This window comes from Melopsittacus undulatus, chromosome 10 (assembly GCF_012275295.1).
Source record: "Melopsittacus undulatus isolate bMelUnd1 chromosome 10, bMelUnd1.mat.Z, whole genome shotgun sequence".
In the NCBI taxonomy this organism is placed as follows: Eukaryota; Metazoa; Chordata; class Aves; order Psittaciformes; family Psittaculidae; genus Melopsittacus; species Melopsittacus undulatus.
The window spans coordinates 27,019,108-27,091,196 of NC_047536.1; the positions used below are offsets into that span (position 1 = coordinate 27,019,108).

General features: G+C 40.6%; 1 protein-coding gene across 1 annotated transcript; it reads left to right on the forward strand.

Moving 5' to 3' along the window:
* Positions 1-5,518: 5,518 nt before the first annotated feature.
* On the forward strand, positions 5,519-52,697 carry BCAS1 (brain enriched myelin associated protein 1). The gene is made up of 11 exons (XM_034067101.1): positions 5,519-5,587; positions 5,693-5,774; positions 14,641-15,197; positions 20,546-20,701; positions 21,276-21,320; positions 24,720-24,860; positions 27,915-27,950; positions 28,284-28,487; positions 36,974-37,141; positions 46,695-46,961; positions 52,436-52,697. The coding sequence occupies exons 1-11, from the start codon at positions 5,519-5,521 to the stop codon at positions 52,508-52,510; spliced, it is 1,800 nt and encodes a 599-aa protein (XP_033922992.1). The 3' UTR covers positions 52,511-52,697.
* The last annotated feature ends 19,392 nt before the right edge of the window (positions 52,698-72,089 follow it).

Consider the following 72,089-nt stretch of genomic DNA (forward strand, 5'->3'; position numbering starts at 1 on the left):
AAAGTCAAGTATGCGTTTGAGCAGGTCTGGGTGGCCAGAACACTCAAGAAGAGAAAGCATTTCGAGCAGGGCTGGCAGGGTGGACTACTCCACCCCTGCATGTTTGCACCCAGTGTTTGTGAGCACTCCCTGGGCAGAGCTGAAGGGCTGAACGAGCAGCACCTCACCAGGACCAGCTCCGGCTCCCACCCTGCCCAGGTAACTTGTGCTGCTGCTGCTGTTGGTTTGGTTTCTCTTAGCTTTAGTTCTTCCTCTGCTGTCACTTCTGCCCCATGCTGGAATAGAGCCCTGTATGTGCTCTGGTGATCTTGGGAGCTCCCGCATGTGCTTGGTTTATTCTGTTTGGGCTTTAAAGTGCCTGGTGTAGAGTTTCCCTTTTGGTGCACTGGCTTTTTCTGCTGAAGAACAGAAAGAATAGCATAGACAGAGTGTTTCTACCAGCAGGTTGGATTGTTCACCTTTGTGGTATTATTGAACTGTCCCCTCCCTGAAAGCCAGGGTGTGAATTTTCGAACTATTCTGCTTTTCACATTTGGCTTCAATGCAGAGTGACTGAAAGACCTGTATTAAAAACTGCCCCTGGAGCATTCAGGGCTGTAATTCTGCATGTCCTGGATGCACGGCCAGCTGCCAGGTTGCTATTCAAATTGTTCTTGGGTGTTTCTTGTTTGCTGTAGGTGAGTCATCTCAAACCTTCCTTCTCCTGTCCCTTCACTATGGTCTATTGTGTTTCCATTTCTCCTCCATAGCCACTGACAATGCTCAGACGCACTTGTCCCCTGGTTTCATCATACCCAGCACGTGTCTGAGTTACCTTTATCTGCAAGAGAGCAATTGAGAGCTGCACTGAAGGAAGGTAAGGACACTTTCTAAAACTCTGTCCTTTTATTGGTCCTTCCTTGACTCCACATGAATCAGAGCAAGAGCTTCTGCCTTTTCAGCTGGACGCTGACATGTCCCTATGTTCACCCGTTTTCCAAGAGGCTGGATAAAGGGTAGGGATTGACTAATGAGCTAAGGATCCAGCCACAAGCCAGGCTGCTTATTGCACAAATTAATAAGTGCTAGTGACCACCTCTGGATTAGAATTGAGTTTATTTCTTTCCCCAACATCCACAGAGTCGACATATCTGCAATGAAAAGAGACGCAAAGAACTAAATCAAATTGATTATTTTATGGCAAGTTTTAGTGAGGAATTAACTGTGTACTTCTAACTGTGTATTCATAGACACTGAGACACAGGTGATTGCAATATTCCAGGTAGGTCAATACATTAGAAAGGTCAGGTTGTCTGGCTTTAGCCAGAGTACACAGCAGATCACGGGTTTGTTGTAATTTTCTCTTATAGTTTTCAAAGCTTTCACTGAAACAATGATTTTTGAAAGAGAGAAAAAGGAGAATTTTACCAAGCCTTGAGCTCATGCTGGAGTATGCTACAGATAATCTAATGAAAAAAAAAAATATATATCTAAAAATTACATTTTTCCATTTGGGTTATTTTCTGCATTACAATAGAAGCAGTGAAGCATAATTTGAGAAAGGAACTGAGGAAGCTGTGTCTGACCCGGAGGCTGGTAGTTCATGTTCATTTTTAAACCAGTTGGGTTGCATTCCAGCTGGTCTGAATGAGCCCCCCACCAGGATAATATCCTTGAAACTTAATCAAACAATCTGTATCAAGAAAGGAAGCTTAAGGATGAGAATGAGCTGACTCCAGTTCCTCTCAGCTTCGAAGGGTTTTCTTCTCATTTTGAGTAAAAACATAAAATGCATCAGCATCATCTCTTTTCCCTAATCAATCCCCAAAAATAACCCCAAAAAAACCCTCATAAAATAGACACCTTGCCAGCAGCATCTCCCAAGTCTGGTGGAGGTTTGCTCCATACTCACAGTTTACTACAGAGACCAGCTTGGTGCTTTTCAGATGTAGGACAAAGAGTACAGATCGGTCATACCTGGTGGTTATACCACGAACTCATAACCATAAATAATAGCCCGGACAGAGAAAACACACAGTAGAGACACCAAGGCAGCATCACAAGAGATAGCACAGGGTTCACAGCTGGACAGAGGTCCTCAGTGGTTGACAGTGTCTGATTCTGCCCACTGGGAACAAGCACATGGCCTGAGAGCTCTGAAGGCTCCCAGTTCCCAGGCAAGTCCCTGCACACTGGGAATCCTCAGTATCTTCTGTAAACCCATTTGCTCATGTGAGGATTTTAGCTGCGTGCCAAAATGAGGCCTGGTGCTTAGCTTTTGGCAGTTCATGTTCAAAATGGTGGTCTTTGGTGAAGAAAGACACCAATGAGAGCCATGTGGGAGCCCCTTACTTTTCACACAACCTCTTTGGCTGCACATTGAGTAATTTTAGCATTGAGAGAAGGTGTTTCAAATGACGGAAAAATTGATTCGTTCATACTGGAGGCCTGAGCACTTTGGGAAGAACCTAACAGTTTCATGTTAATGCCACGGAGTTGCTCATTTGTACGACTCCAGACTCACGCATGGATGTGACAGATGCAATAATCTTTACAGCAGCTATTTCTAGATGCTATCCAGAAGCAAAGAGCTGTGACATTACTTGCCTGACAACTTGAAACTCTGCAATTCGATCCCATTTTGTATGTGTGCGTTGTCACTTCTGCTGATACTCAGTTTTGTCTATAGGTGGCAGTGACCTTTCATTTTTTCTTTAAAATAGGGCAGAAGCACACATATATGTCTATCTTACTAATTTTACCGAAGGATCTGGGCCAGGACTGTGAGGCTATGCCGTTGACTGAGTTCTGCACCCAGAGGAATGGCCACACACTTGTCACCTTTCTTCAGTAGCCACTTTACTCCAGAGCACAGCAAACGTGCAGTTGTAATGCGATACAATACATACTAAGTTGTAATACATAGAATGCAAACCTCAATGCAAAACAATAATCAATTACCTTTGCAAGGAGAGGAAAAGTCTGCAGAAATATTACATATGTGCATGGTGCAGAACTGTGTTGGGTGTTTCGGGATCATGTTCCGAGAGGATTATGTAGCAAGTTTGTGCCATTTTTAGCAAAACTAGCCTCAAAGTCTTATCCAGCTTTCTATGGGAGAGTTCTGGTGAGTGAAAATCCTTAAAAATTCCACATGATCACTGCATGTGTTTTATTTCAGTGGGAATTGTAAACTTGATGGTAGAAAATGGGTAAATCTCTCCTACAGCAAAATGTGACATAGGTTGGAGCCTGTGATCTCTGCTCTGTATCAGTTAAAGAAAACTCACTTGACGTGAGTAGAGCTGCACCAACAGGAAACTGGGATAACTGAGAATCAAGCTACACATCATTGTCAAAATAAATAAATTAAAGATGAATTTTCTCCTCTTGTTCCCTTTAGATAGGCACTGATATTACAGCACATGTGAAAAAGGAAGCACGTAACCTGCAAATATTCCATCCTCTGCTTAAGTTGTCTCCTGGCATAAACCAGGCAGCCTTGTGAATGGAAAACAAAAGTAAATCCTCCAGATTCAACCAGATACTAAATTTACCATCGAGACTAAGCAGTAGGATTTGAATCTTGTTTTCTTCTGTTCCGATAGGATAATACTTAAAGTTGCTAGGAAACGGAATTACACAGCAAGGACAAGAGGCCATTGTACATCCATGGGGAAACGTTGGCTGTTTTCCACCATAAATCAGAAGTTCTGATTTATAGTGGAAATATCAGCTGAGAAGATAAAATCCCTGTAAAATAACTGCACCCTGAAATCAAGGCTCAGCCCTACAGCCACTATTTATGCAGTGACTCTCAGCAGTGCACGACTGCATTTCATGTTTCAGCATCAGTGAGGGCCATTCAGTGTCCAGCGCAGCATTAGGCATTTAGCAGAGAACAATACCCATCTCTGGAGAGAGGCCCAGCTTGGATTTCAAGGCAGCTAGGATGCAGCATAAAATAGAAACCAGATCTGGACCATCCTTGTAAGGCAGAGGTTTGTAGATTGGGGCTAGGAAAAACCCACAACCCGCCTGAGCTCTATAAACAGTAACTGGAAGCAGACACTTGAGGCTGAATGGAGAGCTGCTCCCCTTCTTGCATTCAAATCCTGCTGAATGTGACTTAGCAAAACTACTCCTTTCCTTTAATAAAAACTCCTCAAAAGTTGCTCTCATCCATACCTTTGCAGCTTCACTAATTCGCACAGGCATAAACCAGAGCAACAGAAACAGAAGGGCACTTAGTACCCATAATGGCTGTGCAGGACATCCAACAGGATGAGCACTGAGGCTGGAACTGACCTCCAGCCTTCCCCTTTCAAGGTGTGGCTCAGAACAGTTTGTCCTTCTTGTTTATTTGTGTAGCTTTACCAGTATAGATACATATATATACCAAGCCAGTCAATAGGAACCTTCCCCTTGACTTCAGTCTTGTTTGCCTGTCAACCATGTTGCAGGAAGCGTGTTTAGTCCCAAAGAATTCACAGTTCTAAAGCATAGCATATATATATATAGGGTATATAAATGTATTTTTGATTAAGGGCAAAAGAAAAGAAAGAAAAAACCACAAACCAACAGGTTTATGTGTACTTGTACATAGGAAAGAAGCTAAAATTGAATCAAACACATTGCTCCTGAAACGAAGTTTAAAGAAATCAGAACAGTCTCACAAAGTGCTGAAGAATCTAATGGACTAATAGTAAATAACTAGATAAAGTTATGCTTGGACTGCACTCAGAGCTGAGACTCAGAGGTACGAACATAAGCAAGCCATCTCAAACTGACTAGCTTGGGTATCAGTAGTGCTGCACCTGCAGCAACACAAGATGCTTGAAAAACATATCCAGGATCATGGATGATGGTGCCTGGTTCAACTTGTTTCTGCCTTGCTACAGCTACAGTCTTGGCAGCACTCAAACTGGCCAAGGAAATGTATCTGTTACTTGTGTGAGCTGCAGTCTACTGGTAAGGCCATCCAGAGCAGGACAAATAACTCCACAGACACAGGCCAGCATTTCCCCCAGAGAATTGGTTATACATAGCTGCAGGACACAGAGGGCCCAGTTTTATGTGATGATTTTATGTGCTGCCTCTTTTCTCTCTCTTTTTTTAATGGAAACCAAACAAACATATAAAACCTTGCCAAGCCACTGTGATTTATTAATGTATTTTGGTCCTTTTCACTTTATTCTGCTACTAGCTCCACGTTACTATCTACTCAGTCTTAATGGATGATGCAGGTGTAATTGTGCCACATTTTTCTCAACAAACAAGGAACGTGTGTTAGGTTGTACCAGGTTTGGTGAGCAGCTGAGAGCCCCTATGCATAATTGGGTTGAGTAAGGATGGTTGGTGCAGCCTTGTGACTATAAGGGCAGGTGCCTTAGGGAAAGCAGGTGGGATTTACTAGGAATTGAAGCAGTCTGTCACTATTGGCTGGCTCTTAATTTGAGTTAGGCAGGAAAATCATATATATGTGAAAGAAAAGGGTGTTTGAGGGGTTTTTTTTCCTGTTCTCCATCTTACAGGAGCTATGGGGAATACAACCAGCATCCCAGAGAGAGCTGAAGAAGACAACACATGCACAATAAAGAGCTATCAGGTAAGGCAGAGCTGTCCACTCTGAATATACCCAGTTACTGCATATTGTAATTTTCAAGTCCTTTCATGTACCCTGCCCTAAGAACTGTATTTTTTGCTATTTCAGGCTCTATCTGAATCTCCTGACAATATCAAGAATGGATCTGTTACATTTGTTCAAGCTCATAGTCCTGCGATGAATGGTGAAGGTATGTACTTGGTGGCATGTTTGTACCTATTTTGCCACAAGGCAGGCAGAGAGAGGTTTATGCTGGAGCAGTAGTAAATACTGGTGTATGGTCTCAAATTAAGATAAGTCCACGTAACAGCTCTTCCTTGTGAATCAGTATGTGTGGCTTTTTGGAAGCCTGAAAGCTTAAAGATAATGAATGGTGAAACAGGAAAACATTTCCTAAGTCCTCTGGAGTAACTGTTGTGCCTGAAGTGCGTGTGCTGTTGGTCAGGCTGCTTTGCTTTACCAAACCCTTCTCTGGCCACAGGGGCAGCAACTCTGGGGCTATACGGAGACCAGGCTGTTATTTGGAGAGTCACTGCAGTATTCTGTTTATAAAAGAAATCAGCAATGTGCTCTGGACTTAAGGGCCTATCCCCAGATTGCCTATTAATGATCCCTAAAGATAGGCTTCTACAAAGATTTGCAGAAACTGAGTATCCTGGTATGGATAGAGAAGGTAAAACAATAATGGGACAGAAACTAATACTGTCACATTGCTCTGGTAACACTGACCTGCTTACCAATGAGCCTCACTTGGTTCAAGTTTCATACGGAGCTTGAGGAAGGCAATTCAAGGGATGCCTGAGGTTGGCACAGCAGCTCATTCGGCTAGTCTTTCATGATTCTGAGGGGTGCTTACTCAGGCTGTTACAACATTGAGTGTAGCAAATGGTGACAAAATCACGCAAGCCCAAAAGAAATGTGATAGTGTAAATTATTAAAATCCCAGAGTAAAAGTGTATTGAGATGACAAAGGGAATAAGGGAGTAGGAAGCTGTTGGGGGAATGGGACTTCTTTTAGTGTCTGCAATAAAAGACATCCTTCTGACATGTTCTGTGTGCATTCAGCCTTCTGGGGGTGGCTTGAGCAGTTTAATAAAAGGATGCTTTTCAAAATTCTTTGCAAGCTGGTTATAAAATCTGAAATAAAACTTAAAATCAAATCCAAATCCTTGCACACATTCTCATCCCCAAGTTTGCACAGTCTTAAAAGCCACCTCTGTACTTCTGTTGTGACACTGCAGTTCTGATCCTTTCAGTAGCAATTTCAACAGATACTATGATAGAATGTGAGCACCTTTTTGTTCATTTAAACATTTCCATCTTGTTCTCTGACTTTTGGTCCTGTGTTCCTGAGTCAGTGCATGGCTTTGATGTCAAAAAAAAACCAACTATTTGTTAAGAATTAAATATGTATAGGAATGAGATTTTCTGTCCTGTTTGTCACTTAGAAAATGTGATTGGTTGGGGAAAGTACTGTAAGGTGGTAGGTATTATAGCTATAGGAATGCTGCTCTAGACCTCTAGAGTTTTGTCACTTCTGATCCTGAGCTGGTCCTTATTGGTACCTTTCATATACAGAAATCTACGTTGCAGTCATCTTAGAAGTGGCAGTACTTCCTGAAGACAGCAGAGTGTGTCTAATCTGCAGAGAAATCTTCATAAACAAAATGTAACTGTGGGGAATGCCTGAGTTCTAGAGAAGTTAGGGTATAGCACAGACATCTATAGAGCTGGGAATGCAAGCATGGCCTGACAGCATTATTACTAAAAGGTCAGTCCTATTTACCAGAATTTATTCAAACTGGGTCTAATATTGTAACCCTGATCACCTGTTTCCTGATGCTATTATAGGTTATATTAGCTATTACTCAACTACTGCCAGGACAACAAGAGGCTTTCAGGGGGGATGATGACTTGCTTCTCTTTCTTTGTATACTCATGAAATAAAATTGATATGGTCCTGTTAAATATGAACTGTGGGTGTTAAAGCTGAATAGTTGGGGGGGGGGGGGGGTGTAAATCTTTACTCGGTAAAGAGAATCCTGTTTCAGACCTAGCTGGGTGGTGTTCAGAGCAGGACAGCAACTGGGGTTTTGAGTGATCACACCCAGGGCAGGCTGGACCCTGGGCTGCCCATGGAAAGATGCCTGTCAGCAGCTGAGCCTCACTTCCAAGTGCTGATGTCCCAAATATCTGCTGTGAACTACATGGCCTGAGCACTAAAAATTTGTCTCCAAGTAGTTTTGAGATGGTATCTCCACATATTCAGGGGCAATTGCTCCCATGTGTGTGTCTTCTCACCTTTCAGTGCCTCATTAATTTCATCTTCCATACCTTGTTGGCTTTGGAGCCTTTTTGAGCAACATTCAGACAGCATTCATTTGGAGCAGTGAAGTGAAGTAATGCATCTCTGCAGATTAAGCCACATTAATTTTGCCACTGTTTGCCTTGTGCTGGGTTTCTATTTTTAGGATACACTAAAACCCAACAGTTCTGTCCAATCTCTGTAAAGAAAAAGATACTGTTTTATTTAAGAGAACCCTCTCAGCCTGTTACATCCAGCTGAAAAATCTAAGCTTAGGTGCAAATAATCAAAGACTGGTATGGCAATATGCAGATGGTACTGATTACAGTTCAGAATCTCTGTTCCATGGCTAATTTCCTAATGCCATCTAGCTATAATAAGTCAGTTTAAACAGTTGCCTACTAGAAAATAAAAGCCTGTAGCTGTGTTTCTGCTAGTGTAAGCCAGCGACACTCTGGGAAGCAAATAAAAGCCAGATGATTTACATTGTCTGAAGACCTAGAAAATAAGTGTACATTTTACTCTTACTACGTAAAATGAAGCATATGGCATTGTTTTACTTAAATGGATTACTAAATTAATGTAATTACTAAATCAGTTTAAGTAGCAAGTTGAAGAATTGGGCAGTCCTGTGTTGATATTACTTCTATTTTAACTTTATTAATGTTTAAAAAGCAGTTAAAGTCATTAACTGTTTAGATATCACTGCAATCTCACTGGTTTCTGTAATGTAATCAAGGTCCTGGTGCAATAAAAGCGCAAGGGATGTTTGGAGGTGGAAGTTACTCCTGTAGAAAATGTAGTTGATAGCCTTTCTAAAATGAAATAGTGCAAGAACTAGTGCTGTTATTATTGAACAGTCATGAAGTGGGGACTTCTGGAGAAGACAAAAGAGCTACAAAAAAAAAAAGGCAAGTGAAGCAAGAAGATTTTATTAATAATGTTAGATGTATGTTTGTGGTCTTTGTCTGGTTAGTTTGCATTTCTGTGATTGCCAGTGATCTGACCATGTGCTGTGCATTAAATGGTATAGTTGATAAATGAGTCTATGAAATCTATATCTGTTAATATAATGAGAAAAGAATCCAGAGAGTTAACTTAATCTGACCAGAGGAAGTAATGTTATTTGGAAGAGCCCTGTCACCATCTGCTTCACATCTGGGTGAGCAGATTGGTGACTGGTTCCCTATGTTTGCTGCTTCTGCTCAAAAAGGCTGACAGATGTGTGGGCTTGGGGATTCTTTCCATGACTTGCCTTTCCTGCTCCTATTGATTACCAGGGCTGCAGACATTGCACATCTACCTTCTCCTGTAATGCCATTTAAACAGTAATGGTGCCCTTACTGCTGCTTCGTGATGTGTTATTTAGCAAGCAAATGGAGAGCAAACTCGATCCTGGCTTTTCTTAATGTTTTGTTTCCTTTGTTGAACTTTTATACAAGTACTTGTTGGACAGCAGGTAAAGGGAAGAAGACTACAACTAAAAGCTATATACCTCTGAGATTTGCACTATGCAGAACAGAAATGTATCAGGAGGACAAAATGGGACAATTATTGTTATTTGGGTGGTAATCGCATGCAGATTAAAACAATGGCCTGCTTATAAAAAGGAAAGATTACGCAAGGAAGAAAAGCTTAGTTTAAGATGCAACTCCTTTGTTCTAGAGGATAAATCTGAGTAAGCAAATTCTGCTACCAGCCAGTATCTAGCAGAAATCAGTGTATTGCAATAACTCTATGTGCCTGTAAGGTGTGAAACACAACACGTTGTAGTCTGTAGGGTTTGTGGGAGTTTTATTTTAAAGAATGATTATTACTATTCCTGCTGTTTGTTTTTCTCCGATTTCCATTCATTTTGATAAATGAGTTAGGTAAACAACAATGCTAGTTAACTTAGTGAAACACAATTATTCTTAGAGCATAAATGTACTGTCAACTTTATTTGCTTGAAGTAGTCAAGCCAGACTGTGGAAGAATATTAGTATGTCTTTTTTAAGAAGGGGGAAATGTCTTACTTTGAATTGTCTAATGCTTTTGAAAACTCAGTTATTCACTCTTGTCACAAGTATTTGGGAGTCTTCCCAGCAAACATGAGATATATTTGAAGATCTGAAAATTCTACAGCTATTATAACATTATGATATCATCTCAGTTCTAAATAATGGAAGGAAAAAATAACTTGTGCTATACCTATAAAATTACCAGAAATTTAAAAGTTCACTCTTTGCTATTTAGATTTTTAAGGCTAGTATTTGCTGCAGTAATTCATTCAGGGCTACTGTAATTCATTGTGCTGGCTTACACTAATGGACATCTTAGTGCCAACTGTTGCCTTGAGGCCCTTAATGGTTCCTTCATGGCCATTTATATCTATTGTCTCCATGATTATCTGAACTGTAGGGAACAAGCTAATGTTGTGGTACCATAATTACATTGCTAAGCAAAATACCAGTTTCTAACTGGCTTGTATTCAAAATAGCCAAAGCTACTAAAACCATATTTGTAGCTGGTTATTTTTTCTACTGACAAATGTAAAAACATTTTCTCCTGGCATTTTCTGTCATGTTACCCTGTTGGTGGCCTACAGGAGGAGATGTCTGTGCTGAAGACCTTGCCAGTTCGAGTTGCCCCTCACTCAACAGCTAAAAATTACTTGCATTATGAAAGAGTCAGGATAAATGGCAGGAGGTGAAAAACTGCTAGCATAAGACATCACAGTACCTTATTTTACCTGTTTCCTATGTGCAAGTATTAGACATGAGGGTGCATGTAACTGCTGAAACCAGACTAACAATCAAAGGCTAAGGAAAAGGAGTGTGTTTTAAGAAAGCAAGGATTTAACTTGGGCAAACTGAGCCTCAAAAATAGACGCTTACTGAGTATGTGGCTTAGGCTGCTGCCAGGTGTACAAAGAGCAAGCTAAGTTTCAGAGAAAGCCAGGAGGAGTGGTGAAGGCAATCTGGAAGTGCTGGACAGGAATGATCTTAGTCCCACTTGAGGGAGTTTGGCTGCCATCTGTTCTGTGCACCAGGCTGAAGTCTGGTTATATTCCCATTGATTAGCAAAAACAAATCAGCTGAAAAAAGCTTGGTTAGCACTTTTATTTGTGTTGGACTGGTGGCTCTGAGCTTCCTTTCATGTCAGTTGCATCCTCAGTATTCCCTCTGGTTGAGTGCTGCATCTTGATCCCGAACCCATGGGAAATAGGTGCTTCACTGCTAGCACTCTATACTGATGCTTTGAGCTCTGCTGCCTGCCCATGAGGTCTGAGCACCCTGAGTCCCATAGAGACAGAAATAATTCCACACCTATATGGTCAGTGCATCACACATGGTCATCTTGAAGCCTGTGCTCACCATAAGGCTTTGTCTGTTATAATATTTTATCTGCTGGCTCTATTTATTAGCACCTAAGCACTTGCTTTTCAAAATGCAGTGCTAATTCTGCAGACTTGGTTGCATTTTGTGTCAGCAAACTTACTGCTGTTCTTCATCCACAGCCTATGGAAGTGCTTAAAATGCTGAAGTCTAGGATACAAAAGGAAGGGGGAGAAAGTCTGTCAGCAATTACTTCTGAGCAGGGAAATGGTATTGACATAATATTGCACTAAGCATTACTCTTTTCTGTAGAGTTTTATTAAAGAAAAAATTGGTCTAATCTAGCAAATTTCAGAATAAATAGTCTTATTTTGCATATGCTCTTACAGAAGAGAGGCTATGTGCAGCCATAGCATTGCCTTTCAATATGCTGATAAAGTGAAGCCAAAGGAAGGACAAATGTGCACTGTGACTGTCTCTTATTAAGTACTTGAAAGGGAAATGCCTCTGTAGTAGTAGTATGAAATGCAATCTTGCAGCAGTGCTGTAAATTGTATATTGATTTTAGTTTCAGAGCAGTTATTAATCTCATTAAGTGAGCAGCTTTGATCTACTTGCAGACCTGACCTAGAATTTAGGATGTTTTGCTTCTATCCTTAATTCTGCCTCTGGAATCTGGAATAATTTTTGAAAGAATGGCACGTCTGTGCCTCTAAAAACAAAAATATCATGCACTTGTCATCCAAGTGTTGCCATTTCAAAGCCTTTCTCCTTCATAGTTTGCTGGGAATACAGTATGAGTCAAGTTCTTGTGTTCATCTTACCACAGCAGCATCTCATTTCTGGTGGTGGGATCTGCATTGTCTGGTGTCTGAGCAGAAACAGTTAGAACTGTTTTGACACAAGAGACATGCTGCAGAGCTCATGCTGGTGATATTTTCCAGGTCTTTCATTCCTTCCATGATAATTAGAGATAAAAGGAGCTTGATAGGTTCATGAGCTGCTTTTCAGTTGGTCAGTTTTCTTAATGATGAGCTTATATTCCTATTTTTATACTAAAGGCAGTTTTCCTGTGCATTTTTTTTATCTGTTACATAAAGCAGAAGTTTAGCATCTATTACAATTATTTTCCAATGGATATTGTTTCCGCTTTCTTTAGCTGGGGAAGGGTTTGCTTTTGCTTCCTTCCCAAGTTTCCAACTATAATTAGAGAACTTAGTGCTTCATTTTTTTCATGTAGTACTACAGGAGACTTAGGAAACTATAACTGATACTTAGTGGCCTTGACTGAAGAGCTGAATAGGTTGTTGGGCAACTACTTATTTGTACCTTTTCTTTACTTGTCAGTACACGGAAATAAGTACTCATGAAATATTGCAGAACATTATTGTCAAAGGGTCTTGCCAGTGTGAGTTGTTTTCTCAAATAAATAACAACAGAGAGAATCCAGGGGAAGAAGTTTTCTCTATTAGAGTGCACACAAAGGAATAAAAATCTATTTACCTGGACAGAACAGGTTGTACTGAGGCACTCTGGTTCCTTTGTGTGCTTGAATATGACCAAAACACAATAAGAAAGCAAATGTCATGTTAAGGTTATTAGTGAAGAAGTTAGAAGCCAGCTCCCCAGCAGCTGGTAAAATGCTGGTTGCAATTGGGTCCTGCCACCATAGCCCTTGCTTTGTCCCCTGCCTCTGCTGCTGCCAGTGTTTCAGTCAAGTCACTCGAGGTTCGTGCTGGCACTTCTCACTTCTATGGTTTATGGAAGCTCCCACCTTCTGCTGGTCAGGCCCAGCCCTGAGCTGTGAAGCAAGAGTCTAGCAGGGATGGTCAGTCACAGAGTTAAGGCTGTGGGGAAGGGGATGTCACAGCTGGATGCTGGATCTCTGTTCTGCATTTCCCAGGGACATGACTGGGGACTGTGGGTGCTGCTGCAGGAGGACAGTACCAAAGGGATGCAGGAATGTGTTATACAGCATCTGCTGATGTTTGTGTGGTGTTATGCAAAGTCCTTCAGGGGGTGGAACACTGGGATAATTTTGCTGTGAAGAGCGAAGGGGTAGTATTTGAAAGCTGTGATCTACAGATATTCTGCTTTCCTTACCTTAAGGAAACTGAACACTGGAGGTCTATACTGTGAAAGGCAGGTGTTTGAGTCAGGATGTGTTGGCATCTGGGATTTTATTGCTGTTAAAATAAAATGTGAAGGCATAATATTGACTAAACTATTGCAATTATCATTTGAAATAATTTCAATTTTCCACCAAAACTGTCAATTTTAAAATTGTAATTTAGCAAGTCAGTTTGAGACTGTCAGGTTCTTATAATGAAGCTGATCTGCTTCCATCCTTGAAATCTGTGGCAATGATTGACAGGGAAATCAGATCTATATTCTAGTCAAAATAGGGAAGAGAAGCTCATCTGAGGAGAAGCTGTAAGGCTTGCGTCTTAACAAGCCTCCTCTTGTTTACTGGAGTTTCACATCACATCATCTGTGATTCAGTCTCCCATCCACAAAGCATATACAATGCTTTATTTTCTTGTCTCCTGTTTCTTTTGTCTTCTGTAAAGCAGGAGCCTTCTCCTGTCTGCATACAGTGTTGGGGACTTTCACCTCAGTTCTGTTATCAAAGTGCCATTGTAATATAAAATCATAACATATACTTTTAGATGAAAGTTTTTTCACATCTGAAGTGTATTTGTCAAGGGAAAATTATCTGTGAGAATTTGGGGGGGGGGAATGTGCAGTTTGTGGGTAAGAGTCAGAAACACAAGGATAAGAAGCCTGGCTCAGATGTGATTTATTAGTATTCAAATAAAGCTTAATGTAACCTACAGACAATAGGGAAGTGCAAGTAGAAACTGCACTATGGAGAGGAGGCAATAAGGCAGAGTACTGGAAAAATGAATGAAATAAGTTATGACTGCAAAGCCCTGTGAGGAGTTTGGCAAGCCAGGAAACAAGATCAGTCCTTGCAGTTTCCACCCTTTTTTTCCCCATTCAGCTTTGGCAGAGGAAAGTGTAATATATTAATATATAACTTTATCTCAAGTTTTACCTGCACCTGACTTCTTTAATCTTTATTGGAAAGTAAAATATCCTCAGCATGCCCATTGGGCTTAGCAGTCAAACACCTGGGCTGTTACCTGACTTTGGCAGTTGAGAGGGGACCAAAGAACATTAAACTTGCACTGACTTCGATGAGGAGTGACAGGGAAGAAAATCAGACAGGCAGGTCTGATCAGTGAGTGGCAGCTTGTATTTAGCACAGGAAGACAACGGGGTCTGTCAACAAGATGCACTCTGTGTAGTCCTCCCAGAGGCTCCACATCTCAATTAGTTTATTAAAAAGCGAGGTCTCCATAATTAATTGTACAACTGATATAACTCCTTTGCTGTGCTGGATAATTACAGTTCTGTGCTTCTGTTTGTAGTGGATGCAAAGGCAAGTGTTGCACAGGATAATGTGGCCGTTTCTTCCCCCAAGACAATGGAGCAGAGCCTTGGGAGCGCTGCCAGCAGAGCTCTGCCATCTGCTAAACCCCGCTCTGTCTTCGCATTTGCCTGGTCTGTACCAGGGCGTACCGAAGATCCAGCTACAGATTCATCAGTTGGAGCAGGGAAACTTGATGTCAGCTCGGAGGCGCCCGGAGTGAACAAAGCACCAAGTGACAGCGCAGAGGTTCCCCCGGCAGCTGGGTGGGAGGAAGGAGCACATAAAAACCTGACCCAGGCCCCAGTGGCACCATCCCTGCATGACATCGGTCTCGTGGCATCGGTGACACCTGAGGGAGAGGATTCAGCTGCCTCAAAGCCAAAACAAGTAGCCTTCTTTGACAGGATCTTCAAGCTGGAGAAGGGAAAGGAAAGGAGTAAAGCGCAAATTGATACCCAGGAGGAAAGGCAGACTCCAGACCTTCCTGACGGGCACATCACAGTGAAAGAGGCTGCTGGATTACAGAGCACATCAAACAGTGTCCCACAGGGGAAGGCAAGTGTTTGAGTAGGAATATCCATTTCACTCCTAATGAAACCTCTTAGGAATATTACTAGCACAGGACAACGTAATGCCGTGATGCTGTGTGACTGAGTCGGTGTTGTGGGGTGGCTGAATAGAGGTATGGCAGAGGAACCTAAAGCGGAGTGGGAATAGCTCTGATGTCTGCTTCATGACCAAATGCTGGCATCTGACCTCGAGTTTAAATTCACTTGTAATTCTCTGAAAGGTCTGGGTAAGATAGCTGTGTTCACGCTCCAATTGCCAGGATGATGAACAGCAGCCAGCTGCAAGTGAAAGCAAAAATACCTGAAAGTGAAATTGTTTCTTGTGGTTTAGAAGCTTGGAGTTTGACACGGGATGGTTTTACAGTAGTTCCCTTGTATGTTTTGTGCCATTCTTAAAATAGTCACTCTTCAGCAATAGCTGCTTGTTGCATGCCCTACATAACAGAGTGAGGAGCAATTTTTGCATTCTTAGCTATTGTGATCTTATCCTTTCTATAGTCAAGGAAACTTGGAATTGATTTTACAGGATGAGAATGTGATATAAGAAATTAACTTGCCTGAAAGTGCGTTACTCAAAGGAGCTGAAAACAGACCTGGGTTTAGATTTTGCACTTCCTGCAAAGTTTGGTATCAGGAAATATACACTAGGATTAATTTTCAAGTCATTAACTATTGAAAAAAGTCCATCCTGCAGATGGGGATGAGTGTCATAACTTGTATTAGCTCTGCTGGAGAGGTGCCAGCAGGCACTAATTGGTGATCTAGCTCAAATACTGTCCAATGCCAGGAGCAGCAGGGAGAAACTAGCTGCATGGCTCCCTCGTATATCACAACTCGTATATGCCATTTTAATAGTAACTGCGTTTGTTGGCTTTGTTTGGGCTTACAAATAGGGCTGCTGTATAACGCTTTGAATAGTGTCGAATGTAGTTCACAAGATGCTCACTGCTTGCACTGATGATGTTGCAAGGTGTGCCCAAAAGTCTCTTCAATTTCAGTTTTACCTTGTCTCCTCTATCTTATGTTTCCTTGTATTTGAAGATCATATTTCTTATAGAAATTGTAATATTTTTCTAAGGTCATTTGTAAGACTGAACAGTTGCATATTTTACTATTGCCCTCCAGAAGCGGCACCTGTCACTGGTATTTCAGACAGCTATATATGTGCATTTAAAGAGTCTGTAGTCTCAAACTAGCAGCATATCAAGTCATTCACTACATAAACAGAACAGGGTGTATAATTCAGAATGAATAATCTATTCAGTGCATACTGACACTTCTGTTTCTGGCTTATAAGACTGAAGCTTTTCAACATTGTAAATTCCTGCAGATATTTTTGACTAATACACACAAAGAACAGCTTTTCCTGTGACTCACAAGAATTGTTACTCTTACAATTAAATGCGGAATTAATCATTTTCTATTTTGCCATGATTGCAAACTACAAAGCGTGAAAGGTCACAGTTTGTACTGTTAGAGTAATAGAATGTGAGACTAACGGAATAGCTATCTGATGCAGCTTTAACCACAAGTCAGAGTTAAACATTTGCTGGTAGCAAATAGTATGCTGGGAAAGCTCAGCTAAGCGTGTGTTTGTAACAAGGAATAGGACAAGGTAACCTAAGCCTTTTTCTGCCATTTCAAACAGATATTAGAAGCATTCTCTCAGATAATTTTTTTTTCTATCAATAATGCCTTGCTTTCTCATTAGTTCTGAATCTCTGCTCCAGTCTTCAGCTTACATCTATCACATCCTGAACCTCACTAATGGAAATAATCTGGAAATCCTGGGCACTCATCGGCTGTAGGGTGTGTTTGTTATGTATGTGCTTGCAGGATCCTAGCCCACACAACCGCTTTTGACATGCTTGAGGACAGGTCTCCCATGTAACAACATTGCCTGTGCATATTTTACATGTGTACTTAAAGCTGTACCACAGAAAAATCTTTTGAGGACTCAAAACCAGGTTTGAGTTGCTCAGAGTAAGTGAATGGCAAAACTATCACAGGGGAGAGTGAAATTGTAACCTTATCCTTAATTTTCTGGACTATTTCTATCTTCAATTCTTCAAATATGAAAAGGAATAGATGTTCGGCACAGAAGTTAAGGACCTTTGTTGGGAAAAATAAGGTCCCTTCCAATCCAAACCTGTTTGAGATTCTGTGATTAAGCACTGCTGATATGTTGTCAAACTAACTTCATTTCTAAAACAAAGGCTGTGGTTCTGCCTTGCAGCACAGTTGCCTTCTGTTCCCACTAAAGTTGTTGGTTCTCCTGTAGGATGGGAGAATGACCAAGTCTAATTTAATTACTGTTACTGTAGTAACTACAAACTGTTACCAAATAATCATACTAAAAATCCAGATATTGCTGCCAACAGTTTCTTCCCCCCCCCCTTTTTTTTTGGTGGATTATGACTTGTAGTATCTGTAAAAGCTAAAAGCAAAGCAAAGTTTCCCTGAATTGAGTGCCAGCACAAAACAAACAGTATTGCTGGTAAGTAAGAGAGAGGCTCCACAGTTGTAGCTTAAGAGCTGCACAAACATTCTGTGTTTGGTGAACCACTCTTTATTTTTGTGGTCTACAAAACTACATTCAGAACACAGCATAATTAAAACAAGGACAGAATTCATGAATTCATGAAGCATTTACTATGTAAGCCAAAGAAAAGATAAATTATATGCCTGAAATGTTTCACTGAGCCATGATTCATACAAACAAAAGTGCTGGCAGGGATATGTTCTTTTGATATGTTTTTCTAATGACTGAACTGAAACTACAGTATAAGTATTTAAGATGTTTATTACCCCTAAATTTGGCTCCTCAGAGGAATGAACTGAACACTTACATGGTATCTGTTAACTTCTAGTGATGACTTCTGTTATTTCTAGTTTCCTTTCCCTATTTGATTCCAGGGATTTGCACAGTGTATTCTGCAGGGAGCTGCTGCAGAGGGAGGGGTCTAGGGTTATTTGACTATGGCTCTGAAAATGTGACATTGTAGGACTCCGCATTATCTCTGCCTGATTTATACACTGATGGCCTGAGTCTCTGCTCCTTCCTACAGCAGTATTCCCATGAAAGGCCCTGACTGTAGAATCTATCAAAGTCCAGGTTTGAGTTGTATCTCAGTCACTAATGGCAGCCTTAGCTTGGGAATCCTGGAGTAGGGTTCCTCATGAGGTAGTAGGTCATTATGGGGCTCATTTGTGCTCTGGAAGTCAGAGTTTAGGGATTTTTGGATGGTGTTGGGTTTCCTGTGCTCTTCATAGGCTGTAACAGCTTTCACTTCTGCAGGGCAAAGTGTGTTCCAGGGAGATAGCCTCAAACAGCTAGTGCTACTAGAGGTGGTACCTATCACCGCTGCTGTTGTCCCAGGTGGTACCTGCTGCTGGTAACTGCTCTTTGCTGCAGTACTGAGCCAAAAGATTCTTTCCTCCTAAACACAGTACAGCTCACCACCAGAGCTTGGGCTTGTGTGTGTGAAAAAGGGTGTCTGATAGCACCTAGTAGTTGAGTTATGAAGCTGGTTTTATTTAGAAACAGATCTTCTGCCTCCTGCTTCTTTGGTCTCTTGCCTCATGCTTTTGTTGCCCCTTTACATCTGAAACAGAGCCAGCATTCTTCATATGACCCAGGCTCTCTAGATGGCATTTCTGGAAGCAGGGCTGCCAAAGCTGGCCTGGCCACACATGCTCTGCATGGGACATATTGTTCTTGGAGCCATTCTGGCCTGTAACTGGCTGCTGGGCCAAGTCGTGTGTTAGACCCTTGTAAGAAACTTCTAAATAGCCTGTTGAAGCACTCTCAGCTGCTGTGCTGCATTTCTTCTGGGTAAACTTGGAAAACAGTGGGTGGAGAATTAGACAGAAGTCTATTCTTGCAAGTAAAACCTTGTGCATTTTAACTTCTTAAATGCCGATGGAGACTGGCCACTCCATGCTTATCTTTCCTGATGGCAAGTTAGCCCTCTGAAGTTTTAAAATGTTTCTCTTCAGTCTGGTCCTTCCTTTAGTGACCTATGCAAATGCATGACCTCTGCAAATCCTATACAAATATCATGGCCCAGTACAGGGAAAGGTTCTCAAGAGTATGACTTCATTTTAACTTTTCCTAGTGGGAATTGCCCTGAGCTATATTGAGCTGGCAGGCTAGGAAAAACCTTTGTGTCATTTAGAGCTCCAGGTTGTCTGAGAGTAGTGACTTGAAGATGCTGTTTGCTGGAGACACATGGACAGGCTCATCAGTTTTCTAGCCTGACTTTTCCTCTGGATTAATCTGGGCAGTTTTTGTAACCTCACAACTGTTTCTCAAGTCCCTGTTTCTGAAGTGACCAGATGTGTACTGCTGTCGAAAAAGCTGGCGATGGTCACTTCTGAAGAATTATGGCACTGCTATGTTCACTGTTCCATAAGGTCTCAAATCCCCAACCGAAGTGGAGGCCCTCGTTGGGCTGGGCACAAATTACTTTAATAATAGATAGGTCCAGCCTTGCACTTACCATGTAGACGGACAAAAGGGAGGAGGATTACTGGTAACAGCCATTACTAGCCAGATGTAGTACACTTGTATATTATGGAACATGAGGACTTGCCTCATGCTGCTCTGTCCTGCACTTTTGTGATGGCTCTACCTGTGCAGGCTCCAGGGGAAAGTGGCCAGAATGGCAGACAAATTCAGTGTAAAAGGGGGCCAAGCTCTCCCGAAGTGGTCCAAGGGAGTTTTTTGAGAATCAGACCCTTGTTTAAGTGTCTAAAACTGTGTGACTTAATATTACATATACTGGTAAGTGCTTGAGCACTGGAAAACATCAAGAAACATTTTTGGGCTGTGGGAACTGTAATTCCAGGAAGAGAGGAGGCAGCTCCATCTGACTCAGAAGAATTCCTTTGGGTTGTTGCTTTTTGTGTTAGATAAAAATTATTTCTGGAAATGCAGAATACAGAGTATCTGAAGCAATCTTTGTACAGTACAGTCAGACACTGAGCCATGAAAGGCCAAAATCTCTGCATTTGTTCTTATTCACAAGTTCAGCCTTGAAAAGAGAAAAGTGGTGGTGTTTGGGATGCTGTGTGCAACTTTACTTGTGTTCGTTATACTTGGTAGCTGAGAACAATGTTACTTCAGCCAATGGGAAATGCTGAATATACTAGAAAAGAGGGGGGAAAGATGTATAAATGCTCAATTGTTCTGAATACGTAGGCTGGAGAAGTATGGTTGGAATCAGGGTTGTGACTCTCAGCAACATAATGCAAGTCACAAATGTTACTTTTGCATTCCACTGGAAATTAAGCAAGCTAGCACTGAGGGAACTCTGCCCCCTTTTTTTATAGGAGATAGATGCCTGCAACCAAAAAGACCTACAGCAGGACTCTGCAGGTGTCAACAGCCTCACTGCTGAGCAACCTCAAACAGCAGAGGGAAAACAAGAAAGCCCTCAAACAGCTGCTGCAGTAGATAACTCCATCATGAGTTTCCTTAAAACACTGGTAAGCTTTTGCCTTTCCTTTTCATCTCTAGGCTATGCTTTAAATTACTTACAAAACCCCCCTGTGGACATGTTGAGCTAAACGTAACGTGTTCACTGTCCAGGGCACTGAGAAGTAACGAAGCCAGATACCTTAGGGGAATGACTTGAGATGATGGAGAGATGTGTAGGCACAGTGCAGTTATGATCAAATGATGACCTAATCTGGAAACTTCCACTTCTGCATAGATACTCATTGAGCTGGAGGCACTTACCTGTCCTAATGATTTTTCTGTATGATGAAACTTTATTTTGCAATAGCTCTAAAAGTTCATTTTTAGGGATTAACTGGATGTATAAGCTTGAATAACATTTCTTTGGTCCAGATATTTTCATTTTTGCCATTAATTTGTTGGCAGACACTTATATTGCAAACTTCCTCATGGGGGGGGGGGGGGGGGGGGGGGGGGAAAGCAGTACTTGTGCTTATTTTACCTTTGTTAGACTAAAACTGCTAGTTTTGAACACCTGATCTTTCAGATCTTTCACAAGATTGATTGGGGTGTGACTGTTTATTTTTCTCAAATATATTTAAGGTCTCCCCAAGCAAAGCTGAAGCCAAAAGTGATTCTGAAGACAAGGTAGGCAGATTCCTCTTTCTGTCACTGCTCACCAGGTGTTTTTGATGTTATTTCCTCCTCATTCTGTTGGTTCTTAGCCCAGTTGATGTTATCCCTTGAAGTAATTTTAAATATTTTCCTCCTGAATAAATTTGAAAGGAAGTTGAGCATAAACAGTGCAATTCTTCACATCTTATGTTACAACCAACATCTGAACTGTAGCACTTTCTGCAAGTTTGATGATGACCTGGCAATGCTTTTGGTTGTTACTCTGACTTGTCCTTGATTTAAAACCAGAGGTCCCTGCAGCAAAATCCTCTTGAGTCCACAGAAAACTGCTTCTCAGGACTCTTTACACACAGAGATGCGGATCAGGGCTTTGTGTTTTAAGCAGGGTGAATTGAACACTCTGCTGTTCCAACAACTGCATTGGGCTGACTGCAGGTGTGTGACGGTCCTGCTGGGAACTGAAATCTGTATGGGATGGACAGGTACAGAACCAGTCTGAGAAATGCTCCTCCATGCAACAGGCAGGTGTGGCCTCTTGCCTCTCTACAAACCATTTGTTCTTGGATTCCACTGACAAGAAGAAATGTGTTTCTTATTGTCCGTAAGCAGTGCTGGTCCTTTACATGTGAATTCAGAGAAACTTCATTATTATAGCCTTCATTTGCTATTAGAGATATTGAAAACACCAGATTGATCCAATGTATTTAACACTCTTGTAAAATAAAGTGGACAAACTTAAACTATAAAAAAGTTGAAAACAGTCATCTAAAAAATGGAAAAATATAGGTGTTTAAAGCCTTCTCCTTCCCCTTTTTTTCCTGTTCTGTTAGCACCAAAACTTACATTAGCTTCAACAGAAGCAGAAGTGAGACAATTTGTATTAAGCTGTCTTCTATCTTCCAGTGTTTCCATGGTTTACAGGCATATCACTGCATAACAGGGAACTTCCAGATTATATGTCCTTACACATAGTTATTGCTATAATAACTAAAGCTGTTATTGTGATGCCTGTGATAAAGTTTAATTAACACATAAAGAATAAAAACCTACAAAAGGAAATGGTATTTCCATGCAACTATTAGGTAGCTGAAATCACTGCAGGAATCAACTTATTTTTTTTCCTCTTATTTTTCATCCCTTTTGTCCCATTCATTTTTTATATGGCCTGGTATTAAAATTAAATCAGCTTTTCCAGGAAGTGTGGGGAATACACATCTCTCCTCAATTATAGTTCAGTGGCTCTGGAAATCATTAACCAGGGCTAAGGTCTTCAAAGATATCCAGAAAAGGTGGTTATCAAATTGCATGGTTTCAGTGAGACTTGTAGTGCTTTCAGCAGCTCCTGAAGGATCCAGTCCTGTTTGCATACCTGACTTTATCAAGCACACCCATGTGTTTCTATAACTGGTGCCTGTTGGTACAGGTGTAACATGATTTGGAAACAAATAGGCTGTTTGGGTTTGATTTTCTCATACGAGTAAGGATAAACAAATCCAGGGGACCAGCAGGATATGCAAACATTTATTGACAGGTTAAATGAGAGGTCTTTTCTGTGTAATTCCTTTATCTTCACTATCTTCTTGATACTAAGAATGACATTTTCACTATGTTAAAGAGAAAATATGTTAAAAAGGTTAGTTTATCAACTGTCATACAGAAAAGCTGCAGATTTTTCAGCTACTATGTATAATGAAATAATGGTAATTTTTCCCCTGAGATATAACTTCTATCTTAATAGTAAAGATATGCTCCCAAGTGAGGCTTTCCCCTTCACATAGTCTGAGCCTCTCTGGGTGTTTTTGTGTGGTTAGGCTTGCACGGGGACTGTCTTTGAGTCCTTGTCATTCTTTCCTTTTGGCAGCTCCTGCACTCTTTTTGCAGGGAAAAGCTGGGATTTATCACACAGAGGTTGATATTTTCTCAGTGTGTCTCAGCAGGGCTCTCCCATGGTGAAGAGGGAAAACAGGCTTCCTTATAAATCCTTATAATCTCGCTTGCAAAGCATGGCAACATGCTCCTTCCTGCTGAAATGCAGAGGTGTGTGGCATTAGCGAAGCTGAGCTTGGTGGGTTTTGTAGCAACATGCTGTCATCAGTGATGCCTCTGGCTTTAATCAGCTAGCTAAGGGCATTCATGCTTTCAGCAGCCTGAGCACTCCCTCAGTGACTGTCATTTCTTCTGTAAACAGGGGAGTTTATGTAAATTGAGTCATCCTTCCTTGGATGAATTGATCCTTGGCAGGTATATACTAATGAACATGATATTTGGATCTTTCTGTTACAAATCCTGACTTGTTCCTACTTCACTATACCTTTGGGAATACTGAGAAAAGTACAGAGCACCACAGAGAAAAATGGCTGATTTTGATGCCACTGGCCACAGCCTCTTCATGGTATGAAGCACTTCGTAGGGAGCTTATAATTGCACTGAACTAAACCATCTAGAGACCAAGATTTCAACTTCACATGTTCATGTGTGTTACATTCTGTACTCTGGACCTTCTACCCTATTATTTGCAGGCAACCACAGTGGTAGGTACTTCACATGGTAGATGGTTGATTGTTTCTTTGGAGTTTGGGTCTCTTTGTACTTGGCAATTCCTGGAAATTTTTGTCAACAAAGCTTAAAGCTTTTGACCAGTTGGAAGCTGCCCTGTACAAATGCAAAATAGAATAAGGCTTGCAAAGGGACAAGGTAATTACCTGGAGGGTGGACACTCTTTTTTTTCCATAGGAACATCTATCAGTATTCCTTTATAGCCCTTTCTAGTGAAATTTTCACTGGGCTGCCCAGTTTTTTAGAGATCCAGTCTCTAATATCAGTGGGTGATGATTCCCAAAACAAGTGCCTCCTGCAGTTATGTAAATTGGAATGAAAAGGGAGAAGCACTCATTCAACACTTAGTATCAATTACTATTTTTTTGGATACTTCCATTTCTAACTAATTTTACGAACATTAAAGCAAACTTGAAATATGTATATAGCATATATAATGATTATTCATACTTCCCTTTTCCTAAGTAATGCACTATGAAAAATACTTAAAGGTTCCTATAATACTGCACTAAAAAGAATGAAGGTGCTTCCAAAGACTTATATAGCTGCCTATTTTAAAATTATAAATTACAAATTCAATCTCAGTCTTTGGAATTTGGGTCTCGGTTTAATGAAGATTTTAAGGAGCAAATTGTGGTTTAATGCTCAGGCAGCTGTATTGTTGTACCATTTATATTTATTTCACTACTTGCATGAAAATGTCTAAGGAGAACTGAGTGATCACGTAATTTGTTGTCTAGAGCTAAAAGAAAGTATCTGGGCTTAATACTGCATATATGAGTGTTTGAATGTCTTTCATGAACCGAATGAGAACTTTGCACTGAGTACTCAACTTCAAATGCTGTTGTATAAAAGGGATCGAAAGCGGAAAAAGGCCATGGTGGGCAACCTGCTCCGAAGACAGCACCTGAATCCCACACTAAAGGAGCCAAGAAAAAGAAGGCAGAGAGTCCCAAGCTAGGACACAGTACATTTAGTAAACTCTTTAGGCATAAGGTCTGTATGAAACTCTAGCAAGAACAGAACCCTGAGCAGTAACAGATGGCTCCCGTCGCAGAGTGAAGTTACTTAATTGGTAACTGAAATCAGCATCTGGCCGGCTGTGCAGTGCTCTGAAAACTATTGGCATGAGCATTTCTGTGCCATGCATTATGAAAGCAATCTGTGTGTGCAGCATTTCTCTTTATGCCATCTGTGAATTCAGGGTTCTGAAACAATTCCTCTAACCTTCCCCACTACCTGCTTCACAGTTACACTTGCTAATGCTAACTAAACTTCCCTGGCCACTTAAAATTAAAGGTACTGACAAACAATGAGTTATATAGATATGAACAGTGCTTGCAATTGTAGGGCAAGCTTAAATAGTTCAGTCCAATCACAATTAAAGCTTTATGGTCCACATTGCCTGGTGATTAAGTGAACTGGGGCATCTGATATGACACAGAGAACATTCGAACATGGAATTTCCTTCAAGAAACAGTTACTTTTCACTGAAAACAAGTAATTGTTGATTGAGTTCTAAGTTTAGTTTGGAGGGGAAAAGTGGTTTTTGAAGATGCTCTGAAGCTGTTCAAAATGCTTTTTGTGCAAGTGGTTGTTTCAGAGGACATTAGCTTTTATCTTTGAAAAGAAATCACTGAAAACTCTTTGTTTGAAAGTCCATATTTGGGCATTTCTGCATTCTCTGAAGATAATCTGCCATGCTGTTCTATGGCAGGGAAGCAGAGAACTGTAGCTTTCTAGCCCAAAGAATGCAGAAGCAGAGACCCTTCCACTGGGGGAGGAAAGTAATTAATATTTAATGCTCACTCAGCACACCCACATGGAATTTCTGGTGAGTAGGGGGCTTTATAATCAAGAGCACAAGTCAAAGGGAGTTATTTTCAAAACAGAAATGTTCTTGCTGCTGTTTCATTTTTTGAGATGTCATCCACATGTTACTGAAGGAGTAATGATCCTGCCAATGGCTTCAAATCTACAGTTCTAGCCAACAGCTTAAAATTAGGGTCTCATCTTGCACATATTACATTAATAGTTTTGATATTTAATACAATTAAAACAGGAATGATTTGTTCATTATGAGCTGGGGCTTCCTGGTAAAAACTACACCTGGCTAGAATTTGTCAAGGTGCTAAGCCTCTTCTGCAACAGTTAAAAATCTTGCAGTGAGTTGTTGGGAGATATGACTGGTTTTCATTAGGCTATTAGATAGAATTTTAAAGACTTTTGGTCTGGAGTGAGGGCCATTGTCTTGAAGGAATGTGGCGGCACTGAATTTTTACACAAATAAAATCTGTCTCATAAAATGTCATTACTTCCAAAATAGTTTTCTTGTTTCAAAATTTATTTTCACAACTTTCCTTCCACACACAAAATACAGAAGCAATAACTTGAGGTATCATTTATGACTTATTAAGAACAAAGGAGATGGATTAAAATGGTGCCAGCAATTGGCTTGTAGGGTTGATTGAAAGTGGAAATTCAAATCAGAGCACTGATGCAACAGGCAAACCCTGAAGTTATCACCTCTCAAAACTGAAGAAAGAGTTTATATCTTTTCTTTTGAAATGCCTCAGCATGATGTGTCAAAATGAATTTGTTTATTTGAAGTTACCACTTTAATATATTCACATTTAATTTTAAGCACTTCACTGTCTCCTCTGAAAGGTCTTTCTCTGCAAGTCTTCCAAAACGCACTTCTCTGTACCTTAGTTAAGAACAGATTGACTATTAGGTTAACAAAACCATTGTTTTCCAGTGTCTTGTTGTTTACATGAGTATTAACTTTAAAGCAAGTTGTGAATGTTGTTTTCAAACAGCAATGTGCATCCTAATATAAAGCATAACATAAGCTGCTGGAATGGGATTTGGCCATTTGACTTCAAAGACTGAGTTTGGATGGCATTTGACAGTTGGGTCCCTGTCTCATTTTATTCCCATCCATGTATATTTGCCTTACACTGCATGCTGGTTTGGCAGTTTAACTGTACTGATTTATGGAACTTTTACTTGGAAAAGAAGGGCTAACTACTTATTTTCAGCATTAGTATTGAAGGCTTGTGGCATTACTATCTTACTACTACTTACTATTTACTTTGTTTAATAAATTTAACCACACAAGGAAGTTCTTGGCTCCTGCAAAAGAACTCTCGTCTATTCTTTCAAGAGATCCACAAAGCATGTGGCAGGCTGCCTAGAACCAGAGGTGCTGCACTCCCATTGACTTGAGGTTGTGGCTTGCTGTTCATTTTTATATGGCTTAGATACCAGTCTTGAGTGTAAGGTATGCTGGATGCTAGGGTCAATAGATACTGGTGTGAACCACTGGCCAAGAAAGAGTTTAAACAAACTGGATTCCTCCTGGCTTTGCGTATTCTGATGAAACCAGGAAACCCATCATTGTGAATCCCACCTCCCACACAAAAGTGTGAGTGGATGGACTAAACCAATCTCCAGCACCTGCAGAGCTGCTCTTTGTAGAGCTGCAACTCCTGAGTTATAAAGCCACTGCTGTTCTATGCCCTTTGTTTCCAGGCAGACATCTGCCTATGTTTTGTATCCCAGAAAGCAAAGCTTCCCGTCTCAGAGGCGCTGTTAGCACGTCCCTGACTGGTATGCAATTCCCAAGTGGAAAAGACCCAGCTCTAGCTTGTATATGTGCACTGGAATTTGCAGATGCAGACCCAACTCAGAAATCTCTCAGTATCTTAAAACCCTGTGCAATGTCTCACGTGAAGAAGCTGGGAACGCACATGTAAAGGCACACACTTGTAAAGAACAAATTGAGGACTGCAAGCACGGCAGCGTGAGCACAAAGCAATTTGACACATGGCTGCAAAGCTGCTGCAGGTAGAAGGATGAGAGCTGGCAGTCCCTTCAGGCAGCCTCGCCTGTGCTAGGGATCAGTTTCCATGGTTGCAGGAGCCAGGACTTTCACAAACATTCACTAAAAATAAAATAATCCGTGACACAGACAATTCCTGAACTGTGTAACTGTGAGCACTGACACTGCTGGAGACAGACTTGTCTTTGTGTTTTGTTTCCCTTCAGGCTGCAAAAGAGACCCAACAGACAACTAATACCAAAGTGAGTAAGATGATTCAAGTTATCTGTATGAGTAATGCAGTTAAAGAGGATTTCTTCTCACTGTGGTTTTTAGTCTTTAATACAGTGTTTTAATTTAGCAATTAACCATTTCAGTTACAAGTGGTGGGTTGCTATGTAATCTGCTTCCTCTGTTCAAGACACTCATTTGAAAGGAACAGGGACACAGCTCAGGAGCTGCACCTTGTTGCCTTGTGTGTCCTGTGCAATGGTGGTCTGCTGTGTGCTTGTTTCTTATACCAGATGATGCCTGAGTTTGCTGGAGTATCTTCTTTGCACATTTCCAATAGCCTGTGTGTTCATGATTCCTTCCAGAGCATTGAACAGCAGCCTGTTACCTCTGTAAAATCAGACAAAAATGTCCCTCCCTCGCAAGAGCCACAGGCAACTAAGCAGAGTACAAAAGCCCCCGAGGCTGCAGCCCAACAGCAAGCAGTGGCCAGCGATGCCCCTAAAGAGGTGACGAAGGAGAGATCATCATCTGCTCCCATGCCTCTGAGCAAGCTCTTCTGGAAAAAGGTATGTCTGGATTTCAGAGCTGGTCCATCCCACAGCTCCATCGTCACACAGCATCTACTGTTATTGTTAAGTCAATATAGTAAAGCTGTCAAATCTGCAAAGTTGAGCATATCCCATATGCTAAATGCAAGAGGGGCATAAACAATACATGCATGTACAAACATGTGAGTTTTGGGCAGTCACATATGCACATGGCTAGTAATAAGAGTTAGACTGCTGCAGAAAAAATCTTGTGAAGAAGCCTTTTAAACCTGTCAGTGGTATTTTGTTTAACGATATTATGGGAGCAGCAATGTTGTTCTCTGGCAATTCAACTCATTTGTTAAAAAAACCCACAGAAATTATAGCATTCTTTACCAAATTATATTGTTAATATAGATGCAGCTATAAAAACAAATTTCATTTTCATGAGAACTGTTTGCTTTTAGGTTTTATCAGGTCTGAAAACCTGGAATCTGAAAATCTGGTGGGTCTATTCTTACCGAATAGAAAAAGTTCCATACCAGAGTGGATCAGTCCTTGGGCTTGCAAACTGAGGATGATTGCTTGGGAAGACACATTTTTCCTCAAGTTAAATAATGATTTTAACTAAAATTAGGACTAACTTTGAAAACGTGGTTCCTGTTTCCATGATTCTTAGGTTTATAAGCTGAAGGCTTACACTTTTCTTGTTCCATTTAAGAGAAGAGCTGTATTAAACTTTACTGAATCACTGCACGTTGAATAACTGCTTTCCTGGGCTTCTGTTCAAGTTCAAATCCCAGAAATGAACTGTTTCCAAACACACAGATGCTGACTGAGCAACTAGCCCTACAGCTTCTTTAGCTGTGTTTTCCCTACTCAACAGCATTACTGGAGATACAGTTTGAGTATGTTGCTTAGATTTTAAGAAAGGAGGGTATTTAGCTATTTAGAGTAAATACATTTGAAAACAGTCTAAGCTTGAGACATTTGTTACTTGGGACTTAATTTCCTGTGGAACTGGGCAAATCAGGTATGTAGAATGAGAGGAAAGTTGTGAAGAGGAGGGAGAGGGAAGGGCTTTATGTAGATATTATTGCTCTAGAAACCTCCTCCTCTAAGTAGTCTGGCTTATTTGAAAATGGAGATGGGAAGCAGGATGTATACTGAACATCAGGATGAAGTAAGAAAAAAAAAGAAGTATTCTGGCAGGCAGTTGTATGCAATTTCAATGTAAAGTTGAGAGCAATAAATCCCGTCTGAAGTTCAGTAATTTTATAATCAAGTAACAAGGTCTTTTTTGTTTAAAAAAGAAAAAGCATGTGAGAAAAGAACATATTCCTGGGGAAAAAAATAGTAAAAATAATTCCTGTGAAGGAGAAATTCGTGGTGATAGTTGATTTAAAAAAAATTAATCTGGTGAGGCTTTGGTAAGATTTCAGAACTTTATTTTGAAAGATGGATACAAACTAACCCAGTTATAGATATTTTATCATTCCTCATAATGTAGGTTCTGCCCTCAGTGAATAGGTTCTGCCCTCAGTGAATATCAGCTGCTTCCATCAGTGGAAAGTGTTGTAGAGAACTCTCTGTAACTCTAGGTTTTGGTTACTACCAAAACTATTAAGGACTAGTTAAATCATTTACACAAATGCACTGAATCACAATAGTATGTGAAATCTGAAATGGGTAAAATGAACCCACTTCTGTGTCATTAGAATTTCTTGGGTCTGGATTTGTGCTAAAATCAAATATTTTTGCAAGTTTTCTGGATTAACTGAATTTGGTCTCCGCAATGTGTGCCTGCAGCCCAGAAACCAATTCTATGCTGGGATGCATCCCCAGAGCATGAGTGGCAGGTCATGGAGGGGATTCTCCCCCTCTGCTGCACTCTGGATAGAAAACCCCCTGCAGTCCTGGTCCAACTCTGGGGCAACAGCACAAGAGGGACGTGGAGCTGTTGGAGAGAGTCCAGAGAAGGCAACAGAGATGCTGCAAGGGCTGGAGCAGCTCTACTCTGGAGACAGGTTGAGAGAGCTGGGCTGGTTCAGCCTGGAGAAGAGAAGGCTCCTTAGCACAGCTCCAGTGCCTAAAGGGGCTACAGGAAACCTGGAGAGGGGCTTTGGACAAGGGATGTAGGGACAGGACAACGGGAATGGCTTTAATCTGCCAGAAGGGAGACTGAGATAAGCTCTTAGGCAGTTCTTCCCTGTGAGGGTGCTGAGGTGCTGGTGCAGGGTGCCCACAGGAGCTGGGGCTGCCCCATCCCTGGCAGTGTTCAGGGCCAGGCTGGACAGCGGTTGGAGCAAGTTGCTCTAGTGGAAGGTGTCCCTTCCCATGGCAGGGGGTTGGAACTGCATGAGCTTTAAGGTTCTTTCCAACCCAAACCATTCTATGAACTTAAAAAAATACCTACCTGCTTGAGCATTGAATCTTTACCTAGAAAAGGCAGATGTTGCTTTACTGGATTTTCTTGACAGAGAATAATATTCTATTTCCTTTGATGAAAGACCTTGGTGACCCAGTCAGCTTGGAGTAAAAAAAAAAAAAAAACCCAAGGATAAATGTGGGGAAAAAAAAGTCCTTAGACTACAGGTCAGCCTCAAACCCATCTTAGTTCGAAGATCTGTCTTCTTTTTCTGCAGTGATTTTTCTTTCTGGCACACTTAATATACTGCCCTTTTGCTAGGACAGAGAATCAAAGCTAGTGACTGTTCCAAATAGGTGTACAATTCAGAATCACATGTAGCTTTTCTTTTGAAATAACAAATAGCAACCAAAACACTCAATAGATCTGGGATTTAGATCCAAACGTATCTCTTTCCACACAGTCTCTTAAACGTCTGCCTTCTGATGGGCTTCTGCTTCAAAGGAAAGCTAACGAAGTGCCTGTCAACACACTGCAGTTAATGCTGTTGCTCTGACTACAGATGAATAAATGTGTAAAAGGGGAAGAAAAAAATCCTAATTCAGCTCCTTAGATGGAAACCACTCCGTGTTTGCCCCATTTCCTGAATTTCAAGAGATTTCATAACTGTTACTCAAATGCTTGTCATACTAACATCTTTTTTTTTCTTTTTTGCAAATACTAAGTAATATTAAAAGAAAATTACAGTTAGTAATTTCCAATATTTGTGTTGGAAACCTGGTTTCAAGACCTTGTAGATATTTGATCTGGGCAGAAAAACTAAATGCTTCATTTATATCTGATTCAAGCATGCCAGTAAATGGAGGAAGGTGATTTAGGGAGTATTATTTAGACTGCTCTGGGAGTTATCTTTTAAAAACAGGTACTTTTTTCAAGAACTAGAATTTTTAACCTGTTGCAATTTTGTTGCCATACAAATGCAGAAAAAATCACTGCCTTTTTACAGAGGGGTATTTATGTACTGATCATACAAACAGCAAACTGGTTAGCTGTTAAGTGAAGCAGAATAACACCTTTTTTTCTGAGTCTGCAACCATACTCTGCCATAGGAAGGCAAAGACAAATATCTGGGTGGAATGTATAGGATAAATGTCAAAATTATCTATGAGTTACTGAGTTTCTGTTCTTATCCTGGAATATACCACCTACCAGGCAGGAGAAAAGGGGATTCTCGATGGTTTTTGCTGGGTGAAGGGACTTGAAAGAGAATCCCCCTGGCTTTGGGAGTGTAGAGGACAATAAGCAAATGGGCTTTTGGGGACCATTTCACAACCTGATTACTGAGATACCTGCCTTCCTGGCATCAGGGAGAGCCTTAACCAAACCACCTCAACCCAGCAAATAAAACCAGCAGGATTTGTGAGTTAGCTCCTGGGCTATTTAAAGACCAGTGTGGTTTAACTATGGTTAATACTAATTGGTTAATAGTCTGAGCTGTTATAACTCAAGATCTGCTGAGTGGCACCTTTAGGCAGCAGCTGCAGGTCACAGGGGGCTTTAGGGTAGAGGACTGAGAGCATGTTCATGGCTAAAGCAGAGCTACCTTAACTGCAGCAACCTCTTTGCTTTGGCAAAGGAGGGCAGGAAGGTGGGTTAAAGCCTTTCTAACCCTCCCTGCTTCCTGCCTGTGAGTCTGTAAGCGACAGGAACAGATCTCAAGCATGACTGCCCTTTTAAGTGGAAATTTCTTGAGCAAAAGGTCATCTCTCCTATATATTTTTAAGATAAAAGTAAAGCTGCTTCATAAAGAAGGTATGACCCAGGAAAACATGAACTGTTCCTTGTGTCTAATGAAACGTAGCGGAGAGTGCTAGTTCAGACTCCAGCACAAGATCAAAGTAGGGTATAGTGTTTACATCAATTTTGAGGAAAGACACAGCAAGCAAAAGGAAAACTCCTATCAAAGTTATCTGGGTTACAAAATAAGTTACACTCTCACCAGGCAACTATTTATACGGTCAAGCACCTACATAAGAAAATGCTATAGCAACAGTTTTACAAAACTATAAGAGGGTTTTAAGAACCAGATGACTTAAAGAGTAGACACAAACTTTTCACCACAACTGTTTTAAGTCAGATTATTACTGAGATTAAATTAGGACCACTGTCATTGAAGAGATGGAAGAATGTTTTGCAAACATAGCCTAGTAAAACTCTTCTAGAACACTGCTAGCACAGATAAGTTAAAATATTACTTTGGAAAAGAAAACAAAGCTAGCTCTGTAATAGGGAGAACAAAGGATGGCGCTCATCTTCCTTCAAACAAATGTATCTTGAAATGTTTTCTAAGCTTGGCAGAGTGCCTTTAATAAAAGAAAAATAAAATAACCCAACAGCACTTCTGTCTCTGTGGTGCATAACAGCAACAGCTGCTGACTTAAGTCGAGGTTCTTACAATCCACGTCTAAGGAAACTGGAGGCGGAATTTGGGCCCACAAATGCAGCAGCCTCAGTTGATGTAGTTTATAGTTATAAGGAGATAACTTGCTTTAATGTGAATATTTATGTATCAAAGACTCATTAAGCTGTTTATAAATTATTACTATAAACAAATTGCATTTTCTTCCCAAAACTAGTCACAAAAGTTGATAAAACTTTTCATTTTCTCCCATGTGAAATGAAGAAACTGAACCCACTGCTCTATAGAACAGTTTAGGTTAATGTAACATCATTTGAAGTTTACTGACTTCATCTTTGTCAGGCTCTTCCTAGTAGACTTTCAATTCCTGCAAGAAACACCTAGGTGATTTTCTTGAGTGCACAAATGGAAATATTTCTTCTAGTTTCTCAGGGGAAACAGGAACGAAGATTAAAAACTCTGTTCTTCAAAGTATGTCAGAAAACCTTCTATACTAGAAGGGGTTTTCCCACCTACTAAGAGAGCATACCTTTTCTGCCTCTCAAAAGTATGCAATATACTATGATTATGTATCGTCAGTCTCCAAGAACCTGCCACCTTGGTCAGTCTTATTTAAGAGGATTTTGTGATGTCTCTAGAGTTTCTCTTTGTCCCAGCACATCTGAATACCCTGATGTGACTGCACACAAACTGCGGAACCTCCAGTCCTGCAGTTACCAAAAGCTCAACTTGACAAGTTTCTCAGCAGCTTTGAGCAGGAGATTAGACTACACCTCCAGAGGTATCTTTGATACCACAAAACCATAGAACCATAAAAGAAAATCTTCAGCATCAATTAATCCAGTCTTACAGAAGGAGATGGGTATACAAGAATGATTCCTGCAGATAATGATAAGAAATTTATCATAACTTTTTTAATAGCAAGGCTAAGATCTCAAACAAGATAACCTGTAACTTCAGTGACAATCTGGATATGTCTAATACTATCAAGTTAATGTAACTGTAAAGGTACATTGGATATATACTTTTTTTTTAAAAAAAAGGCAAAAATAAGGTATTCTAAAACAGGATTTAAACTTTCCTAAAGTTTCCTATGGAGGAAAAGTACAAAAGAGTCACTGAATACTTTAATCAATCTCTCTGAACAGTTGACTATCATTTAGCTTTTTATTTCAATAGACAGTGCTTTTCAGAGTTTGGCATTTCGCCCCAGGACGCATTTGTTATCAGCAGTGTCACTAACACTGCATAGACATAGCTTGAGACAAAACTCATTTGGGTTGCAGCTGTAACAGTGCAGCAGTAATATGATCCTAAACTGTGATCTTTGAATGATGAGCTCCTAGAAGCGAGGTTGCTGCTTTATTGAGCCACTGTTTCAACTCACGCAATGAATCTTTCCTTCAAGCAAATAGATGGTGAATTGATTATATGTATGTGTGAATAGGCAGAAATATAGATTAAAATTATTATAGATTGATTATCTCAAAAATGTTCATAAATATAAATTAAATCTGCAATTCCAGGGGGAAGCAGGGTGGGCCACAGTCATCTTAGGCAGCCGGAGACAAGGCGTATTTATTCCCTCATAATTTTCTCCCCCTTACCCTACCCCCAAAATGTTCATTTCTTCCACAAAAGAGGAGTAAAGAACAAAGCAAAATTTTTCATGCTGCTGTAGAAGTTCACGGGGAGTCCCCATGTTGCATGTGGGGTTCCCTTCAACCCAAAAATCATATAATAGAACTAAATTCTACTGAGAGAAAAATGTATAAATGTATTGAAATGGCTTCTCTATAAAGAACTTACATAAATTAGTTCAAAGAAAGATGACAGCAGCATACAGAATGACTACTGTAACATAAAAGGTGAACAGGAAAGATCAGTCATCGCTCAAAATAAAAGCAGAGTATCAAATAAAATTATTTGGTGACAGAAATAAACTACTTTTCAAAACAAGCAAACAAAATAAAAAACATATTTTAGCTGTAGAATCTTCTGCCACAGGATGCTGCTGGATACCAGGAATGTCTATCAACCCAGAAAATGTCTAGCTAAATTTCTATAGGAAAAATTCCATCAAGGGCTATTAAACCAAAGATACTATATAGGAATCACCAAGTTGAAGGCAACTGGAAAAGTACATGAGGGCAGTAGTACTGTATGGATGCTGGAGGAGGCATCCATTTTTTACCATTCCCGGAGTCAGTATCTGGGGTTGGGGTGAATCTTTGGTATTACCTTTTAAATTGTTCTCATGTTCATGTGGCTAAAATTAATTTGATCTAAAGAGCTACAAGTATGAATTTATACGTGAGTTACTGCATGTAGAAATTGTGAGCTATCATTCTGAGATTTATTTACAGCAGTTCTTTCCTATAGTAACCATAATATACACTTCAACTGTAACTGTGCTGTATTTTTAAGCAGCAGTATGGGTTGAAATACCAATACCTAGGGTAACTGCTTCTGTTTGACTCAGTATTGGAGGCATAGGTTGTAACATATCCTGCTTTTATAATGTTCTGCACCTTTCTGTAACATGCTGCAAAATGATCAAGGGCTTGCTCCAGGTCAAATTACCTTGTTATTAGCATAATAGCTTCTTTTTATGGCAGAAGGGAAGATACGCCTTTACGCAGTTACAGTGGCATGGGAATTAATTAGTGGTTCTTGAGGACACAGAAGAATGTTATTTACCAGGGCAGTGTAATCAGCTAAGGAAATGCCTGTGCAGCCTCCTGCCCAGTTGTACCTCCACCTCCTACGGCAGCAGTGTGCCTACTGCTCATGTATTCTGCTCTGCACAAGTCTTGTCTGGTTAAACACATTCAGCATTCCCAGGATAGCCTCGAGAGGGCTGTGGAATGAAAAGTGCAGGAGATTAATCAATAAATCTTATGGGGATCCATATTTCAGAGGAATGTACACACCACATGCCTCTGGTTGAAGTGCTGTTTTAATAGAAGGAACTTTCCAGTAATTCACAAAGGCTCAGTGGGACCCAAAATCCTTCTATAGAGGCAACGTTGCTGAGTTCCCACCGGCTTTTCTTGAACTAAGATGAGGGTCAGCACTATCAAAGCGGGTGACTGTGACCCATGGGATTAGGTGAAGTAATAGATGAGCTACTTAACTACCTTGTACCTCAAGAAGTCATTTATATCTTTACAACTGGGAATAGGAGCTAACATTAATGTGACCAGTCTGGGAACACTGTGGCTGGTATGTTCTGTATGTCACCAAGAAGGGTGTTAAACAGTTTTAACAATGTCCATGGTGTGGTTTAATTAATCCTATTTGTGTTCTGGTGTGCAGGATCCTGGGTGTGATCTTTCTTGTATTTTATCAGTTTTGCCTGAATGGCATCTACTACTGTATGTGATTTCATTTATATTTTCAGCTGTAATCAAAGATTAATTATTGTGTTTGGGATCTGGCACTGCAACTTAGGAAAGACTATTTCTTCAGTATAAACAAGAGCTTAAAATCCCTCCAGCCTATATAAATGCCATTTTCAACAGGGATGAATCGAGGTCCTGAAGAGACACATACAGATAGAGTGAATCTGGTAATGCTTTCGTGCCACACTTGTTAGTGATAAACCACCATATTGCACTGCTGCAGGACTTCGGTTGTAACCTCTTTTAAAAACCAAAACCTCACTGGTTAGGCCTGAATTTTATTGTATTTTATTTTTCCCCACTTTCTTACTATTCACCATAAAAACAACCCCAGAACACATCGGAAGACGCTGAGATGGTAAGCAATGAGAAAGCAGAGATGTCTCCAGAAGCAGCGGCTCCTGACAAGGACGACAGTAAGAACCCAGAAGCCGCAGAAGTGAAACCCAGAAGAGAAGAAAGTAAAACCCCCAAAGCAAACCTGAGGAAGTTTTTCAAACTGGTAAGCAAGCAGTTGGTTTTAAGAGTTTACAGCAATGTGTGTGCTGCGAGGATGGGTCGTAATTCTTCACAAAATCTCTTGAAAAGACGTGTCCATAGCGTGCTGCAGCAGAGCTATGCCGGCGTCCAGCGGCCCCTGCTGCTGTGGGACCTTCCCCCGGCCGCCATTTTTGGCCCCCCACCCCGCCGCCATTTGCCCCCTCCCTGTGTCCGCCGCCTCCCGTGCCGCGTTCTGCATCTCCCTCTCGTGGCTCTCCCGGGAACAGCCCCGGGGCTCGGCGCTGACCCTGCTCCCCCGCGAGGTGCCACAGGGCGGCCCGAGGGCTCCGAGCCTCCCCGGAGCGCTCCAGCTGCGCGAACCGCGTCCGGTGGGTGCTGCGGGGCCCGGGCTTCTGGAGGCAACCGTCGCCATCAGGCACGGCAGCATCTTCTGTCCCTGCGCTGCACCTTTGTTAAACCTCGTGCTTGCCGCAGAGGGTTGTATTTTTAGGCGTGGAGCTTATTTTGGCAGCCTGTGTAGGTTAGCTAAGCTGCATGTAAAAGGGTGGGATTGCTGCTTCAGAGGTACAGTATGCTAGACAGAAAATAAAGGCACAAAGTAGTATCCAGTTGTTCCCAGAAGACTGGAGGGAAAAAGGAAAGCAGTGATTTGATAACATGACTGGTGTCATCTTGTGGTTATCTGTAAAGCTATCCTGATGGATTGGCTTTATACATATATATATATATGTATATGTGTGTATATATATATGAGCATATGCTAACATATATGTTCAAGACCAGGTTGGACAGGGCTTGGAGCAACCTACTCTATTGGAAGGCGTCCCTGCCCCTGGCAGGGGCTTGGAACTGGATGAGCTTTTAAGGGCCTTTCCAACCCAAGCCAGTCTGGTATTCTATCATTTGTATACAAATGACAGCCAGACAGTATTACTTGAAAGAGTCTAGAGAAGTGGCCAAGAAAGAAAATAATCTAAGTTCAGAATTAACACTTCTCTGATTAAAGTTGCCCTTGAGGATTTCTATAGCAATTGATCTATTTTGGCAAAGTTTAAAATATGTATGGGAGATTTCTATTTTTAATCAATACTGGGTTATTTTCAGGCAGTTGCCTTATGTGGCTGTCAGAGTAGCCTATACATTAAAATGTGGAAAACATAGTTTCTTACTACACATTGTAGTAAATAGCGCAGGTGCATAGCTCACAGGTACATGCTGGTACATATAGCTGTAAACAGCCACCTTGTCAAAGGTTAAAAGTCCTGAGTCAGATCATAGAAGGTACATGCAACAGCTCAAATACTGATTTATTTTTAATTTCCAAAACATTGGTGTTTCTTTTATTTTCAGGTTTTTGATAGCCCACCCCACAATGGGTACATTTACTTCTTTGCTCTTCAGAGTTACTTTATTACAAAGTCACGGGTGTATCTGAGGATCCAAGCTAAAATTCTTGATGTCAGTTAAGAATTATGCACCCAACGTGCCTTTAGTTCCACACAAAACTCTACAAAATTAGTCAGTTTGGGAAAATCTCAACCTTATTCCTAAATCTGAGTGGAGCTGTGGTCATCCTGCATAAAGGCTTCTCACCATGGCACGTGCCAGGCATGTAGAAGCTGACTCAGGAGCAGTGTATATGAAACCCTCATGTCTGTGGCAACCATGACTTCAAATCATGTCACCCTACCCAAAAAACTAGAGCGGATTAAAACAAATAAAGCTGTTCCACACCCGTCTTAGTCACCATGGAAGAAAAAAGAGCTGTGATAAAAGTAGTAGATGTAAAATGCTGTTCTGATCAGAGCAGGGGTTTAAGCCAGATTTTGGCCTAGAAAGACAGAACTGGTATATAGGCAAACATCTACTTACGTGGGAAACAGAACTGTACTAACAGTAGAACTGGTTTTGCAGCTTTTTGAAGCTTTTAATATTTGTTTGCTCTACTTTTGGCTATCAATTCCAAACAGATTGTGGATTATTTTAATGTATTTATTGTCCTTGAAGTATGTCATGCTGTTTCCTCTGAATAACTTTGAGATTACGGGATCACTGCCTTGCTGTTGCACACAATCAGAGCTATGTAGCTGCTCTACAGCTTTGTGCTGACTGGATAGTCAGTACCTCCAATTCCTAAGGCAGACAGAAGGATTTTGAGCCACTGCTAAACAACTAACTTCTGTAAAGCTTTCGAACTAGTGGTGAGTGCTAAAAATGCATGAAATGTTTAAGACTCCCAACACAGGCTTGATTTTCCTCACAAGGAAAAGCAAAGGAAGCAGGACTTCTTTGATAATACTCTGTTGTTTAATACCCATTCTGGCAATAGGTGGAGTACTGCTCTGGCTCCTGAAAGGGACTGACTTTTAATTTCACATTAATATGATTGTTTACTGGGTTTCTCTTCTGCCTGCGGAAGATGATCCCAAGGTGTTCCAGTAGCACCCACAGGTGACACAGGTCAGCCACTCAGTTGCCTAAGGTAGCTTATGTTCTTCTTGGGATCCAAGACTGGGACTCAGAAATTAAGTTTAGTTCTACTTCAGTCTATTGCAAGCCTCAGACGGCAAGTCTGTTATTCTCCATGTGCCTCAGTTTTGACATATTCTTCTCAGAGAGCACAAGCCCAGGCTGATAGCAAGTAGACATTTAGATTTACTAGCCCTGTAGTCACCATTACTGACACAAGGATAGCCATTGTGAGAACTAGGAGTAATTTGCTTTGCAAAAGGCAGTGAGTGTCTCAAAGACTGCCTGATGACTTGCTCAGTACAGATGTCTCTTCTTATTTGTGATGAATTGTTTGCAATTGCAAAGGTCACAAAAATCACTGCTGTGGTTAAAATGGAGAGGGTTAGCTAATGCTATAAAAGCTGTTGGGAAATTATAGAAAAATAGAAAGTATTAGTTTAAATCCCTGTGATTCAATAAGAGATGAAGGAATAGCATAGCCACAATATCTATGCCACACCTACATGAATGTGAAATCCTATGCTTACAAATTAAAGTCACTCATGCCACATTAATCAAAATCAAAGAGCTGTCTTATTATTTACAGGGTGAGATACATCAACCCCAGTGCAGATGTCTTGATAGAAATGGCTACACCTGAGCTAGTCACCCCGAATTCTCTTTAAAAGCATTGAGTAGAGGTGAGCAGGTCTGAGAACCCTGTAAGATCTAGGACATGTCAGATGATGTGAGCCCTGAAAGTCACTGCTTTTCACCATGGAATATAAACTAAAGAGCTAGGTAAGATAAATAAAAAATGCCTGGCTGGTTTGAGATATTTTGTGACGACAGGGTGTAAAATGGCAATTTTTAATCAGAATTACCAACTGTTAACTGAGGCTGTAGCCTTTGTCCTCAGCTGGGAAGCTGACATGCGTGGTCTGAGATAGCATTGAGTATGGTCTTGACAAATAAAATGTTCTATTCTCTGGATTAATGAAGATATTCCCAAGGAGAATGTATCTTTCTGGAATAACAAAAAGGACCTTTTCCAAATTTCAGCAGTGTTTATGCTGGCCTGCTTGTGCACACAAATAAGCTTATACATAAGAAATAGCATTTGGAATCAAGTTAACTATTTTATGCTGTTCCAATTTAATGTTCCTTCATTACTCATGAGAATCATAGAATCATAGAGTAGTTAGGGTTGGAAAGGACCTTAAGATCATTCGGTTCCAACCCCTCTGCCATGGGCAGGGACACCTCACACTAAACCATATCACCCAAGGCTTCATCCAACCCAGCCTTGAACACTGCCAGGGATGGAGCATTCACAACCTCCCTGGGCAACCCATTCCAGTACCTCATCACCCTAACAGTAAAGAATTTCTTCCTTATATCCCATCTAAACCTCTGCTGTTTAAGTTTCAACCCATTACCTCTTGTCCTGTCACTACAGTCCCTAATGAATAGTCCCTGCCCAGCATCCCTGTAGTCCCCCTTCAGATACTGGAAGGCTGCTATGAGGTCTCCACGCAGCCTTCTCTTCTCCAGGCTGAACAGCCCCAACTTTCTCAGCCTGTCTTCATATGGGTGATGCTCCGTGTAGCATGTCTATTTCTTGTCGCCACTCCTCCATTTAAAGATACACTGATCCATCCCTGCTGCCTGGAAAGGAACCTTTCAGCAGCAGCAATCCTAAATTACCAGAGGCAAGGATAAGAGGTCAGCAGTGCTCTAAAGAGAAGTCCTTGTCATCCTTACATATGTGTTTCACAGAAGGCAAGAGGCAACTTTGTCCGACACAATCTTACTTATTAAAAAAAAAAAAAAAAAAATGGATTACTAAAGGTTGGCTAAAATAGCTTTTTTTCTTTTTTTTCTGTGATTTTTTTTTTTTTTGGGGGGAAATGTAGCAAAGTAGTTGCTTGTTATAACACAAACTTTTTAAGGCATTTAAAGACTTACTGAAATAGAAATGCAAACTAGATCTTATCACAGTACATCTTCATACACTCTGGACTTAGTTTCTATCCTGTAATGTTAAGACAGACCACACTATGCTTCCTCCCCTCCATTTCTGCAACCTGTTACACAGATAAAGAGTCACGAGCATAAACATGCAAGAGGCTGAGCAGTGGCATGCTCCAGGAAGAGATTTTCCCCCACAGTTTGTGACAGTAATGAGTTGTCATGGAGTGGTTTAATTTTCTATCATGCTGCTGCTACGTATTGATTTCCTGTGGTTTCATAGGAAAATCAGAGACTGAAACTGGTCCTTGCAGTAACAGCATACATAGGATCAAGCTGATACTGTTGTGCTTCAAGTAACAAATCTACAAGCTGCAGAAAACCACAAATCCGCCTGATCTATCTTTAGAACAAAAGTCACATCCTTTCATTGTTTTCATTGAACTTAGGCAATGAAAAATGACATTTAAATTTGAGCACTTTGAAATTCTGGAGTTTATTTTGTGCTTTACTGCTAAGCTCTGTAGCTTAGCAGGGGAATATTACATTGAACTCTCTAACATGGTTTTTAATTAAAAATATACATACCATTGCTTTTGTTTCTTTTATAGCATTAATTGTAGCTAAACCTCAGTCTAACTGTCAGAAATCTTGTAATGTTTATTCATTGCACTAGTTTTGTCAAATGGGTTTTTCTCATTTTTAAATCTAGATAGAAACAGGGGATCATATCTTAAAAACCTATTTCAGAGTTTGATTGGAATGACCTGCCAGTGCTACAGCCTCAGGGTCTGCTCTCATTGTCCGTGCTGGGAAAAGTGGGCACCAAGAAGATCCATTACTTTGATGGATATAGAGAGAAAGTATAAACTGGAAAGCAGAAACTGGGAAAAATGGATGCTGATGATAAAATATAAATATATATATATATATATAAAGCTGAGTGGGTTTTAACTATTCATGGGATATGCACTTAGTATGATCGTTAAATAGAAAGGAAGTCCCACTAGATCTTCTGAGACAGATTTACCTCTGAAAAGCAAGTAGAAGCTCTTTCCTAGAAAACTACACTGGCAGGGCTGATAGCACTGTCTTGTTTACTGCCTGCTCTGATCTCTGGTCCACGGAGACCTTGTTCATGTTTCTCAGGCCTTAAAGGAAAAAATTGACTTGCCAGAGACAGTCACTTCACATAGAAAAGAACAAGCAGAAATCTACCTTGGAGATGTGGGCATTTCAAAAACATTGGTAGAGTTTCTGAAATGTCTGGGTTTGGTTTTGTGTTGTAAAGAGTATCCTTATATCAAACCCTGCATATTTTGACTCTTGTGTGTTTTCATATTGAATTAATGCCTCAAACAGGAACCCAGTTAGGAGCCCTATAATCCTTTGTCATTTTAGTCAGTGGCCAGGGACAACCAGTTCAGAAGAGGTAAATGCCTGGATATTTTCATCTTTTGGTAATGGGTTGTTGTCACCTACTTCCATACAGCTCTAGCTTTTGGAATGCTAAAGTCACTGAAACAAAAAAGTGCTACATGCTCACTGAGCTTTAAATATTTACATATTTCATTACTTATCTTTTTTTTATCTATTCATACTATTAAATAAATTTTAAAGTTGCTATCAGATTTTTAAAAATAAATAATCCAGGTATGTTCCTTTTCTTAAAATAGTGGATTTATATTCAATTTTATTCCTATCCCTCTTGCCATTATTTTATTTCCCCATGTGCCTTGGCTTAGGCAATGAAACTAAATGCACACAGCTAGAATTATTTTTACTTTGATTCACTTGTCTGCTGAGGAAGGGACCAATTAGGTGGAAACTCTACAGATGAGAAATGGAAGTGAAAATGAAAACTGGTCACTGCAATTTAATAAAAGCCATGAAAAGGCTTCTTCTTATTCAGTTTTTGTTTATTGCATTCTATGTTTGTAAAAGGTAAACCAAAAGTTTGGATGTGACCTTTACAGTATATTCTTTATGGCTTTAAAATTTATTCAGAAAAATCACATCTTCATTAGAAATACAAATATAAATGTCAGAAAGTCAAACCCTCATCTGTTGCAAGTCAAGGTATCCAGAATAATTGCATTTAGTAATGAGAGATAAAACACAAGTTCTGTGTATAGTTATAGGGTTTCCTTTAACCTGAGTAAAACTGAAGTATTGAAAACTGGCTGTTCAGAATTTCTCCTTTTATTTTCTTTTTTAATTATTAGTGAAATTATTTTCTCACTTTTCCTGTTTTCATGATGTCCTATGATAGTAAGGTTCATCTTTATGAATTATTTCTCTAAAAGCGTCCCAAATATAGATCTTGTCTTGTGACATTTATTCCTTCTGTCATACAACAACCTTATGTAAGTGACTAAAAGTTACAGTCCTGGATCTACTTTTTGTTATTTCAATTAGCAGCCAATTTCATTCCAGGCTTTTCTTAGTGAAGTTATTACTCTTTCTTCTTCTCTTGCTTGCACTGGTGTAACTTAACAGTTTTATTACACAAACTCAAGGCAGACTGTATCTACTGCTGACCTTTTCCTTTTTTAGAATTTTTGTGAAATTTAGAGGGTTTTGTTCAGTTGTGCTGTGGCATCTCTGGAATGCCATGATTTTCCTTTGCCTTTCATCACTGCCATTCTGTATGCTGCAGAAATCATAACAACACTTTTCCAGAATCTGTAGAAATTTCGGGGTCTGCCCCTGGTGCTTAAAGAGCAGCCTTGGATTAAAGTCTCCTGTAACATGATGGGGAAGAATACTAACCTGGTAATCTTTTTTCAGTGCCTCTGTTAACATTGAGAGAGTAAAAACAATCTGTCAGGTGCAGATTCCTCTTTAGAATAAGAAACATTAACATTTTTCATTATTCATAGGCTTCACTTTGTGTTTCCTGAGCTGCTCCCATCAATATAAAATATGCCAATTTCCTGCCTTTCAAAGTTAATATGAAACACCTCAGGGATTATCTGATTTGAACTTTTTTCTTATTTTGCCTGGAAAATGTATTATGAATTACTTTTTTTTAAGTGTTTTGTTTGACTAACATCAAAGGCCCAAACCTGCTCACAGAAATAGTCCTGTTGCATCCAGGCCAGATTTGGCTGCAATACTGTTAACTCTCAGGTACCTACACAATCAAGCACATGTGATGAGGAAGACTTGGGTCTAATTTTACACCTGCAGAGTAAACCCACAGATTTCAGAGTGTTAATAAGAGTTATTCTGGCACCTTTCAACTCGGACATACCCAGTTTCATAGCTGTGTTTTGGGTGCTGTGGTTATTTTTGAACTACATGTGCACATTTGCAGTTGTACCAAAAGAGAAACATTTCAAAAGCAAACTAAGGTAAGTGGGAGCAAGAAGGGTCTTGTCAAACTAATTGATGGGGCCAGCAACTGACTGCTTCTCCTCAGATAGTTAAAATGAGTCAGAAAGAAAGAGGCAGAGCTAAAGTTGGGTTTATGAAGTTCTGCTTGGCTTTGTACTGGGGGAGCTCCTGCATCACTCAGACACTCAAAAGTGAATCCAGGCAGGTCTCTCTCTTCAAGCAAGGTGAGCAAGACACAGGTAGTGTATGGTGTCTGTGCAGTCCCAGATGTCAGTTCTCCTGCAGTCTGACATTACTAAATGTTCATTAGTAAACTATCGACACTCGGTGCCTGGCTGTGATGTGTAGGGCTGCTGATCACCCACATCTCCAGGTTTCATGTATTGTCTCCATGTAAATCCCACAGAAGTAGAGCAAAGACTAGCTTCAGGACCATGTTTTTTAAGCCGAAAAGCAGACAAATCCAGATGTTAGCAAATATATACCCACATATGTCTGTTCTCTGGGAAAGGAAATAGTTAAATACAAGCACGTATTTTGTTGAGGACTTTAGCCTGCTGGTCAAGACTGAATGAATTAAATGGTTGCTGGTTCTATAATTTAAATGGAGGGAGGGTTAAGATTGGGTGTGGAAGAAACGTGAATCAAGTTAAAACAGGTCAGCTGTAGTATTGCTACCCCCTCTCATTCCTGTTTCTCCAGCGTTAGCATGGCTTGAGGGGTTTTTGAAATAGATATAAGAGGTGTGTTTGCATTCTGTTTCCCTGGAGTTTCTGCTTTCAGGTTTTTCTCTGAAATCGTGATATTTAAAAATGCTTTTGTTTCTAAGGAAAGCAAAGCTTGTCATGTAAGCATATAACCTTATGCCTCTAGAATGCCAAATATCTCAAGACTAATGGTAAAATCGCCAAAGTAAAATTACACAGCATTCAGCTCTGGGCTGTGCTTTAAGGGCAGATGTAAGATTTCCAGCTTTTCAACACGGCAAATTTATGTGCTATTTTAATTGTTATGTTAATAAAGCAGTATAATTTTTTGCATAAGAAAAACAGAAAATCCCATTTGCAAACAGATTTCCTATTAAAACCATACCTAGTCACTTGCAGTGACAGTTTAATTGTCTCATCCTTTGTTTGCCAGATACAATTTTTCTCCTGTCAACTTCAAACATATCCCTTGCTTCTCTGAGCTTCAGAATCTTTCCTTGTACTATAAACAGCTGCTCTGTCATTGTGTTTGTCTTTGGAATATTTGCTATCTCTTCTTTTGTACTTGTAGGTGAAATGATGCTGTGACCTTCCATAACCAAACCCTGTGTTAATTTTTTGGTGGAGTGCTGCAGTTTTATAGAGGAGTTGATTTTTATCTTTTGCTTTATGGTGTCTTTCTTTTTTTTTTCCTTACAAATCTTTCCCTTGCACTTTTTGAGTGCTTTCCGCAGCCTGGGATGCAAAAGCTGGGGGAGTCTCAATTGGCAGTGCATGCTTGTAATTCTCTGCATCTTTCCATGTTGTCCTCTGCCTCCTAAAACAGATTCAGCATAGACATATATGTAAGTAAAACAAGTCTATGCAGGGATGGTTTAATCCTGCAAGTAATTTTGTCGGCTCCCTGGGAGTACTTCCCTAAGTCAAAGCTGCAGGAGTTCATCCCGAACTCTGTAAATGAAAACCTGTTGGACAGCAGGATTTCTCCCTGCCAGGTGGCCTTTCATTTTTTAATATATTTATGGATTGCCTTCCAAAATGTTTACATTTCGCACTAAAAATAACCCTTGTTTGAAACTGCTTTAGACATTAAACTCCACAGAGAGGCCAGTTGCCCCAGCTGAAAGTGAACCTGTGGGCCAAAAGAGCAAAGAGAGTTCAAAAGACAAGAAGTCTACAGTGGAGCTGAGCAAGCAGAAAGGCAGCAAACAGGAAACCAGGGAGCAGCCAGACTCCAGGGAGCAGCAAGCAGCCGAAACCGACTCCATCCAGAACGGAGGAGACGCTTCAAAGGAACCCTCCTTCAAGAAGACAGAGAAGAGGCAGTCACTTGGAGGGTTTTTTAAGGGCCTTGTACGTGTACTTGATCTTATCTTTCTGGTCAGTTTTCAGCTGATTTAAGCAGCAGCCTGCAAACTGTTGCCATGTGAGATCTGTGCTTACATGGAGTGCACCTTCACAAGTAGCTTGCAGGACTAAAGCCAAACAGCAACTTTTCGGACAAAGAAAACTTGGGCCTCAGGGTACTGATTTATGGGCAGGTACTGCTTACTATGGGAGAGCTATAATTGTTCCCACACCCCTGGTTTAGAGGTTCATGCCTTGGCTGTGGGGATGACTCAGCTTTTCCTGCAGCAGGTACTGAACCACCTACAAATTACAGTGTGTTTATTAAGGAAAAGTGGAGGTGGTGCCAGTTTACCAGAGTAACCTGCTGGCCATGATGCTGGTTCAGCTCCTGCCTCAAAGGGGTGGGACATCCCTGCAAGGTGGGAAATCCCTGTAAGGAAAAAATCAACATAGACCACTGGGTGGGTGGGAACCAGCATAGTGGTCACAAGATAAACACCTCATATTATATGTTATCAGTTATAGACTACTCAGAGCACACAAAGAATATATACTATTTTTTTTCTTCCTGCATTTTTGATGACATCCTAAATTTACTGTGCCTCCTTCACTGAAACCTGAAATGTAAATAGGAAAGAATTCAGCATACCAAAAATCTGAGTTTCTGTAAGGCTTTATGTTACTGATGCAAATAGTGGTTCCTCAGAGCATTAAATAGATGGAAGCTTTTTTTTTTCTCTTGTCCATATCCAGGGGCAAGTGTAGAAACAGAAGCACAGGTTAGGCCTACGACTGCCACTCAAGCCTTAGCAAGAGGGCAGATTGCCATCGCTTTTTATATATAATATACATTTATATCTAAGTTGCAGTTTGTTTCTCTTTCCTCATACAACAGCAATGAATCCACAGAGCTGTGGGGTCATTTTTAGCATCTTTTATAAACCTTGTGTGCAAACTGAGCTTCATCAGAAATTTCATGTGATACAAAGAAACCAAGCAGATTTGACTGCTGCCTGCAGTGATTCCTAGTGAATTTGGCTCCCTTGAGAGGCAGACAGCTTTGTGTTTTTTCCTTCCTCCCTATGTTACTTGTAAGGCTGTCAGGAGAGGAAAAGAGCCAGGCAGTCCTCCAGGTCTGAAAAAAGTCAAGCAATACAGACTGACGTGTTAGTGGGGATTTGAACACTAACCCTGTTAGGACATGGGGTTATGAAGTTAGGCTGCTGTGCAGACCAGAATGACTCATTCAGAGGCAAATGTTTTTCCACATCATAAGAAGTGTTTAATTTGCATGCATTTCACAGAATTACTATGTATCCTACAGAGGGAGATTTGCATTACCAAAATAATTACACATTATAAGGGAAATGAAGAAGAAAAGAAAAATAACTTTCTTCAGTATTGATTAGTGACAGTTCACTACTGCTTTCTGTTTCACCCCATTGTTCTGGGATAAAATCCAGTGGGATTTGCCTGTAGTTTCAATAGAGCAAAAAAGTCCTGGAGCTCAACTGGAATAACTACCAACTTGCACTGGCTTCCACTCTTGCTGTGGGTGGTGAGGCCCTGGCACAGGTTGCCCATAGAAGCTGTGGCTGCCCCATCCCTGGCAGTGTTCAAGGCCAGGTTGGTCGGGGCTTGGAGCAAGCTGCTCTAGTGGAAAGTGTCCCTGTCCTTGATCTTTAAGATCCATTCCAACCCAAACTGGTTTAGGATTTCTCTTAACCCAATGTGAAAAAGCCAAGCTATTGTTTTGTATGTACCTGTGAATGACACCAGCTGATTGAAGTTACCAAACACTTACATGCTCGGGCACACTTTGCTTTCCTCACCCTCTTTGCCTCCAAATTCTGCAAGAAATTTCCATCATGCATAACAATGTTGCATGTGTGTAATGTCTGATTGACGCTCACAAGCATGGTATGTAGGTGTCATATCCTGCTCTGGGTATTGGCAACCTCCCCCCAGCAGTGAAATCAGGAGTTCTGTTACTTAAACCACTTAAATGATGGTAACAGATCTCTTACATCAACGGGAGGGGAGGAAAACAGCCACATTTTTCTGTCATAGGTTATCTAGAAATGGGACAAATGTTAACTACCTCTATTATTTCTGGAGATAATTGAGATTTGTTTCTCTGGGCCGGAGATTTGTTGAAATTGAGCACTGACAGCCCTCCTTTATCAAAGTTCTCACTGTAGCCACTGTGTGAGAAAGGGTTTGTCTGTCAACAATTACACTTTATTTTGTATGGTGTCATTCATTCAAGCTGAATCTCCAAGTCTTTCATAGAGTTTAACAATGGATACAAATTTAGAATTATTCCAGAAAGGGAGATATGAGGAACTGCAAGCTAGCAAGGAAATAAGTTTTCCAGTGCAAGTTCATGAAAGACAGAGAGACAGGAAAGGTGCCTCTGATTCAAAGGGTAAGAAAAAGCTTTTTGACCAAGAGAGGAGATTGTGAAGAAGTAGAATGACCACTTGGGGGGGGGGGGGGGGGGGAGGGAAATCAAAATAAATGTAGAGGAAGTATAGATGCTCTGTGAGATATTTGTGCTTGCTCAAGTAATAGGCAGACAGTTGGCTGTATAGTCTCTTCTGTTGCAGTTATAGAGGCCAATAGTATTCCTACAACTTCCCTCTCACATTAACAGAAAATAGCACTTTAAAACAACAACAACAAATTATAACTGTATAGCTGATTTGGGCAGTTTACTATGCTTTTGAACTGGGAGGGAAAAAAAGATGTCTTACACTAGATGTTTACCTCTTTTGAATATCCCCAGAAAGAAAGAAAATCAGTTCTGCAATGCTTCTTAAAGCTAATCTGCCCATCTCCTAGGTAGATCAGACTAAGTCCCAAGAAGGTGTAATCATTAATCTAGAAGTATTAGAACATACACAAACCAAAGCCAGAATTTCCACTTCAAGATAACAGCTCAAATATCTGGTAACAACTCGGATGAAATATTAAGCTTTACACTGATAAAATTGAATCAGGAGCCATTTAACAGGGGATCCAGCAGACTTTATTTGCTCACATAACCTGTGCCTACTCAGCTCCTCCTAAATTCTGGTGAGCTATTTTAACACCACTCTTTTCCTGAATCTATTGATTCCTCTGGGAAAGGGCACATAGTAAGAGGATGTCATAGTGCAGGAATGCAGCTGATGAGAACACTGCAGTCCAAGCATCTGTTCCAGTTATGCTAACAAATGCTAAAACTCTTGATACAAATGGAGCCTCTTAGGCAAGCAAAGTGTTACCAGCCAGCTGCATGGTTTTAGTACAGATGATAAGGTCCAGTGGTTGTTCCTATGGTAAAAGAGATTAATTTATAAGCTATATGAAATGCAAAGGTATTTAGTGAGTCTTAGAAAGATTAGATTAGAAAGAAAAAGAAGGGGGAAAAGTAGGATTAATGACATTGTTTTCTGAGCTGGAATAACTCATTCTTAAGTTGTCAGAAGCTGGGAGTGCTTAGCATGTGGAAACTATTCTGACCTACTCTGATCAGAATATCTAGTGTACTGACACAAGCTGGAAAAAAATATGCTCCAATACAGTGACACTCCTCTGTGTGTGCTTTAAAGTGCTCTGCCCAAGATAATAAGTTCCATCTTAGCTGTCACAAATGCAGGGAACTTCCACTGCACTGAAAGGGGCTCTTCAAAGTAACTGAGGGCAAAATGTGAGCCAATGATACCCGTGCTTCTGTATCTGAGGGCAGAGCTCGAATTTGTCCGTTAAAAGGGCAGGAACAAAGTTCTTTATTTCACAGCAGGCTTGGAAATTCCAGTTTAACAAGAATCATCAGCCAATCTCCCTCCAAACTTCCTGCTTTAATCAGCAACCAACTTTAAAATGGGTGCAGCAGGGAGACTGTCCTATAAGCAAATATCATGACACCTCTGCAGTTGTGCTAAATGAGTCAAAATAGGGATTATCCCAAATGAGCTCCTCCTCCTCTACTTGTTCCTCCACCCATTTATAAGAACAATAGCAAATAGTATCATCTTGTTTCCTAGATCACTCTAGAAATGGCTTAATACCTTCATGCCTCAGATGGGAACAGCTACAGTTGACAGACTCCATTACTCCTGTAGAATGGGAAATATTTTAACTTGTGGAGTTTTTTGGGTTGCTGGATGAATTTGGAATGATTAGCGCATTTGGTACTGTTTGATGGATGTTAAAAATTAGTACTTATTTCTTTTTAATGTCTTCCATTCTCTGCTACATATAAGTGGCCAAAAATATTATCCTGGTCTAGAGCATCTTCCAAGCTCACCGTCGGTGTAAGCGGAAGCAAACCTATTGCCACTGAGCTGCACAAGATTACAGTTAGTTTAAGATGGGGAGGGTGTCTTTTAGTCCATTGTGATTTTTAGCTGCTCTTTTTTATACTTAGGTTTTCAAAGGTAGAAATTTAAAAGAATATCAGTGAGGTGGAGTCTATTCAGTATAAAACCCACACTGTTTTTACTTCCCTGAAAGGGATGAGGAAGTTGAGATCTTTGAATTCTCCCAGTCTGATACAGAACAGTCCCATGGTGATCTGAAGTGATGAGTCAGGTTTCCAGTGGAAACGTACTGTGTGAAAGGACATTTCACATATGATTCTGCACAGTTCCTATTGCAGGGAAAGCACATAACAGTCACCTTTAGCTTTGTCAGGCTGTTTTTTTTCTGTTTAGCATGTAATGATTTAAGCATCTGGCTACAAACAGGATTGGTATCCTCTGCAATGTTAGTAGTGACCTCTGAAACAGTGTTTGTGGATCCATTCTGCTGTCATGTTATGAAATTTTGGTGGCTTCAAGGCCAGTAAAATTAGTTCAAGGCATCTTAAACTGAAGCCAATATTTTTAGTAGTCAGAAATGTAGTTGGTATAGCTACATCTATGCATTTCATTCATCTAGGCCAGATTAGTGTCTTGAACTAGTTCCAAAACTAGAATTGTATTTGTAGTGTAAAAAAGCTTTATCATTCTAACATTGTCAAATGCCTGTCATGCATAAAAGTATTTAATGTTCCTTTAACTTAGAGCAGACCAAGGCTGGCTATAATACACTATTAATCATGCTTGAAGGACTCCTAGCATGGTTTCAGTGAATCATTTAGGCCAGAGAAATTTTAAAGTTATGCCAAAACTGTAACACTACAAGTACACAGCAACATCTCTCTGGTATGTTAGCGCAGTTTCTAAAGACAGTTGTTTTCCATGCTGACTAGGAAAGTTATATTAAAATAATCAACACATTCAGGCAAAGTCACAAGCAGTATCTCTCTGGGATTGTCACGATACAGATGGTGCTCATATATTTATGCATATTAAATAAAGTGTAAATTAAGAAAAGCAGAGGTGAAACCAGTGGAAAAGATGTGGTAGTAGAACTCTAAGACATAATCCCAGACTTAACTGTTCTGGAATTTTGAAAATTTGTATAAATTTCTCTATCTTATTCCACAGGGTTCTAAAAGGACGTCTGATGCAGAAGTGCAAACAGATCCAGTGTCTATCCTACCTGCTGGGAAATCTAAGTAATGAATATGCTTGGCTGCTGAAGGATCAGCAGCTCTCTGAGAGCAACCTTGCAGTAGGGATGACTCATTATTTTCCTTCACATGGCTGTCATCAAGTGCCTGAGGCTAAAGCAAACATTGGTGTATCATTTAAGGTATATCATTTACAGGATTTGTTCATTAGATGTTAGAAAGCAACTCTAAAGGTCATCAAGCAATGTGCAGTATATTTAAAGAAATGTCATGTGGATGATTTTAAGTCTATAGAGGGGTGAGTATGTAAGATTAGAAAGTGGCAGTGAATCAAATAAATGGCAGGAAAAAAATGCATGTGACAAAGGAATGCAGTTTGTGCAGCAAGGCACGAGCAACAAATCCTCAGCTTTAGAGAGCTTTAAAGCAGCCAGGGAAAAAAAAAATCCCTTTTAATAAATGTTATGCTTAAACATAAAAACAAGCAAGTCACTTTCTGTGGTTTTCTACAGAGCTGAAATTAGCAAAAAGTCTGCAGTATAATAGAATCAGTGATTGTAAAGTCATGCTTCATATTGGTTATTAATGTAATGTTAAAACTCTAAAATGCAAAGGCTTCATATGATTGAGACAACTTCTCTCTTGTCTTGGTGAGGTGGGATAACAAAAACTCTTTCAGGTTCTAATAGGAACACAAGGGGGCACCCGCGTCCCCACCGCAGTCCTAACTCCGAGGCTGTACCTACAATCCTGTTATTAATGTTTTTCAGATGATAGAAAACTTAGGTGTTTCATCAGATATTTGTTGATATCTATACTTGTAATTAATCCTAATAAAAACCAAAATCAAGGCTGTCCAGGCACCTCCCTGCTTCACAAGGCTCCTGTGATAACTGTAGTTAATAAATTTTACAGAAAGTTAAGATTTTTGTTTATTCAGCCCTGGGCTAACCTGGACAGGGAAGCGTGGGCCTGACATTTTAATCCACACTAGCATCTGAACGATACAGTACTGTATATTTTGACCTCCTTATGATTAAATAAACAAATACTTATTTCAAAGAGAAATAAATTGCTGCTTTAATCTTAAAGTTTGTTATTTACATCCCTGCTTTCTGATGGTTGATGTGACATTAAGACATAAATCAACATGTAAAAGCCCTGCCTGGAAGTGGATAGCTGTCATTCTTTCTTTGAGCAAAGATTATAACTGTAAATCAAGTGAGAATTCTGTAAAATCTGCAGGATTACATTTCCAACCAGTCATAGGAGACAGAAGTAAAAAAGCCTTGTTTCTCTGTACAAGCCATTAGGTGGTATTTTGCACTGGCCTCTGCAAACCTGTGGACTTGGTGGCAGATGACCAAAAACTTGCCACTGCCTCTATGCGAAGAGAGCACAGACAAAAGGTCTTTGAGTTATGACAGCACTTTCTGTTCTCCTCCCTACCACAATGGCTCTTTCACACCATATAAAGTGATATCAATCAAGAGTGACTGCTTACAGATTTCAAACCTGATTCATAACAACCTATTTCTACATCTGTGTGGAGCTGGTGACTTCTGCACATCCCCATTTATAGGAGCATGAGAGAAGGATTGGGCTTGTTATATCCAGCTTTGCTCCACAAAAAAGTCTTGGGCTATCTCTGTACTACAGGGACATACAGCATATAAAGTCACATACAATGAGGCAACCACCATGGTTGCATGCCAGGTGTCAGCAAAGTGAATGTTACCAGAAATGAGGAATAAGCTATCATGCTATTTGCTGGCTTCATACTGCTGTAATTGCCCCTGTATTAAAATAGTATTTAAGCCATTTTCAAATAAAAGTATGTGCTGGGTAATTCATTATATTATAGACTGTGTATATATATGTAAAATCATATTACAGACAGTATAGCTATTAATATTATATTATGGATAGATGAGGCCTTCTGTGGAAAAGAACAACTCTTCCTTAGTCCACTCTTTAGGAGCAGGTCTGCCTTAATTGAATCCTGTATTCCCGAGGCAATCAGGACTGCTGACCATGTGATTTGACCATATCACTTGGCAATGCAGCTAATTTCAGGAATCAGGAAATCCTCTTGGCAGGAAAACAAGAAAAACAGTAAGTTTGGCTGTGGATGCCCCTTATGCCACTGAGCTATTATTGCAGATGAAATAACGGTTAGTGTTGGCACTGCCTCCCACGTAGAAACTCCCCGGTTTATCTGATTCCTCTCTGATAACAGGAGCAACACAAGCTTTGAAGAAGCGAATCAGCTTTCTCATAAGGCAGCAACACACGAAACCCGGAGAGGAAGAAAGGTCTTAGGAGATGCATCCACAGTTAAGCTGAGCTTCCGCATTCCACATGCCATGTAAGAAACATAGAAGTGAAGCTTTTATGTTCAGGCCCGGTAAAGATTAACAAGTCATTTGGAAATCAAAGCTCTGGAAGAGGCTGCAATCCAAGACAAAGGAAAAGAGCAGCCAGAGTAATACATTGCATTTAGACTCTGTTGTCAACAAATAAGCTCTGGTTTTATTCATAGGATCTTTTGAGGGGAACTGAAGCAGATCAGACTGCCTCAAGGATCTTAAGGTGTGTTTCATGAGGCATTTCAGAAGAATTTTAAGAAGCTAGTGCAGTCTCATAAATATAAAAATCCCAGGGAATGGATTAAATAGCTACTTTTTGTGCAAGAAATGCTTCCCTCCCATAGCTGTCTCCAGGATGAGCCCTTGGTGGGTGAGCCCAGTTCACTATCCCAGCATGGAAAATGGAGCACGCTGGGTACCATGGGTTTTTATAACCTGAAAGCAAATGATCTCCCATGAAAGCATATCTGAGCTCACTTGTTCTGTACAGATGTTTAGCTGCACTGCAAGAAGACTTCTGCAGATAGCTCCTGACAGAATTACCTGCCCTGGCTCTTACATTGCACAGCCCCACTAGAACAATATGATTTCCAGTACTAAACATTCAGCCCATTAATTGTGTGTATAACCCGCAGCTGATTACCAGCACTCACAGAACAGGTAATTGCACTTCAGCAGCCATCACTTATTTGGTGGAAGTTTTGTCTATAGACATTGCCTAAAAAAAACCCAAAACAATCGAAATCCTGGTGTTTTTTTGGTCTGCCCTGTCCACTGCTTGTCTGCTGCTTTCGTGGAGGGTGGGTCTTTTAGGGGGTCCTGCTGGATTCCTTGCCCAAGCCCATCACCATGACCAGGACCATTACCATGACCAGGTCTGTCTCCAGGACCAGGCACATCACCACCACCAGCCCTGTCTCTACATCCAGCTGCCACCTGGCCTGAAGTCTCCTGTCCCCAGGGTGGCCAGGGGGACTGCCACACTTCCCCCCACATTTTAGGGTACAAAGGGAAACTGAGGGAGTGCTGAATATTGGGCCTGGCCAGTGTCTGTGCTCAGGGACAGCAGGTTTGTGATGGCCACCATGATGCTGCCTGGCTTTTCTCTGATGGGAATGCTGGGGCCTGTTGGTGGCTGCAAAATAGCCACAAAGTGTAAGTAATCACTTAGAGGGCTGCAGAAGAGACCTCACCATATGCATGAAGCGTTGCTCTGAAGGCTGTCGGCAGAGCAGCTGGCTGTTGTGTGTGTGGGCAGCATCCCACCTCCATGCCCCATGACATCCACACACTCTCAGGCCTCTGCAGCCTCCTCCACCCACCGCTCCTGCCCCGGCTAAATCGGGGCGGCTGCCAAGGAGTTTCTGTCCCAGCTCCTGCAGAATACATGCCTCAAAATATCATAATTACACTCTTGTTCCTGTATAACAGGATCTTTTGAAGTTCCTGTCTGCTGAAAGCATTTGTGCTGTTGAATGATGTGTATCTATCAATCACGGTGTATTTGAACACCTCTGAGAATGTCTAGAAAGCACAGACTTTCTCCCTGTTGACCATGCTAGACCTGTATCTACCCTTAGGACGGTGTTAAGCTGGAGAGGTGCGAATCTGATTAGGATCTTGCCCCTTGTAAGTACAAGATTCTTCACTTTAGGCGATGAGGGGTCAGTCTGCTTACACTTGAGACCAAGATCTGTTACACGAGGGAGTAACAAAGCTGCTTCCAGGGTCTGTGTGTTTCACATTGCTGGCTCTGCACCCAGGGCTTAGAACATGTTTTAAGACTACCTTAATATCTTTTTATATATAAATGTTTACAGCTGGCTTTGAGGTGACTTATGCCACAAAATCCATGGTTTCATACATAGAAAAGATAGCACAGCAGAAGAAAAACAGAAAGGGTTTGCACACATGTGAGTTGTGACTGTGGGAACTGACCCTATTTGTGAGGTTAAAGATGGAATAGCTCTAGCTTCAGTATACTCATTTGGGAATAACAGTGAAGAGTCTGGATTTGCTATAGACTCCACCTCTTCTGGATAACACACCCAGGACTTTACTGGCAACTTCAGCAGTTCTGAGAATACAAAAACAGGAAATTCTGCAGCAGTCTTGACAGAGGCTGAAGATGAGTATAAATTCCTTAAAGACTGTATTCTTTACTGAAAACAAATTACCAAAAGCCTCGCAGAAGAATAAAACCCTTATCAACACTCATTGCTTTTACTGAATCATTTCCTATTAAGTTTGTCACCTAAATTGCATAGGAAAACAGCTTCCTGCACAGGAAGCATTAGTGATTTGAGTTTAAACCGGAAAGGTATAAAGTCCAAATTCCTTCTTTACCACATCCCACCGTAAGCAGGTGATGCAGCATTCCACAATACCCCTTCACCTATCTTTACACAGAGTAGGAGTAAGGTTCTTTATGGTTATCGTAAGGATAAAGACAGACCCTGGACACAATCTTCAGGACATTTAAAATGTTGTTGAAGTACTTCACAGCCTTTGCTGAAGTACTTCACAAATTTTAAGGATATTTGTGATTACTTCATTAGAGCTGTTTGGAAAACAGAAAGGAAGTGAGGATTAAGCTGCAGTTTTCACTTTTTTTTTCTGTCATCAGTTTCTAGTCAGTTGGAGAAATAGACTCTTAGTTGTTATAAACTGAAATTGTATTATTGAGTAAATGAGTTTGAAGTAACCCAGTATGTTGAGGCACTGTCATCACGGGAAGCTTGCTTTTTGCAGCTTTTGAGCACTGGCAGTGGCTGTCATAAGTGAAGGAGAAGAATTGCTGGGGGAAAATTTGCTTGTAAAATTGAGCTTGCCTCTGAAGCAAGCTTTCTTCTGTTTTTTCTTTAACACTGATTCACAGTATTGGAAAAGCATGTAATTATCGACTGCCCTGTTCCTACACAAATAGATTATATAAGCCCTGATAAGCAGAAGACTGATAAAAATAAGAACATATGTCTGTCTGGTAGAACTGAAAATCTTCCTATCACTCATTCACTGCAGAAAGCCCAAATCAAAACACTGCTGTCACGATTCCTCCGCAGGCAGGTTGTCACAGAGCGCTGCATTCAGGGAGCAGCTCCCTTCAAGGGCATAAACACAGAGCTTGGAAGAAAGCGTGGGATTTTGCCAGCAGCTGGCTTCAGCCTCCACCGCTGTGGGCTGGGAGGGAGCGTGGGGTAACCGGGCAGTAGGCAGCGCTGTAATCACTGCTACAATGCCCGGCTTGTAAAAACAGCAAGAGCTTAGCTTGCAGATGTCCTGCTGCCTGCTTCAGATCCTGTAGCTTTTCCTTCTCAAAGCCGCCTTACTCATCCTCTGCGTAGGAGACCGTAAATTCCTGCCTCTGCATAGCTTGCGCTATTCCTAGTAAATATATGAATATAGGTACTTGTTGCCACCATTCTGGAGGTGATGCCATACTATGTATGAATGCACACCACGCTTCACTGCTGAGATCAGGTTCATATAAACATCTAGATAAATAGATATCTGGTGAGCTTTAGCCTGGTGATTCTTACCGGAAGTACTATGGGAGACTTGCAGAAGTAAACCTGTATTAGCTGCTTCACTAAAGTATTTTACAGCCTTGGGTATTTATTTCTGTAAACTAAAATCCCTGGCTGTGACCTGAGGTGACTGAAAGGTGTCCTCTCCCTCAGCTGCCAGCAGAATAGAATAACAAGTAGGTGGAGACAACAACCACTTAAATGTCTGCAGCACAAATTAGCAGGCATCCTTCATCAAATTCAGTAATTAAAGCTGGACAGCTTCAACAGCACCTATTTATTGACACAAAACGTATATCTACATTCAAATCCTAAATCATGGAGCAGAATCTGGTCTTGGGTGTTATGGAAACAATTCCCTGTAGCCAGAAATCCCACTAAGAGTATACACAAGAAGCATTATGGTGATTGCAGCTAAGTGCTTGCAACTGTGTTAGCAGCACATCCCTGTCGGAGACACCAGCTACACAAATTTAATTCCAGTGTGACTAAATCCACACTAAGGCTTTTATCAATGTTGTGACTGTACTTGAAAGTAATTTTTGGCTCTCTTCTCCCACCCTCTCGCCTCCATGCAATCCTGTCAGTAAAACTGCCAAGTAAAGACTAGGTTTTGTCTCCTTCAATCTGCTGTTGCAGTGGGGTCTGAAAGTCCCACAGAGACCTAGCAAGGGTTAATTACTGCAGTGGGGTGAGTGAGCCCAGTTGGTTTCCATATATGAGTAGCCGAGATGGCTTAGGCTCCTTTGAAAGGGAGTGGGAAGGAAGATAGAGCCAGCCCATCACCTGCTAGAAGAAAGAAAGGCCAAGTTCTGACCAGACCAGGTAGGAGCTGTGTGTTACTGAACCACCCCTTGGGTAGACAGGCCAGCATGGTATTGTTTTGTTGTCTTTTCGATCTGGAGCATGTGCTCAGCCTTTCATGTGGAGTCTATTCACAGCCTTCAAGGAGATGCCAGTCCTTGATAAACTTCTCTGGGTTGAGCCTCCTATGGCATTTGTGGCATGGTTTGTGTGGAAGTGCCGTGGCAGTGGCTTAGCTCAAGCCCTTTCGGAAGCGTTGCACACCCATAGCCCAGTGAAGTGATACACTCTCCCAGTTTTTTGTTGGAAGCCTAAATATGGGTTTAGCCACCAAACTTCAGCCCTGAAAACATAAACAGCCTTGACCTCCGTCAATATTTATTTTAAGACTAATGGCAATGACTGAAGCCCAGAATTACATAGGAACATTCTTCACAGAAATAACAAGCTTGCTTTTTAAAGTTGCCTTTCCCTGTGAAATGTGATGGTGTCCTCTCTAAGTAGGGGGGATATGTCACTTCCAAGCCTCACTGAGACAGTGGAGCAGGACTTGTGTTGAGTATCCTGGTGAGAGAGTGATGGTGGGTTTTGGCACATTAGCATCAGAAAGCCTGCCTGTGCTAGAGGGGATGAAATATAGTTTCTTGGGTTAATTCTGGGAGGGATTGTTTAGGGTTTTTTGTTTCTTTGCTTTCTCAACAAGCAAAAATCTCTACCTATCTTGATTGTTGCAAAGAGATTTAGAAACAGTGTGAAAGGAGCCAAAGTCTGTGGTGTGATTAGAGCATGCAGCAAGATGTGGCATGGTGAGGGTTAAGGTAAATCTGCCTTCTCTCATTGCCCCATGTTACTGTGTCAGTCATGATAGCTGACCTGCAGTGATGTAATATAATATGGACACTGAGACTTTTAACAAATGTCACTTTGAAACAAAGCATGTGCTTTTAGAGAAAGTTGTTTGTTTTAACTGAACCCAAAATTAAGCATTCATCATTTTGTCTCCTGTAAAGTATATTGTTCTAGCTTGGCAAAAACTGAAATTAAACCATATGCTAAAAGTAGAAGAATTTTGAAAAATTTAGTCTCTTTCATCAAGTCTGTGCCTCATTTTTCTAGCTTCAAGAGAAAAAAACTAAAAGTAATTGCTGTAGACAGGGTAAAGATGGTAGTTACTATTCCTAGTCCATTACACAAGAGTAAGTGCTTTCAAGTACTTGGAAGCAAACATTGTACTAAAATTACTACTGGTTACTGGCAGAATTACTTGTAAAAGTCTATATTCTAGGATGGAAATAGTATTTAGGGTTTTGCAGAAAGTGTTCCTTAAGTTTTTGTTCACAGATGTATCTTTGTTCTTGTGTACACACATTTGCCAAGAATTTCCTAAGCAACTAATGATTATGCATACTTCAATTTTGGGCTATTTGGCTTGTAACTTCTCAACGAACTTAACCTTTCATGAATGCTGATTCTTTGGTGGTGAGACATTGTAAAGGTCACCCCAAATTGACATTATTAGCATGCTTTCAACCTTCTTGTTTATTTTGCATTTACGTCTTCTAGTTGACTCTTAGTGAGACTGTAGTGTTAGCTCCTGTAAGAGCTGAAAAACATGATGTTAGTTTGGAACTGGAATTGTAAGCCTGGGGACAACTTTCATTTCTGATGAATACTTTTCATGTTTTCAGGATCAAAATTGTATTGCCAGACACCATGCATTGATCTCATTTATCTAAGTACTTTTCTGTATCTGACTTCCTCTTAACGCATTTAGTTGATCTTTACCAACAAGAGAACATGAAGTATTGAAGTACTTCTGAACGATTTCAATTTGCAGTTTGAGATAATCAACAGTGATGTGAGTAATCCAGTTGTTATCACCAACAAACATCCCATGTATTTAAAGTGAGATCTTTATTCCAGTTGTTAGTCTGAGTTGGATCTTGCTGTTAGCTGTCTGAGGAAGGAAATAAATTCTGGCTGAAAAATCACTTTTTGCAAGCTAATACAATGTCTACCTTCAAAATAGACAGCTCCAGTAAGATAATGCATTATTGTTCCTTCACCTATTTGTACTTCATAGATGTCATTGGGCTTCCTTACATTAAAGCCATCGATAGAGAAAGCAGTGGCCCAACAGAGGAGGGGGCTGTGAGCTGGGGTAGGAGCAGCATGGGTCACCCTTAGGGCCTTTCTCTGTTGATGGCTGTTTTCCTTGTAGCCTCCTCAAAGTACAGCATGAGGCAGATGGAGGCCTTACACACCACTATACCACTTCTCTTACAAGAGCCAAAATGAAGAGCTGCTTCTGGAAACTTGCAGAACCTGGGACTTCCGTGCCAAGTGGAAGACCCTGAAAAGTGCAGGGACAAGTCAGGCTCTTCCCATAATAGTATGCAAGGATCATGTGAAAAGAGAACTACATGTATGTATTTAATTTCACTTTTCCCAGTGTATATTACCCCTGAAACATTCTTCTACAAGGCAGGTTTGGTAAGTGTCTCCAGGGGACAATGTTTCCAGCCTCACCACAGCCCTGTTTCACATGTGGTTATTGTTCAAGTGAGATATGTCCACACTTGGGCAAAATAGACTTTTTCTTCCTTTTTTTCTTTTTTTTTTTTTCTTTCCTGTTGCATTTGGTGGGATATTTAAGTTTCATTATCAGAACGAGTCCTGAGATGTTTATGATTTAATATCCGGCCTGCGAGGAGGTTTAGACTTGGGCCAGATGATGAACACTATATAAAAGGGAATGTTGCTGCACTTTGTAAGGCATCAGCTCAGGTGGAAAAGGGAAGGTGTGAAAAGGGAGGTGCTCACAATGAAATGGACTGCAAACAGACTGCTGCAGAACCATATGCACAACCTGTTCTCAGCAGTAAAATGTTAAAGATGGAGCAGATAAAACAATCCTTGGTATGAAAATAAGATTACTGCTTTCATGCGTGTGTATTGGCATTGCAGACCTTTCCACAGATGGACACTATTAAAGGGAGTAATCAAATATCAACATGTGTTTCATACAGAAAGAAACTCTAAGCTAACTGGTTAGCAGGAGAAGTTTTGTCTTTATTTATATTTGTATCTGAAAGGTGACCAGGTTTTTAAGGTGTTTTAGGCTGATATTGTGTGGCTGATCTGGTGGTCATATTGGGAACTAGATCTTACCTCAAGTTCCAGTCTAACAAAAGCATAATAAATGATTTTTGTTTTGTAGGAAAAAGTATAATGCATGAACCTTATTTCACACAAGGCCTTGGCACCATTTCTGATGTGTTTAAACCTGTGCTAGGATAATATAGATGTCAAAACCTGACTTGCTTGTACTCTAATTAAATTGTTATACATTAGGATTACCCAAAGTGAATTTAGCAGAATCGCAGAATGCAGAACAGGCAATGCTGCAGATCTTGAGTGGTGCTCATCCTCTCCCAGTAGGATAAATATTGCAGCTACTTACTGGACCACTTGGAATATGACATTTCTGAAACAGATTCAGGACACAGCAGGGGAAAAAGGACACTGTACACATATTTGGAATAGTCACATAAATCTTCCAGTGAGTAATCGCAATCCCATCCAGCTTTATTCAGCCTGTATAGAGCAGGCTCCTCCCCTGCTTTCCTGGCAGAAAAACAGACAAAATTGTCACTTCCCCAAGTTGCTTCCTCATGCGGCAGCTGAATCCCATCTCCGTCCAGCTCTCCTGTTCTGAGCTTTGCTACCCCAGTGTCTTTGTGTCTTGTGAATGCTGCATGACTCTCCATTCTTGACATGCTCTCTTCAGTAAAAAAGTCACTGCTCTTATTACAGGATTTGAAAAGCACTTTCCCAGAACTACATATATCTTTAACCATTGGTTTACCAGAGTTTGCCACTTGAATTTCTGTTAAAGTCTCTTTTCTTTCGTAGCCCTGCCGTTCTACTGCAGTTAATCTGTTTGTTTGCAATAATGTTAGGGGTGTTTCAGCTTTTATTGAGGCAGTCAATAAGATCCTGTGGATTACTGAGCCCAGTAAAATCTGTACACCCTACAAGAGTACTCTGCAAAGTACTTCTTCATCTTGCAAATTCGCTAAATGTCAGCACAGTAGTACCAATAAAACTGTACACACTGCTTTCCTTGCAGGGCAAGAATGAGTTGTTCTATCCAAAAATGACTGTCTGAAACAGATTTTCCATGAACTGTTTTGTTAGTGTGTGTGTGCGTGCATGTACACACATACAATCCCAGCATTCCTGGGACCTCCTGGATTAAGTTCCCATTAGCACACATGATACAATTTCTTCCAGGACTAGATTCATGTGCTAATGTCAGTGTTGCAGAACTGGTTTTCTCAGCTTTAAAATAAAGACATTAAGTACTAAATAATCAAAAAGTTTTCTTCCCTACCTCCCTCACTATTTTTTTCAGTGTGAAATTTAAAAGCCAAGAATAATTAAGGAGGATATCTTCTGTATCAGGAGTACAGACATAATTTTATATTAGAGTTTCATTATCTCCCCTTCCCCATCCCCAAAACAGAAGTTGTTTCAACATCCTGACTTGTTAGTTCTTTCATACCAGCAGTAAGCTTTTTGGCATGTACTGTACATTACACTAACAACCCAGCCTGACAACAGTTTAATAGTTCTGCTATGCGATTATAGTTTTCAGGCCGTACCCACTTTATTGACACAGCTTCCTTTTACTATTGCTTAATATCACTTCCCTCCTCCTTCTGCAATGCCTCCTCCTCACCAAGCCACATCTGCCTCTCTAATGCCAGTAGAGGGCACTTGGACTTAGGTTCTTGGATGTTTCAATCGCTAAAACTATTCAAGCAGTTGCACTTGCAGGTCTGGTTTTTCTTTTTTGGGTTTCTTTGGTTTTGTTTTTGGTTTTTTTTCCCCATCGTCCCATTCATAGAAACCTGGAGACAAAAAAAAAAAGCTCAACAACAACCGAAACAAACCAAAACCCCCCAGTCTACATAATCAAAACATACACAGAAACCAGGGAGGGGAGAGTGGTGCCTAGAGGTGCTGATGGGGTGGGAATGTCTCCGCACTGGGGACACGCACCATTTTAGTGAGCTCCAAGTCGTCTGTTTCCTTTAGGAGGATCTTTCTGATCATGGAGGGAGGCTAATGAATGTCTCAAAACAAAAATGTTTTGAGAGCAGTTTCTTCACAGCAGTGCTCTGGGTAAATAATGCTTCTGCAGCCTCAGCAAAATGGTGCCTTAGCCTAAGCACAGCTTAGTGCTGAGCACAGGACAACTGCTCACCTCCAAACCTCCCTGATTCTGCTGCTGGCTACTCATTTTTCCAGGATTTACAGCTCAAAGTGGATGTTGCTCCCAGTAATCTCTGTTCAGATTTCCTGTTAATCCCACCCTCCTGCACAAAGAGTGTAACAATGCCGCTGTGTGGTTTAATTCGTAGTGTTTGGCTCAGGAGGGCTCCTGCTCATCACTGCTCAGGGTGTCACTGCAGATGGGGTTTCATTTGGTACCATTTCTGGGATCCCACTGATTAAAAGGTGATGTAGGGGGTGTGCACGTGGGAGTGGGGCAGACAAAAGTGATGGGGTGTCAGTGAATGGGAGAGGGGGGATGACAAAGGGGAACTGGGAGAGCTTTGCAAGGCTTCTTCATCTGCTGCCTTGCAAAAAAACTAATGTGCTTTAGGCACAGTATTATTTCTTTTCTGTCCAAAAATTTATCTATGCACAGTGTGACATGAATGTTAAGCAAGTGCCACAGAAGTGCTTTTAAATTAAAAAGAGAGAAGATAAACGAGAGTAAGGGCCTTATGTATATGAAAAGCCATATTCCCCACTCCATTCTCTCTTTGTCTTTCAAATGCAGAAGAAACAAAAAGGTCAAGAGAGATTTGGTCGGCACCATAACACGGAAGTCACTTGTTGTGCTATTGTGAATGTATTATTATTCTTCTCTTACTGCCTTGTCCATATTAAGAATGAAATAAAAACAATGCTAATGGTGAGAGAGGGACAAAGCCTGTGGTGGGCCAGATGGCTGTTGGAGAGGAAACATGCTTACCTGTGTACTTCACCACAGTGCTTTGAAGAAAAAACTGTGCTGTTTACTCTTGCCATATCCTTCTCAGAAAGCAACTTTCAATTTTCTGCTTGATACCTATGAAACTTCTTACTGTAAACCTTTCCCTCTTAACACTGTCATCCAATCAGGAAAGTTGTTACCTAATAGAAGTAAACAAGGAATGTCTCATACAAAATATAACTGGGGTTGATGGCTTAAAATTGCACACAGTTAAGCAAAGCCAACTGATTTGTGATTTACATCTGCCATATATATACAGTTGTACAGCCAGTTCTGTGCTTTCAGTTCATGTAAAAGTCAGATAACAGTATAACTGCTTTTTGAGATCCATAATTGCCTAGTTATGTATGCAATTAATTAAATACTGTATGCAATCATAACTGCATGAGTAAAATAGGAGTGCAGTCATACCTGTCACAAGAGGCTGAGCTTGGGCAGACAGCTGAGTTATTACAGAGAAAGCCTTGCGTAGACCGGGATGACTGGGATCCTTAACTGTCATCTGTGTAACCTCAGCAGAACAGCCGCTGCAGAATCAGTTGCTTTTAAAAGGAAGTATTCTTATCCTACAGTCTGCACCAGTCCGAAGTGCTCACAGTCCCTGGCCTAAGCTGAAAAGTAATTTGCCAGCATTTCCGGTAATATTTCTAGTGCAAATTCATCTGGTTTTAAAAGCACACTCAGCAGGACCCTTATAGAATGCACATTAACAGCTATGCTCCTCTAGGATAAAGGAAAACTTTTAATTTCCTAGTTTCATTATAAATAGGAGAAGCCATTGTCTTTGGAAAGTATCTTGGTCGTTTTATACAATAGTTCACACAACAGGATTCTAGTTTGTGGCTGCAGCTCTTAGGAACTGTGATATTTCCTGAGACTGAAAATGGTGAAACTCTTTTTAAAACTGACTAATGCACAATTCAGTTTAATAACGGAAAAAGTGTGCTCTGAACTCTCTCTTTAAAGATAAAGGATGGTTCCTACTCGAAGGAGTGTCTGAAGTTCCTGGTATTTGGTGTCAGCATTCTGGTTCAGGCAGATATGAGTCATGGATCCAGATCAAATTTTTGTGTAAATAAGGCAAATGTTCAGGTTCTTTAGTCGGTTCTGACAGGCACATCACTGCACTGAGATTTCTGTGGTGATAAGAATAAGCATTGAAGCATTTTGGCTGAAGCAATTAACAGTTTACCCTTGAACTGTAACTCCCAGGTTAAAAGAGAAGTTATTGGAAGGGAGCAGATACGTAGATAATAGGGGAAGAAAACCTGCATTTAATTTGAGGTCCTTGTGCTTACAACTGCTGTGTTTCCATCACTGGATGAAAGTTTGGTGTATATATTTCCCACTCTCCATGCATTTGAATCCTATAATGGACAAAGGTTGTCAGCAGGGCCAGAAGGATTTTTATTTATTCTTTTTAACAAGTCTGGAAGGAGAAGGAGAAAAATAATTTGCCATTTGGCCTAGTAAAGAGTATAGTGTTTCCCTATGGATTTGTCTAGCATAAGGAAGGCTGGGATAACCTGCTTAGCTTTTTCTGTTGCATCAGTAGTGCCATTCTTGTCAGTCAGTCATCCTCTTGGAGAGGAAGAGGTGGCACAGGCCAGGGCTCTGAGTTTTAGGGTGCTTGGGGAGTATGGAGCAGTGTCCAGGATGGACACATTCTTCCTCCACTGCAGGATGATGTATGCCCATGGGCAAGAGGGCCACAGATACATGTGTTCACCTAGCTGAGGCTGAAGAATTGCTGCCCCATGCCCAGTTAGGGGACCAAAAGTTGCTTATGGGATTGGTCCTAAGCCCACCACAGGCAATAGGAGCCAGGCTGGCAGAAACCTGCTCACTTTTATATTCAAGTTCACTGATTTCAGGCCAAATGAGCCAGGCACAGTCATAAAAGCAGATTGCCAGTAAATTCTGAGATGGCAGCAATGAGCAGCTGAGTGGGGATGGAGACCTGCCTGTGGTTTAAGGTTCAGCTATAAGCTACTTCCAGATTTTCCTCCTCTGGGAGATATTTATTTATTATATAAAATGGGGAGTGTCACCAGGGTCAATCTGGGCAACCAGCATAAATCTAGTTTATATGCTTCCCTCTCAGTGTTCGTGTATCTGCATAGTACAAGTAGATGCAATAAAAGTTGTGATTAAGACAGTAAGGAACATAGTGAAAATGGGCATGTTTTCGATAGTTCTTTTCTGACCATAACCCCATTGTAGTGAATGAAAGCTTGAAATAAAAAGTGGGATCAAATGTACATTATACACTAATACACAGTGTATGGTCCAATGTTTGTTTGTAGGGCTGTCAGAACATGCTAGGAGTAACAAACAAAGCAGAAGCCTCACACACACTACTTCGCATCTGTCATGCCTGACAAACTACATAGTGTTTCCTTACTTCTAATAAGGATCACACAGCAGCTAATACTCTATCAAAGCTTAAAGGCCAAATAAATGCAGTGCTTGCCTTCAAGGGGCTATGCTCTGTTTTATTGGCTTGCATAAGGAAGGCAGTGTCGTGAGAGGCTTGTGAAATGCAACTTCCCACATGCAGCAATGCTTTTTGAACATCTTGGCGCAGATTTCCTTCAGAGATATCTGTGTTCTTAGAAAGAGAATGTCTGTTCTCTGAGAAATCACTTATTTTAGGCTTGTCAATAAAACTCTGGAGGGGGAGAAAGAGAGTACTGAAAGAAGAATGATCCACCAAGAAGAGCTAAGAAAACAGTTTGCAAGGTACAGAGTGGCTTATTGGAACTGGGCGATCAATATTTTGCAGGATGATTTATTCTGTGAAGCAGGAACAGTGGTTCTTTCTTTAAAGCTACCAAGTGACAATGGAATCGAGCCAGAAACCCTAATTCTGGAGCCCGATATGCCCAGGAAGATTTGGGGTTCTATACTCAGCCTGTGTGCAGTGACAGATAACCTATCTGAAAGCTCCTGCCTGTTTGTGCCAGAAGCCGTTGGTGCTATCTATGTGAGAGATAGTTACAGAAAAAGAAACTGCTGGTTTTGTTTCCACACAGAAGAAGTTTGAGTATTAGTGTGCTTCGAAAGAAAAAGAGACTCACAGTGTCTGGAGTAGGGCAAGCAGCATTTATAACATCAGTGAGTCTGGTTTGGGTTTGGAATGAGCAGACAAGGCAGAATTAAACAAGCAACCCAAATCTTGAACTGCAAGAGGGGCAAAACTTTCTTCTTATTCACCCAAAATATTACTCAGTGTGTCTCACTTTATCACAAAATACTTAAAAGCCTTCAACTTAGGCATTGGATAGTATGTTTAGGTAAAATTTTGTGGAATTAGATAAAATAAGGTACTTAGATTTGATAATAGTCATCATGAACAATCTAATTTAACCCTTTTTTTGGTTTTAAATCACCTGATACGAGTCTATTTGTTCACAATGATTCATCAAATAGCTTGTGCAAACAAACAGTGCCCTGTGATTTTTCCATAGACAGTCCAGGAGGTTCATGTTGTTCAGTTTTCTGTCACATGATTGGCCACAAGTTACATTCTGCTATTTCTGTTTCCTGTTTGATGACAGAAATGAGAGTCGAGTCGGCAGGTCCTGCACATTATCTGATCTGTTATGCAAATAGAACCCCAGCTTTGGAGAACTGTCCCAAGAAGACTTTTCCTTCTGTTTCACCCAATATGTATTTTGTCTCAGTACTCACGATGGAGCTGCTTTTCCTTGATGTTCTGGAGAAGTAAGATGCACAAATCTTTCTTCTCTGAATTTACACACCTTGGTAATGCTTTATACATCTTTGGTTTAACAGGTACATTGAAACTTTGAAGGTGGACAGTTGTTCATTAGGTGTATCAATATGGGCCGCTTCCGTCATCTCCCTAAGCATACAAGCGTCTAGGTATTGCCACACTGGCATTAGTAGCACATACTAATATCATTTAAATTAGACATGAAGCTGTTTGTGTAAAGGCTGCAGGAACATTGCAGGCCTGTCAGACTGTACAAAAATAGTACTTTTGGGTCACAGCGACTGTGATATTATAGCCCCAGCATTAGTATCTATTAGTAATTGAACGAAAAAAGTAGTACAAATGAATGATGCTTGAGGAAGAGACTGAAAACAATTGCACATTTGTTTCCTGTAGCCTACATAATGCTTCTTTTAATAATCTCAGCCGCAATGTTTAACATTCGTTTAAATGAAAATGAAAGTCCACCAGATAAGATCACACAAAAACCCAAAAGGTCGCTAAAGTAATTCTGTGCCTGCTAATAAAAGACTTTTTTTTATAGAGGTATCTTTGGTAAGAAGACACTTGAGAACAAAAGCAAATGTTCAAGCAGTGTCTGTCAGTGAACTCAGAGTCACTTGGCGAAATTGTACTGGCTGATTGTAGTTCACTTTCAGTTACCTTTGGAAATGAAGGGGGTTAAGGGAGTAGGGAGGAGACATGTACATAAAGCAAACCCCATCATATAGGTATGAGGTTATAAGGATAATATATATTCCTGATTTAAAACTGTATGAGCTATCAAACAACATATAAGACCAGGCAGTATAGCACATACTCTGCTACTTCCTCAGCAGCAAGAGGTGTTCTGGGAGGTGACAGAATCTGGTTTAATCTGCAGATTGAACAATTCACCCGTAGGAAATGAAGAGCTGATTATATGCAGGATTCTTGGAGTTAAAGTGCTTTATGAAATTACATCAATATAACCAGAATTGTGTTCAGGTCAGAACTAGAAAGGTTTGACAAGGTTACATGTAAACTAATTTTAGAAGAAAAACAGGGTATTTGGTTTTGTCTGTCTAGTTTAGAGTTTAGACTACAGTGCTATCTATTCGAAAAGGAAAAGTACAGAGTTTCCAAGTCTAACAATATAAGACTTTTTAACATTTGGAGTAAATCCAGTAATTCAGTGTGTCACAACCCAAAGTCAAGTCAAACTTCCTGCAGAACTGTAGTTCTATTTTCTGGTTTTAGGTGTACCTGGGAAGGAGGGGAAGGACTATATGAATTTTGCTAAAACTAGGTTAGAACAAGAATACTGCCATTTAAAACTATAGTGTATGAAATAAATATTTCTAATTTCTAGGTGAATTTGATTGTACACAAGAACTGTTGTTCACACAAATTCATGCCTGGTTCATGGCCATGTTCATCCCTGCTATAGCAGGGTGAGCTTTCCTGGGTGCACCAGGAGCAGCTCAGTAAGACTGTAAGAATGGCCACTGTCTACCCATTTGCAGATGAAAGTGGATTTCATCGTTACGAAATGGGTCATGGTCATGCAGTTATTTTGGATGAAGAAAGAAGATTTCTGTTGTTACAGCTTGTAGTTTTGTGGAGCCTCTTTGGAACTGTTGCTTTCATTCTGGTCATTTAAACAGAGATTGTTACCTGAACTATATAAGCATCACAGATCATCACAGCAAACCTTACTGATCGTGGGAGGCTTTGCTGACTACCTTGGATTTACACAGTGTAAATATAATAGAACAATGTTAGCAAACCTTGATTTTGTGAACTATACTTATACGCTGAGTTTTAACCAGTATATGCCTCAGTTTATCTTCATTCAATAACCTGATTTTAAACAGCAGCTTCTACTGGGCAGAGTGTGCAATTCTTTAAAGTTCTATTTTGAAACAAAAAATTAAAGAAGTTCAGTCAAAGTGGCCAGCTTGCTACCCTGTTATTTCAATATTCTGTGCTTGGGACTTGTGGGGTGTCATGGTTTGAGCACCCTCAAAACATGCTCAAACCATGACATGGGGTTAGGTATAAGAGAAAACAAACAGAAAATATGTATTTAATAATTTTGCTGGAATAACTTCTTTTGGCATAAGGTGTTTTATTCAGAGGTGAGTGTGTGGGCACCACTGCACAGAAGGAGAGTCTGTAGTGGAGTGCATAGAGTGTTGGTTAGTTATGCATTTCAGGATCAAAGTTGTTCTGGGATAAGATCTTTGCTTATAGAGGAGCCAGGCTGGTGGTGTGTTTGGGTTTTGTTTTCTTTCTTTATTTCAGTCAGTTGGTTGCGCTTTGAGTAGCAGGGGTCTATCAGCACCATGCTTCTCTCCCAGCGCAGAGACTTTTTGAGGGAGAGTTTTGCAGCGATGCTCAGACCCTGGATTTGCCAGATCTCTTCGATGAGGACGGCTGTGTAGCCAGCTCCCCTTGACAGAGAAAGCTTTGTCTCTAGCTCTCATGTGCTTCATCCTGAGCTTTGTGATCTGCATTTTCCCAGCGGGGCACAGCTGTCACGGTGACTCATAGACTGAAAATCACCCTTTGATGTAGCTGTGTCTCTAACCATGTAGTATGTTCTCCAGTTCCTTGTCCAGTCTAGTTTCAAGTGATTCAAACACCACTCCTGTTAGCAAAATATTCCATAGTCTAGGATACCGTCTGCTATTCAGCCTTTTTTCATTTCAGCCCACACTATTTCATGCCAAGCTTTAATGTTTACACATGTCAAATATTTCAGGCTGTTATCATATCCTCCCTTAGTCATAATTTTACTAAATTACATGTATTCGACCTTTCTGTTGCCATCTTTTTTCTTCCTTTTTTTGTTTTTAATAACTTACCCAGAGCCTAGTTATTTTTCTATTCCCTGAGTTAGCAATAGAACCCTATAAACAGATGGACACTGGAGGGAGGGGGGAAGGGCGAACATTTGAGAATCAAAGTGAGTTCATACAGAAGTGTTAAAATATACTCAGCAATGTAATAAACTTTTCTTTAATTGAAAGGATTAAGTTTGAGGGGGTTAGACAGAAGGCTCTGTGTAAAGATTACAACAGTTGTGCAACTTAAGTCTGTGTTTTTTATTGGTGGTGGTTTGTTTTGTTTCTAGC

What these genes read in the sequence shown, in the direction of transcription:
- BCAS1 (XM_034067101.1), top strand. Translation starts at nt 5,519, where the DNA reads ATGGGGAATACAACCAGCATCCCAGAGAGAGCTGAAGAAGACAACACA. An exon ending in GCACAATAAAGAGCTATCAG is followed by an intron (nt 5,588 to 5,692) that starts GTAAGGCAGAGC and finishes TTGCTATTTCAG; the next exon opens with GCTCTATCTGAATCTCCTGA. An exon ending in ACAGTGTCCCACAGGGGAAG is followed by an intron (nt 15,198 to 20,545) that starts GCAAGTGTTTGA and finishes CTTTTTTTATAG; the next exon opens with GAGATAGATGCCTGCAACCA.